The sequence below is a fragment of the Staurois parvus genome, unplaced genomic scaffold, assembly GCF_062004578.1.
Source record: "Staurois parvus isolate SC_StPar_1 unplaced genomic scaffold, SC_StPar_1.0 ptg001920l, whole genome shotgun sequence".
NCBI classification, from domain to species: domain Eukaryota; kingdom Metazoa; phylum Chordata; class Amphibia; order Anura; family Ranidae; genus Staurois; species Staurois parvus.
The window spans coordinates 2,250-74,338 of NW_028319716.1; the positions used below are offsets into that span (position 1 = coordinate 2,250).

General features: G+C 46.0%; 1 protein-coding gene across 1 annotated transcript; it reads left to right on the forward strand.

Moving 5' to 3' along the window:
* The first annotated feature begins 2,074 nt into the window (after window positions 1–2,074).
* Window positions 2,075–60,097, forward strand: PRIMA1 (proline rich membrane anchor 1). Its single transcript, XM_089664485.1, is given in 3 exon segments — window positions 2,075–2,264; window positions 29,438–29,549; window positions 53,953–60,097. Coding segments are annotated over 3 exon segments (372 nt in total). The 3' UTR covers window positions 54,023–60,097.
* Window positions 60,098–72,089: the final 11,992 nt, after the last annotated feature.

The following is a 72,089-nucleotide window of genomic DNA, read 5'->3' on the forward strand; positions in this document are numbered from 1 at the left end:
TCCTGTTCCAACATGACTGCCCACCAGTGCACAAAGCAAGGTCCATAAAGACATGGAGGAGCCAGTTTGGGGTGGAGGAACTTGACTGTCCTGCACAGAGTCCTGACCTCAACCCCATAGAACACCTTTGGGATGAATTAGAGCGGAGACTGTGATCCAGGCCTCCTCCCCCGACATCAGTGCCTGACCTGACAAATGTGCTTCTGGAAGAATGGTCCAACCTTCCCATAGACACCCTCCTAAACCTTGTGGACGGCCTTCCCAGAAGACTTGAAGCTGTTATAGCTGCAAAGGGTGGGGCCAACTCACTATTGAACCCTACGGACTAAGACTGGGGGGCCATTAAAGGTCATGTGTGTGGGAAGGGCGGGGCCAACTCAATATTGAACCCTACGGACTAAGACTGGGGGGCCATTAAAGGTCATGTGCGGGGGAAAGGGCGGGGCCAACTCAATATTGAACCCTACGGACTAAGACTGGGGGGCCATTAAAGGTCATGTGTGTGGAAAGGGTGGGGCCAACTCAATATTGAACCCTACGGACTAAGACTGGGGGGCCATTAAAGGTCATGTGTGTGGAAAGGGGCGGGGCCAACTCAATATTGAACCCTACGGACTAAGACTGGGAGGCCATTAAAGGTCATGTGCGTGGAAAGGCCGGGGCCAACTCAATATTGAACCCTATGGACTAAGACTGGGGGGCCATTAAAGGTCATGTGCGTGGAAAGGGCGGGGCCAACTCAATATTGAACCCTACAGGCTAAGACTGGGGGGCCATTAAAGGTCATGTGTGTGGAAAGGGCGGGGCCAACTCAATATTGAACCCTACGGACTAAGACTGGGGGGCCATTAAAGGTCATGTGCGTGGAAAGGGCGGGGCCAACTCAATATTGAACCCTACAGGCTAAGATTGGGGGGCCATTAAAGGTCATGTGTGTGGAAAGGGCGGGGCCAACTCAATATTGAACCCTACGGACTAAGACTGGGGGACCATTAAAGGTCATGTGCGGGGAAAGGCCAGCGGCCCAATACTTGGGGCAATATAGTGTAGTTGTACAGTTGCATAGTTACATAGTTATTCAGTCAATCAACAGAAAAGAGAAAACCTCCATATATAAAACCCAACACCCACAGTTGATCCAGAGGAAGGCAACAAAAACCCTTTTAAAATGTTCTCCATATTTTTCGAAAATTGTGATTGTAGTCAATGTGAGGTTCTTTCATATGACGGATTTTCCTGCTTCTACAGTGACACGGCCTATGATTGCAGGCTGAACATGGCTGAGAACATACATGGATTGAATGTTCTTGGGGCTACCAAGTCTTTATTTAATGTTGCAATTTTTTCAAAACTTTAAAAACTTGTAATTTATAAGATTTTGAAGATGCACCTGATTGGTTCCTAGTGTTTTAAGAAAAGGTCTGATCCTACCCTTCTTCCTTCAAAGCTTTGTTCCACCTTGTGTGGATATGGAATGAAAGAACGCCATATGGTTACATAGCTGCTCCAGAAAAAAAAAGACACGTCCATTGGAGATGAGCTTGGGTTCCATTCCAACATGGACGATAGCTGCTATTGCTGGGCCAATGAGGAGAGTCCCCACCCTGCAGAGACACTTATGCAGTCGAGTGTGACATCATTGACCCAATATGGCCACTTGTCTATATTTGGTCAGTGATGTCATGAGCACCCCGTGATGTCATGTGAAGTGATGTCATGAGCGCTCCTTCTTGTGCATCAGCTGAGGGGTGGAGAAACTTGCACTGGCGACAATGAACACTAACTTCCAGGTTTAGGCTGAACCCAAGCTCATCATTAAAGTCCATTGAGTTCAACCAAAAGAAAAAATAAATTGAATACAATAAAATACTGCATCCTCAGATCCACAACCTGGTTGCTGGAGGGGAAGTCAACCCTGGGTAAAGCTAGTTCCTGAGGAAGTCTGTCGGCACAGCTCTTACTGTAAAGAACCCTTTCTGTATGCAGAGGTTAAACATTTCCTCCTTCGGGCACAAAGGATGGCCCATATGACATTTACAGTGACTGCAAAGTGAACAAATTCATGGACTAACTGATGTATTTATAAATGGATGTAACCATTTCCTTTCCCTTGCAGATTGCTCAGACTGAACCCCAGAGAACATGTTCCAGGTCCACCGTGGAAAATCTGCCCAGTGGATGCCAGCAGGTGTGCCAGTGTAGACCTCCGCCATTATTGCCTCCTCCACCCCCTCCTCCGCCACCTCCAAGACTCCCAGCGCCTAGTGAGTACCCTGCTTTTGTATCTGCACATATTGGCACTCACAGGCCAGCATGATGGGCAGCTGGTTCTGGTGTATTCTGACCTGCTGCGGGTTCGTAGACCCAGAGTCTGTACTGTGTTCTTGTATCAGTCTTCTGTGGTTCTAATAGGTTTGAGGCTAGCTTGACAATGTATCAGGTTAATTATTATTTCATGTACTTCTATAGCATTATATTGGGCATTGTAGAGTACAAGGAACCATTGACTTTAGCCCCGCCCCTGAGGAGCTTACAGTCTAATATGTGCCTATTGGCTGGTAACTCAGAGTGCATAGAAATCGGTGGCTCAGATTATCAGCCAGGCAAATAAAATTTTCAGTGGAGGACCACCTATTTCTCTTGCCAGATTTACCCAAACCTGAAGGTCAGTTTTGGGCATTTAGGAGAAAAATCGAGGAGAAGATCCCATACACAGAAAACGTACAAACTTTCCTCCTGCTGGCAGAAGAAACCGGCGCTGCAAGCCAGGAGTACTATACACTAAGTAGAAGAAAAGCTCGATGGTCCCAAGACCTCTACTTGATGCTGATATCTGGGGGCTTAGGTGCATCAAATGGAGCTCGTCTGTACTCCACAGCAAAAAAATGCCCATACACCTCTGATCTCAGCATTCATTCAACTTTATTGCTCCAGAGGCTGTGCACACAGAAGCTCCTCCTGACACGTTTCACCCAAAGCCTGCCTCAGGGTGAAACGCATCAGGACTAGTAAGTTCCCAAGCTTCCCAGACTTCTATGTCCATGTTTTCTGGAACAATAAAGTTTTATTGATCGCTGTGATCATCAATGTGTGGCCAGGGGTGGACTGACAACTCATAGGGTCCCCGGGCAATGGGGGATCATGGGGCCCCTGTGTGCTTGCCCACACTCAAAGCACACCCAAAAAAGCCTATAAAAGGTACCAGGGGCATTTCATGGGGCCCCCTACTGACCCCGGGCCCTCGGGCAGTGCCCAAATGCTCGAATGGTCAGTCCGCCCCTGTGTGTGGCCCTTGCTTTGCTGTGGAAGAACTATTCACTAAGTACTTAGATTTGTCTTTTGGATAAAGCAGAGATGGGATAGAAACTGTTGTGGCTTTGTCTTCATTCATTGACGTCGCTGGGGTTGGTGTCAACTGGTGTGGTAAAACATGGTGTCACATACCCCCCCCCCCCCACACAATTTTTTAATTGCCCCTTTAAAATTTCCCCACAACAACCCGCTCCCCCATTATAATTACCTCATCCTCCTCTGTTACATATAATCTCCATGCGATACCCCCCCAATTATAATTACCCCTCACCTATTATAAATACCCTGGACCACCCCCCCTTCAATTATATTTACCCATGCCCCACAATTATAATTGCCCTGCAGCCCCCCCTTCAATTATAATTACCTTTCCCTACACAATAATAATTACCCTGCAGCCTTCAATTTTATTTTCCCTGCTCCCACAATCTCACATTGCGTACAATTCCCCAGCACTCCCCCCCCCCCGCCCCGCCAGGAGGGTCTCTCACTTCTCCCCTGGCCACCATCACTCCATCCAGCTCTGGCTAGTAAACAACCGCCCATTACCAGGACAACTGGGGAGCGCGCAACGCGTGATGACGTCACTACATGCAGGAAAGAGCCAGGCTTGTCTGGGGGGGGGAGGCAGGGTGGACAGAGATACATACGGGGGCACATATATACATACAAAGGGCCTCTCACACATATATAAACCTACTTGATGGTGTCACCCCTCTGGCAGGTGTCACCCGGGAGTGGTCCGCACCCCCCCCGTGATGCCACTGTCTTCATTTAGGGGACTTTCTTCCCTTCCTGTCCCAGTGACCACACAGGAAGTGAGGAAAAAAATCTATAATGTGAACACAGCCAACAAATAAACATGCAAAGGGAGCCCTTTTTTGTTCCTGGTGTCCCCATTGGAGAAATTATCATCACTTCCAGTCCCAGTGAGCACACAGGAAGTGAGTATAAATCTTCCTAGGAAGTGGCTGCAAACAAGTCGCAGGAGATCAGCAACATTGTGACAAAGCATAAACACCGAGCATTATCAAACTAAATTCTGTTCATTAAATATAGTTTGACCCCCCCAGACCTCCATACTATATACATTAAGAATTGGGTTTATTAGTTTCTTAGATTTCCAGGACCCCAGAATCCGAGATCCCAGATAGCTGACACATTGGTTCCGACTGGACCCAGGAAATGTTCCCGGCGGTGAGCTGTGGGGTTATCAGTTTGCAGGAGAGAATTTTCCGGCAAAGAGCCCAATATCTGTGAAAGCTTTCAGATGTGGTTTGGATTACCGCTAACAAAGGGCTCTCCTCCTTCCCCGGTGAGCGCGCCGCCAGCGCAGGTCAGGAGCCATTTATTAAATCTCCAGAAAAGGGTGCAGCTTGTGAAAAGCAGACGTTGGCCCCGAGATCACCCGATAAGTCCTGAGAAGCCGCTAATTTGTAGCAAAGAACTGGAGAGCAGCATAACAGAATGTTCCCGGAGGAAAGACGGAGCAGAAAACCTCAGAAAAGGTTCCCTGACCTGACTAAGCTCAGAACATTCAAAACATTGTAACTCCTTCTGCCAAGAACATGAGCTGTTTAAAGTCAATCTACAGCCCAAACTTTTTTGGAGGGAGGGATTGGAAGCCTTGGCAGGTCCAACTTGGGTGATTTCACTTCACTTTCTGCCCTGGAGAGACAACAGAAAGTTAGGGGAAATTCCCTCCTAGACAGTTGTCGCCGTAACAGGTATTGCCATTGGAAGATTCCCCCCTCGTCTCCTTTTCCATGGCCAGACGTGGAATAAGAGATGTTCCATCACAACAAGGGTGGAGCTTGATCTTGCGATTGCTCGGACCCATGTTTGGCTTGGAACTTGGAAGCCAGCTATTATTCTCAATCCAATGAGCTGCGGGTAGGGGATTCCTTGCCCCACAGCTGATGTTACAAAGCTCATGACATCCTTGACCTAATATGGGCACATGGCCATGACCCAATGATCATTGACTTAATATGGGCACATGAACATGACCCGATGATCATTGACTTAACATGTGAACATGACCATGACCCAATGATCATTGGCTTAACATGAGAACATGACCATGACCCAATGATCATTGACTTAATATGGGCACATGACCATGACCCGATGATCATTGACTTAATATGGGCACATGGCCATGACCCAATGATCATTGACTTAATATGGGCACATGACCATGACCCGATGATCATTGACTTAATATGGGCACATGACCATGACCCGATGATCATTGACTTAACATGTGAACATGACCATGACCCGATGATCAGTGACTTAATATGAGAACATAACCATGACCCAATGATCATTGGCTTAACATGAGAACATGACCATGACCCGATGATCATTGGCTTAACATGAGAACATGACCATGACCCAATGATCAGTGACTTAATATGAGAAAATGACCATGACCCAATGAACAGTGACTTAATATGAGAACATAACCATGACCCGATGATCAGTGACTTAATATGAGAACATAACCATGACCCGATGATCATTGACTTAATATGGGCACATGGCCATGACCCAATGATCATTGACTTAATATGGGCACATGACCATGACCCGATGATCATTGACTTAATATGGGCACATGGCCATGACCCAATGATCATTGACTTAATATGGGCACATGACCATGACCCGATGATCATTGGCTTAACATGAGAACATGACCATGACCCGATGATCAGTGACTTAATATGAGAACATAACCATGACCCAATGATCATTGGCTTAACATGAGAACATGACCATGACCCGATGATCATTGGCTTAACATGAGAACATGACCATGACCCAATGATCAGTGACTTAATATGAGAAAATGACCATGACCCAATGATCATTGGCTTAACATGAGAACATGACCATGACCCGATGATCATTGGCTTATTCATTGGCTTATGATCATTGACCATATTAAGCCAATGATCATTGACTTAATATGGGCACATGACCATGACCCGATGATCATTGGCTTAACATGAGAACATGACCATGACCCGGCTTAACATGAGAACATGACCATGACCCGATGATCATTGGCTTAACATGAGAACATGACCATGACCCGATGATCAGTGACTTAATATGAGAACATAACCATGACCCAATGATCATTGGCTTAACATGAGAACATGACCATGACCCGATGATCATTGGCTTAACATGAGAACATGACCATGACCCAATGATCAGTGACTTAATATGAGAAAATGACCATGACCCAATGATCATTGGCTTAACATGAGAACATGACCATGACCCGATGATCAGTGACTTAATATGAGAACATAACCATGACCCGATGATCAGTGACTTAATATGAGAACATAACCATGACCCGATTATCAGTGACTTAATATGGGCACATGGCTATGACCCAATGATCATTGCCTAATATGGACACGTGACCATGACCCAATGATCAGTGACCTAATATGAGAACATGACCGTGACCCAATGATCAGTGACCTAATATGAGAACATGACCATGGCCCAATGAACAGTGACCTAATATGGACACATGGCCATGACACAATGATCACTGACCTAATATTATTATTATTATTATACAGGATTTATGGTGCCAGCAGTTTGCTCAGCACTTTACAATATAACGGGAGACAATACATCAACAATACAGTTCAATACAAGAGGGATAGGAGGGCCCTGATCCTGGGAGCTTACAATGGGTACATGGTCATGACCCAGTAATGTTTAACCTAATATGGGCACATGGTCATGACCCAATGACCGGTGACATAATATGAGAACATGACCACGACCCAATGATTATTGACCAAATATGAGTACATGGCTATGACCCAATGGTCAGTGACCTAATATGAGAACATGGCCATGTTCCAATGATCAGTGACTTAAAATGGGCACATGGCTATGACCAAATGATTATTGACCTAATATGGGCACCTGGCCATGACCCAATGATCAGTGACCTAATATAAGCACATGACCATGAACCAATGATCATTGCCTAATATGGACACGTGAAAATGATCCAATGATCAGTGACCTTATATGAGAACATGACCATGACCCAATGAACAGTGACCTAATATGGGCACATGGCCATGACACAATGATTATTGCCTAATATGGACACGTGACCATGATCCAATGATCAGTGACCTTATATGAGAACATGACCATGACCCAATGAACAGTGACCTAATATGGACACATGGCCATGACACAATGATTATTGCCTAATATGGGCACCTGGCTAAGATCCAATAATCATGGCCCTAATATGAGCACATGACCATGATCCAATAATCATTGACTTACTATGAGCGCATGGCCATGACCCAATAATCATTGACCTAATATGGGCACACAATATGGCCACACAGTCAAACATCAATAAAAACCTGGGGGAATGGATAGGTAGCGCTTGAACCATGGTTTGTCCTATTGGTATTACTGTTTTATGGAGAGGGGTAGGATGCCCTTGCATGTTCTTTTTTTTTTTTTTTCTATCCAATTGGGGTGATTTCCCTTTACCTCCTGTTCTAGAGACACAATGGAAAGTAAGGAGAAATCCCCTTCTAGACAGTTGTCACTAGATCAAGTACCCCATTGGAAGATTTCCATTTGCCTCCTTTTCTGGCGACCACTGTAGAATTTTGGATATCCCATCACTAGGGATCAGCTGTGTTTATTCAGACCCATGTTTCCATCCAAACCCAGAGGACAGCTGTCATTCTTTGTCCAATAATGAGCTGTGGGTGGGGGGACTTCACAGAGGGACAGAGAGGCTCATGACATCATTGACCTAATATGGTCATTTAGTCAGAGTGCAATAATAAACTGGGGGAAAGGATAGGTAATGCTGGAACCCTGGTATGTTTTACTAGTATTACTGTTTTTTTGGGGGGGAGGGTTGGAATCCCTGCCCCATTTTTGTTTGGCATGGGACAAACATTTTCTTTTTCAGAGTGTCTGGATTCTGGGCTGTGGTTAATATATATATATTAATTTTTATCAATTTACAAAATGCAAAGAGAGTGCACAGAGAAAAAATCTAAATCAAATCAATATTTAGTGTGACCACCCTTTGGCTTCAAATCATCATCAATTGAATTCAAGCTCTTTAGAAGAAGCACGGGCAACACTGAGGAGCGTAAACACAGTGGTAGGGTAATGTTGAGGAGCATAGACGCGGTGGTCTGGTAACGTTGAGGAGCGTAGACACAGTGGTCGGGTAATGTTGAGGAGCATAGACGCGGTGGTCTGGTAACGTTGAGGAGCGTAGACACAGTGGTCGGGTAACATTGAGGAGCATAGACACAGTGGTCGGGCAACACTGAGGAGCGTAAACACAGTGGTAGGGTAACGTTGAGGAGCATAGACGCGGTGGTCTGGTAACGTTGAGGAGCGTAGACACAGTGGTCGGGTAACATTGAGGAGCATAGACGCAGTGGTCGGGTAACACTGAGGAGCGTAGACGCGGTGGTCTGGTAACGTTGAGGAGCTTAGACGCGGTGGTCGGGTAACACTGAGGAGCGTAGACGCAGTGGTCGGGTAACATTGAGGAGTGTAGACGCAGTGGTCGGGTAACATTGAGGAGTGTAGACGCAGTGGTCGGGTAACATTGAGGAGCGTAGACACAGTGGTCAGGAAACGTTGAGGAGCGTAGACGCGGTGGTCTGGTAACATTGAGGCGCATAGACACAGTGGTCGGGTAATGTTGAGGAGCATAGACGCGGTGGTCTGGTAACGTTGAGGAGCTTAGACGCGGTGGTCGGGTAACACTGAGGAGCGTAGACGCAGTGGTCGGGTAACACTGAGGAGCGTAGACGCAGTGGTCGGGTAACATTGAGGAGTGTAGACGCAGTGGTCGGGTAACATTGAGGAGCGTAGACACAGTGGTCAGGTAACGTTGAGGAGCGTAGACGCAGTGGTCGGGTAACATTGAGGAGCGTAGACACAGTGGTCAGGTAACGTTGAGGAGCGTAGACGCAGTGGTTGGATAACGTTGAGCATAGACGCAGTGGTCGGTCAAAGAAAACTTAATGCAGCAGATGAAAGCCACATCATGCTTACTTTCCTTCCACATTGAAAGACGTCCAGCAGTGCCATCAGCACAGAATTGGCAGAAACCAGTGGGACCCGGGTACACCCATCTACTGTCCAGAGAAGTCTGGCCAGAAGAGGTCTCCATGGAAGAATTGTGGCCAAGAAGACAGACCTCCGACATGGAAACAAGGCTATGGGACCCAACTATGCAGGAAAACATAGAACTGGGGTGCAGAAAATGGCAGCAGGTACTCTGGACTGATGAGTCACAATGTGAAATATTTGGCTGTAGCAGGAGGCAGTTTGTTGGCGAAGGGCTGAAGAGTGGTACAATAATGAGTGTCTGCATTCAACTGTGAAGCATGGTGGAGGTTCCTTGCAAGTTTGGGGCTGCATTTCTGCAAATGGAGTAGGAGATTTGGTCAAAATCAATGGTGTCCTCAATGCTGAGAAATACAGGCAGATACTTCTCCATCTTGCCATCAGGGAGGCGTGTGATTGGCCCCAAATGTATTCTGCAGCAGGACAACCACCCCAAACATACAGCCAATGTCATTAAGAACTATCTTCAATGTAAAGAAGAACAAGGAGCCCTGGAAACGATGGTTTGGCCCCCACAGAGCCCTGATCTCACCATTGTAGAGTCTATCTGGGATGACATGAAGAGACAGAAGGATTGGAGGCGACCGACATCCACAGAAGATCTGGGCTTCATCCTCCAGGATGTCCATAGAACAACCTACCTGCTGAGTTCCTTCACTGTGTGCAAGTCTACCTAGAAGAAGGCAAAGGGTGGTCACCCCAAATATTGATTGGATTTTGATTTTTCTTCTCTTCATTTACCTTCCACTTTGTCAATTGATAAATATAAACTATTAACGCTTCAATTTCTGAAAGCATTCTTCATTTACAGCAATTTTTCACACCTGCCTATAACTTTTGCACAAGTCAGTACATAGAACAAATACAGATTTCAAGAATTTTTTTATATATTTACTGACCAATTTTATGGCTGTAAAATATATCAAAATAAATAATTTCCCATGATTCATTGGGGTCTTCCCTGATCTCATCCTCCTGTGGATTGTGCTACAAACAATCCAGAATAGTGCGATTCTATTTTTACCGCCACGCCAACCAGCCTAGGCGGTCCTGTCCCTCAGACGGGTCATCGGAGAGAACAGGTCTGGTTGTTATTCTGGGAGATGTACGATCTCCTCGTTAAAGAGTTTATTTAATAAAGTGGAAATAGTTTTTAAGCCGGGCTATAAATAGCGTGCGCTTAACGATTCAGCGTTTGTCCCATTTCCTCAATAAAATCCGTCGTCCCGCGTTATGGATGCTGAGCCGTGACAAAAGTCAACCTGATTATGCCAGAGCTGTAATTATTTCTCTGCGCCGGCCTGCGCAGTTCCGAAGCTCATTAAACGTTGCCAGGCCCCGCTCATTATTAAATTGTGCCGCGTTTAATCTTCGTAATAATTGGTAATTGTGCGAAAGGAGAGAGAGCGCTGATTATCGAGCCGCTCGGATCCGTGTTGTTTTTATATGACATGATCGGGAACAGTCATCTGCTGATACTTATTATATCACTAAAGAAAAGAGAGATGATGCAGTCCTCTGCTATTAAAGGGAACCTGTCTACAATTCATAAATACAAAAAATAGGAAACTAACTTCAAGCGGGACTGCTACACCTGCCTCAACCCCTGCCTGGACCTGACTACTCTTGATTGACCCCTGCCTTGACCCCTGCCTAGACTTGACTACTCTTTGTTTGCCGCCTGGCTCAACACCGCCCTGGACCTGACTATTCTCTAGCTTTCCATCTGTCTCAATCCCACTTTGGACCTGACTACCCGCTTGATTGCCGCCTGCCTTGACCCCTGCCTAGTCTTGACTATTTATTTGTTTGCCGCCTGGCTCAACACCGCTGTGGACCTGACTATTCTCTAGCTTTCCATCTGTCTCAACCCCACTTTCGACCTGACTACTCGCTTGATTGCTGCCCGCCTTGACCCCTGCCTGGACCTGACTACTATTCTGTTTGCTGCCTGCCTCAGTCCCTGCGAAGACCTGACTACTTATTTAATTGCTGTCTGTCTCAACCCCTACTTGGACCTGACTACTTCCTTGATTGCTGCATTCCATGAACCCTGCCTGGAGTTGACTACTTCCTTGATTGCTGCATTCCATGACCCCTGCCTGGACCTGACTACTTCCTTGATTGCTGCATTCCAAGACCCCTGCCTGGACCTGACTACTCTGTTTTTGTCGCCTAGCGTGAACCCTGTCTGGACCTTACTACTCTCTTGTTTGATGCTTGTCTTGACCTCCATCTGTACCTGACTACTGTCATGATTGCCATCTGGCTTGACCCCTGCCTGGACCTCACTACTCTTTTAATTGCCACCTGCCTCAACTCATGCCTGGACCCAACTAATTATTTAATTGCTGCCTGCTTCAATCCCTGCCTGGACCTGACTACTTTTTCTTTGTCACCTACCGCGACCCCTGTCTGGACCTTTCTACTCCCTTGTTTGATGCTTGTCTCAACCTCCATTTCTGAACCTGATTACTATCTTGATTGCTGCCTGCCTTGACCCCTTCCTGGACTTGACTACTCTTTGTTTGACGCTTGCCTCAACCCATGCCTGGACCCAGCTACTTATTTAATTGCTGCCTTCCTCAACCCTTGCTTGAACCTGACTACTTCCTTGATTGCTACCTGCCATAACCCCTGCCTGGACCTGACTACTCTTTCTTTGTCACCTAGTGCGACCCCTGTGTGGACCTTTCTACTCTCTTGTTCGATGCTTGTCTCGACCTGTGTCTGGACCTGACTACTCTTTGTTTGATGCTTAGCTCTACTCTCTTGCTTGATGCTTGTCTCAGCCCTCCGTCTGGACCTGACTACTCTCATGATTGTCATCTGGCTTGACCCCTGCCTGGACCTCACTACTCTTTTAATTGCCCCCTGACTGAACCCATGCCTGGACATTACTACTCTCTTGTTTACCGCCTGCCTCAACCCCTTTCTGAACCTGATTACTATCTTGATTGCTGCCTGCCTTGACCCCTTCCTGGACTTGACTACTCTTTGTTTGACGCTTGCCTCAACCCATGCCTGGACCCAGCTACTTATTTAATTGCTGCCTTCCTCAACCCTTGCTTGAACCTGACTACTTCCTTGATTGCTACCTGCCATAACCCCTGCCTGGACCTGACTACTCTTTCTTTGTCACCTAGTGCGACCCCTGTGTGGACCTTTCTACTCTCTTGTTCGATGCTTGTCTCGACCTGTGTCTGGACCTGACTACTCTTTGTTTGATGCTTAGCTCTACTCTCTTGCTTGATGCTTGTCTCAGCCCTCCGTCTGGACCTGACTACTCTCATGATTGTCATCTGGCTTGACCCCTGCCTGGACCTCACTACTCTTTTAATTGCCCCCTGACTGAACCCATGCCTGGACATTACTACTCTCTTGTTTGCCGCCTCCCTCAACCCCTTTCTGAACCTGATTACTCTCTTGATTGCTGCCTGCCTTGACCCCTGCCTGGACCTGACTACTCTTTGTTTGCCACCTGCCTCAACTCATGCCTGGACCCAACTACTTATTTAATTGCTGCCTTCCTCAACCCCTGCTTGAACCTGATTACTTCCTTGATTGCTGCCTGCCATGACCCCTGCCTGGACCTGACTACTTCCTTGATTGCTGCATTCCATGACCCCTGCCTGGACCTGACTACTTCCTTGATTGCTGCATTCCAAGACCCCTGCCTGGACCTGGCTACTCTGTTTTTGTCGCCTAGCGTGAACCCTGTCTGGACCTTACTACTCTCTTGTTTGATGCTTGTCTCGACCTCCATCTGTACCTGACTACTGTCATGATTGCCATCTGGCTTGATCCCTGCCTGGACCTCACTACTCTTTTAACTGCCACCTGCCTCAACTCATGCCTGGACCCAACTAATTATTTAATTGCTGCCTGCTTCAATCCCTGCCTGGACCTGACTACTTTTTCTTTGTCACCTACCACGACCCCTGTCTGGACCATTCTACTCCCTTGTGTGATGCTTGTCTCAACCTCCATCTGGACCTAACTACTGTCATGATTGCCATCTGGCTTGACCCCTGCCTGGACCTCACTACTCTTTTAATTGCCCCCTGACTCAACCCATGCCTGGACATTACTACTCTCTTGTTTACCGCCTGCCTCAACCACTTTCTGAACCTGATTACTATCTTGATTGCTGCCTGCCTTGACCCCTTCCTGGACTTGACTACTCTTTGTTTGCCGCCTGCCTCAACCCCTTTCTGAACCTGATTACTCTCTTGATTGCTTTCCGCCTTGACCCCTGTCTGGACCTGACTACTCTTTGTTTGCCACCTGCCTCGACTCATGCCTGGACCCAACTACTTATTTAATTGCTGCCTTCCTCAATCCCTGCCTGGACCTGACTACTTTTTCTTTGTCACCTACTGCAACCCCTATCTGGACCTTTCTACTCCCTTGTTTGATGCTTGTCTCGTCCTCTGTCTGGACCTGACTACTCTCATGATTGCCACCTGGCTTGACCCCTGCCTGGACCTCACTACTCTTTTAATTGCCCCCTGACTCAACCCATGCCAGGACATTACTACTCTCTTGTTTGCTGCCTGTCTCAACCCCTTTCTGGACCTGATTACTCTCTTGATTGCTGCCTGCCTTGAGCCCTGCCTGGACTTGACTACTCTTTGTTTGCCACCTGCCTCAACCCATGCCTGAACCCAACTACTTATTTAATTGCTGCCTTCCTCAACCCCTGCTTGAACCTGATTACTTCCTTGATTGCTACCTGCCATAACCCCTGCCTGGACCTGACTACTCTTTCTTTGTCAACTAGCGTGACCCCTGTGTGGATCTTTCTACTCTCTTGTTTGATGCTTGTCTCGACCTGTGTCTGGACCTGACTACTTTTGTTTGTCGCTTAGCCCTACTCTCTTGGTTGATGCTTGTCTCAGCCCTCCGTCTGGACCTGACTACTCTCATGATTGCCATCTGGCTTGACCCCTTCCTGGACCTCACTACTCTTTTAATTGCCCCCTGACTCAACCCATTCCTGGACATTATTACTCTCTTGTTTGCTGCCTGCCTCAACCTCTTGTTTGGACCTGACTACACTCTTGCTGAATGCCATTACCCTTTAATTACCTCCTGCCTTGATTCCTGCCTAGACTGACTACTCATTTGTTTGCTGCCTGCCTTGACCCTTGCCTGGACCTGAATACACTTTTAACAGCCACATGCCTCAACCCCTGCCTAGACCTTACTATTCTTTTGTTTGCTGCCTGGCTAGACCCCTGTCTGGACCTGGCTATTTTCTTGCTGATTCCGCAGTGTACTGGCTTCATACTTTAGCCTTCCTATCCTCGCTTACCCCTTGGTGGGGTGAACCTGAGGGCCGTGACCTGGTACCAATCCACAGCAAAGAGCTACAGGGGCCATTAGGGCTCCCGGCCCATCTATACCTTTTAGAAGCTCTGGTGAAGACCAGCTGCTACTTAGACTCAGTGTGACCCCTGGTGAGACCACATCACCCGCCATTGCCGTAACACAGAACCTTGCACTACATATAGTAGCTGTTAATAAATCTAAAGGAGATTGGACAATCAGATCACATGTGTGTCCAGGTTTAAGGCATTAAAAATGGCCACAAGACGACTGAACCTGACATACTCCCGGAGGTGCAGCACTTGAATGTGAACAGACAGAGCCGCCATGTACCATCTGCATTTATTAAGAGGCCAACGATCTACTGCCATCCATTCACTGGTATTTTTGTGAATAACTGACCCTATTAAAGACTTTCCTGCTGGTTCCAGTAGAGAATTTTCCATTCTTGCTTCTATTGGCTGACTGCCACACCACCAACCCACAACCGATGTCCAGGGATGAGGAAGTAAACTTTATAATCCCCTTTAACATTTGCAGTTGGATGAGAACACCCGAGGCGAATGTCCGGCGTATGAGGAAGAAGGTTTCTAGATTTGCCCCAGAATCTCTGAAACAGTTTACAATAGCAAAACTTTCTGTAAGGCAGCATGACACAGCCATAGATAATATAAAAGGAGATAACGAATAAATAGTAACAAGAGATTGTCTTTAAGATATGGATGTAATTAAGTCAGTGAAGACGCTATCTCCTGCCCGCAGGCTAAGTCTGTACTTCATTTCAAGGAAGATTGCTTCTTTTATCTGTTGTGTTCATAGGGCATAGAGGCCCAGGTATTGGATTGGGTGGATAAATCCGAAGCACAATAAACACCACAATAACCTTGTGGAAATTAAAGTGGACTTGTAGTGAAAAAAAAAAGCTCATGGCTGTTTTAAAGCGGAACTCCGGCCTCCCCTTCAGTCTTGCACAGTTGTACCAGATCCTCTCCTGGACTGAAACTGCTTACTCTGACTTTAATGCACACCATGAGCTTCTCGCAATGTGCATTAGAGGCTGCTATGAGTTAAGTAAAGCATCATCTAGCTCTTTCCTCCCCAACCTGACTGTGCCTGACTCCCCCCCCCCCCCTTAGATTCATTGGATTTCAGCTCTTTTAATCATGGAGGCTCAGTATCACATGCAAGCATCACCTAGAGTGGCCTGTATGCAAATGAAGCCCACCTAGAAATACCCAATCCTGCAGACTGACACCCACCCATCAAGGCATTTTAATATTTACATACAGTGATCATTGGGCCATGGCCATGTGCTCATATTATGTCAGTGATCATTGGGTCATGCCCATGTGCCCATATTAGGTCAATGACTATTGGGTCATGGCCATGTGTCCAGATTATGTCAGTGATCATTGGGCCATGGCCATGTGCCATATCAGGTCAATGATAATTGGGTCATGGCCATGTGTCCATATTATATCAATGACTATTGGGTCATGGCCATGTGTCCATATTATATCAATGACTATTGGGTCATGGCCATGTGTCCATATTATATCAATGACTATTGGGTCATGGCCATGTGTCCATATTAGGTCAGTGATTATCGGGTCATGACCATATTTTAGTCAGTGATCATTGGGCCATAGCCATGTGCCCATATTAGGTCACTAATAATTGGGTCATGGCCATGTGTCCATATTAGGTCAATGATTATTGGGTCATGGCCATGTGTCCAGATTATGTCAGTGATCATTGGGCTATGGCAATGTGCCCATATTAGGTCAATGATAATTGGGTCATGGCCATGTGTCCATATTATATCAATGACTATTGGGTCATGGCCATGTGTCCATATTATATCAATGACTATTGGGTCATGGCCATGTGTCCATATTATGTCAATGACTATTGGGTCATGGCCATGTGTCCATATTAGGTCAATGACTATTGGGTCATGGCCATGTGTCCATATTATGTCAGTGATCATTGGGCCATGGCCATGTGCCCATATTGCGTCAATGACTATTGGGTCATGGCCATGTGTCCAGATTATGTCAGTGATCATTGGGCCATGGCCATGTGCCCATATTAGGTCAATGATAATTGGGTCATGGCCATGTGTCCATATTAGGTCAATGACTATCGGGTCATGGCCATGTGTCCATATTAGGTCAATGATTATTGGGTCATGGCCATGTGTCCATATTAGGTCAATGACTATAGGGTCATGGCCATATATCCATATTAGGTCAATGACTATCGGGTCATGGCCATGTGTCCATATTAGGTCAATGACTATCGGGTCATGGCCATGTGTCCATATTAGGTCAATGATTATTGGGTCATGGCCATGTGTCCATATTAGGTCAATGACTATTGGGTCATGGCCATATGTCCATATTAGGTCAATGATCATTGGGCCATAGCCATGTGCCCATATTAGGTCACTGATAATTGGGTCATGGCAATGAGTCCACATTAGGTCAATGACTATTGGGTCATGGCCATGTGTCCATATTAGGTCAATGATTATTGGGTCATGGCCATGTGTCCATATTAGGTCAATGACTATTGGGTCATGGCCATATGTCCATATTAGGTCAATGACTATCGGGTCATGGCCATGTGTCCATATTAGGTCAATGACTATCGGGTCATGGCCATGTGTCCATATTAGGTCAATGACTATCGGGTCATGGCCATGTGTCCATATTAGGTCAATGATTATTGGGTCATGGCCATATGTCCATATTAGGTCAATGATCATTGGGCCATAGCCATGTGCCCATATTAGGTCACTGATAATTGGGTCATGGCAATGAGTCCACATTAGGTCAATGACTATTGGGTCATGGCCATGTATCCATATTAGGTCAATGATTATTGGGTCATGGCCATGTGTCCATATTAGATCAATGATTATTGGGTCATGGCCATGTGTCCATATTAGGTCAATGATCATTGGATCATGGCCATGAGTCCACATTAGGTCATTGATCATTGGGTCATGGCCATCTGCTCATATTAGTTCAATGATCATTGGATCATGGTCACAAGCTCATATTAGGTCAATAATAATTGGGTCATGGCTATCTGCTCATATTATGTCCACTGGTGCTACAACCATCCCCAGCCCATTGAGTAAATCAGTTGCAGAATGGGGAATCTCTTGCCTCCAGTGTATTGGCCTAGCAATGATGGCTAACTTTGAGATGCAGACGAACTTGAGTTTGGACCTAACCCTAGTTCATCACTATTGACAAAGGTCATCAGAACAAAATAGGACAGGGTTAATTTCCCAGGGAGAGACAGACAGCAGTAAAAATTGCTATGGAACCCTCACTCACCTATCTAGTGAGGAACTGACACATGGAAGCAGGTGAGTGTTTTCACTGGCACATTTTAGTGATCTTGTGGCTGGTAAGTTCTCACCAGCAACAGGATCACAAGTGCAATAAGGAAATCAACAAGTTCTGCTCAAGTTTACTTAGGAGAGAAAGTAAGAGTAGATATTAGAAAGTAGGGTAATTAGCACACATTGAGATTTCTGGAAACGGCAGCGGTTTCCGTAGATCTGAACTCTTGATCAAAACCAAAATTCTTGGACAGTTGCCATGTAGTACCCTCCCACCCATAAATATTTTTCAAATTAAAAAAGAATTTTCACAAGCAACACATCATTAATTACAAGAGATATTAATTTCTGCTTTCTCAGAATACCTTATCTAGTGACGGACCTTGAGACATCTTCCGAGAATTCCTTACTGTAGAGCAGCCTTTTTCAACCAGGGTACCCTGTGGTTTCTTCAGGGGTGCCTTTGCAAAATGTCTAGAAATTGCCAAAAAATTTGTATACAAGCCAGCGGGTGGAACAAGCCTGCTTTTTAGTTACACAAAGCCAGAGGTTTTCATTAGAACCTTCTAGCCACCGACATTCTGAGAACCAATGACATCATACGTTGCTAAGGAGGATGTCGCTTGCCTGCGCATCATCTTTGTTCCACCCCTCTTCGTCAGTGCTGGGGTCACATTAGCTGATTGATAGAGAGAAACTGAGGGGGAAGAGAAACACTTGAATACTAGGCAGTACCGGTGTGCAAAAATGTATTTGCTTTGGAAGAATAAATCACTTCTAACGTTGGGTGTCCTACATGTGTGGATGTTGATGCGTTATATAGAACCTCGAGACTGCCCATAACTTTAGAGAGTGTCTGGAGACTGTCCATAATTTTAGAGGGTGTCTCAAGACTGTCCATAATTTTAGAGGGTGTCTCAAGACTGTCCATAATTTTAGAGGGTGTCTCAAGACTGTCCATAATTTGACTGTCCATAGTTTTAGAGGGTGCCTTGACATTGTCCATAATTTTATAGGGCAGTGATGGCGAACCTTTGTGAGCCCGAGTGCCCAAACTGCAACCCAAAACCAACTTATTTCTTTCAAAGTGCCAACACTGCAATGAAACCTGAATATCGAGCTTTTGGTTTAGAAAAAACAACTCGTACAGTAGTGCAAACTAATTAACAGTACAGGGATGACCAGAGACTGCGGACACAGTACAGGGATGACCAGAGACTGCGGACACAGTACAGGAGATGACCAGAGACTGCGGACACAGTACAGGGATGACCAGAGACTGCGGACACAGTACAGGAGATGACCGGAGACTGCGGACATAGTACAGGAGATGACAGGAGACTGCGGACACAGTACAGGAGATGACCAGAGACTGCGGACACAGTACAGGAGATGACCAGAGACTGCAGACACAGTACAGGAGATGACCAGAGACTGCGGACACAGTACAGGGATGACCAGAGACTGCGGACACAGTACAGGGATGACCAGAGACTGCGGACAGTACAGGAGATGACCAGAGACTGCGGACACAGTACAGGAGATAACCAGAGACTGCGGACACAGTACAAGAGATGACCAGAGACTGCGGACACAGTACAGGAGATGACCAGAGACTGCGGACACAGTACAGGAGATGACCAGAGACTGCGAACAGTACAGGAGATGACCAGAGACTGCGGACAGTACAGGGATGACCAGAGACTGCGGACAGTACAGGGATGACCAGAGACTGCGGACACAGTACAGGGATGACCAGAGACTGCAGACACAGTACAGGGATGACCAGAGACTGCAGACACAGTACAGGGATGACCACAGACTGCAGACACAGTACAGGGATGACCAGAGACTGCAGACACAGTACAGGGATGACCAGAGACTGCGGACAGTACAGGGATGACCAGAGACTGCGGACACAGTACAGGAGATGACCAGAGACTGCGGACACAGTACAGGAGATGACCAGAGACTGCGGACACAGTACAGGAGATGACCAGAGACTGCGGACACAGTACAGGAGATGACCAGAGACTGAGGACAGCACAGGGATGACCAGAGACTGCGGACACAGTACAGGGATGACCAGAGACTGCGGACACAGTACAGGAGATGACCAGAGACTGCGGACAGTACAGGGGATGACCAGAGACTGCGGACAGCACAGGGATGACCAGAGACTGCGGACAGTACAGAGATGACTGCTGACCTTTGGGGAGGGAGGGGGAGCGGGTACCTGAATTTGACAGGTACCCGCTCTTACTTCCGCAGAGTTTTTTTTTATCTTACCTGTTCCTCGATCCAGCCGCCCGCTGTCTTCCCGGCTTCTGTAGTGTGGGCGCTCGTCAGATGCCCAGTGCGCATGCGCGAGAAGCGCTGCGCTTTGTGATTGGTCCAGCGGCTTCTGGGATCTGTCATGTGTCCCAGGTACCGCCTTACCATTCACAAAGAGAACTGCTTCTTGTGCATGCGCACTTGGGACCCGGCTGTCACGCACACTACAGCCGGGAAGACAGCGCGCCGCTGGATTCTCCTGGCGTGCCCACAGATAAGTCTCGGCGTGCCGGCTGTGGCACGCGTGCCACGGGTTTGCCATCACTGTTATAGGGTGTCTCAAGACTGCCTATAATTTTAGAGGGTGCCTCAAGACTGTCAATAATTTTAGCAGGTGTCTCAAAACTGTCCATAATTTTAGAGGGTCCCTCAGGACTGTCCATAATTTAGAGGGTGTCTCGAGACTGCCCATAATTTTAGTGGGTGCCTTGACATTGCCCATAATTTTAGAGGGTGCCTCAAGACTGTCCATAATTTAGAGGGTGTCTCGAAACTTTCCATAATTTTAGAGGGTGCCTTGACATTGCCCATAATTTTAGAGGGTGTCTCAAGGCTGTCCATAATTTTAGAGGGTGCCTTAAGACTGTCCATAATTTTAGAGGTTGTCTCAAGGCTGTCCATAATTTTAGAGGGTGCCTTAAGACTGTCCATAATTTTAGAGGGTGCCTTGAGACTGTTCATAATTTTAGAGGGTGCCTTGACATTGTCCATAACTTTAGAAGGTGTCTCAAGACTGTCCATAATTTTAGAAGGTGTCTCAAGACTGTCCATAATTTTAGAAGGTGTCTCAAGACTGTCCATAATTTTAGAGCTTGCCTTGACTGAAAAAAGGTTGAGAAACACTGCTGTAGATCAAAGAGATGCTCTGTCTTTGTGTTCCACAGCAAGATATTCCAAGACATCTTCTGCAAAGTCATTCTAACAAGCGAACCTGATATTATTACTTAAAGAAGCTACCATTAGCATATAAGCACTTGTAATTTAATTATTAGCAAAACAATAATTATTTTTCTTTGTCGGTTGCGGAGCTAAGGAAACGCGGAAGTCCACAAATACTATGGAATACTATGAAAGTGTCAATTTTGACATGAGAGGCTGGGAGCACCATTCTCGTCGTTTCCTTGATCCTGAGGGTCTCTGCTGTTCTGGCTCAGCTCAGGCCGCGCGCTCTGCGTGCTTGTTGCATGCGGCCGTGTGATTTATAATAATTAGATTCAGTGCAGCGGAAGGGATTTTCTGAAGGGGAACTCACGATGAAATTTGTCTTTGCCCGGAACACCAGATCGATATCTCCCGTAATGCAGCAACTATTCTGAGCGTCATAAATCTGTTGATGTGACAGAGGTCACCGTGCTCCCCCCCCCCCCTCCTTATCGATAAATTTTTATGCACCTGCCACCGAGTACAGAAGGAAAATAAAAAATGCCTTTGTCCCTTTCACTGGTGACTTTCATGTGCTGTATTTTAATGGGGGGGTTTATTTTACCCGCCTTGTCATAACCTGGCATCGAACGATTCTGCTGACCGATGCAAGTGCATAAACGTCCTGTCAGCAGCCATGATCTTGCTGCTGTTTCTGTTGGGCAGCGATCAGCTGTTTTGCAAAAATGATCGCTTTTACAGGCGAAATGGGAGAGTTGGAGACGCGTTAAACCGCTGGGCTGACTTCGCATGGAGGAACATCCAGTCCCCCTTCTCCGATGTGGTGGATTATCCTGGGAGTGACGAGGATTTTGTCTTCTGTTACAGCCAGGGAAGTAGCTAATCAAGTACGATCTGTGCTTGGTTAGCTGCAGGGGAGACATCAGAGGTCTACTAGACCCCCAATGTCTACATAAAGAGGAACTGTCACCTGCTCAAAGCTGTCACAAAGCTTTTAAAGGAGAAATCGAATGGCAGCGAATAATTCTGCTGACAGATGCAAGTGCATAAACGTCCTGTCAGCAGCCATGATCTTGCTGCTGTTTCTGTTGGGCAGCGATCAGCTGTTTTGCAAAAACGATCGCTTTTACAGGCGAAATGGGAGAGTCAGGGACACGTTAAACCGCTGGGCTGACCTCGCATGACCTGACCTCGTAACATCCAGTCCCCCGTCTCCGCTGTGGTGGATTATCCTGGGAGTGACGAGGATTTTGTCTTCTGTTACAGCCAGGGAAGTAGCTAATCAAGCATGATCTGTACTTGGTTAGCTGCAGTGGAGGGCAGGGGAGACATCAGAGCTCTACTAGACCCCCGATGTCTACATAAAGAAGAACTGTCACCTGCTCAAAACTGTCACAAAGCTTTTAAAGGAGAAATGGGAGAGTTGGGGAAACGTGAAACTGCTGGGCTGACCTCACATGGAGGAACATCCAGTCCCCCTTCTCCGCTGTGGTGGATTATCCTGGGAGTGACGAGGATTTTGTCTTCTGTTACAGCCAGAGAAGTAGCTAGTCAAGCATGATCTGTACTTGGTTAGCTGCAGTGGAGGGCAGGGGAGACATCAGAGGTCTACTAGACCCCCGATGTCTACATAAAGAGGAACTGTCACCTGCTCAAAGCTATCACAAGGGGGCCTGTTAGGGCGCTTGTGATAACGAAACCTTTCAGGGTAGGTTCACATCTGTGTTGGTGGTGCCGCTGCGGATCCGCACAAAAATCCATGCAGCCGCACACAGGAATGCGGACCCGCGGGCGGGTGCCATTAATTCTAATGTCACTCCACCCGCACTGGAATTGTCCTTACATTACCCCTCATCTCCACCACACGGCTTCTACATATCACCCTCACTCCTACCCTTTCCTTTTAGGCTTGGTTCACATATGAGCGGGTGATGCCGCTGCGGACGCCATTATTTCTAATGGCACGCGGCCCGCACTGGAAATCGCAACCATACTGGGAATTAAGGTTCCCATGCGGGCTGCGTTTTCAGAAGAAGTGCAGGGACTTCTTCCCTGCATTTCCCAGGGCATGGGAGTTCATTCAAATGAATGGGCTCGCGTACTCATGCAAAACATGGACTGCAGGAGCGCAGATATGTGAACCGGGGGTCACTGAATAAAAAAGTGTAAGAAAATGCATTTATATATGTAGCACCTTCCTATATGTGTAGCACCTCCAGCTAGGGGGAGCTAGACCCTGACAGCTAGAGAGGAGCTGATTAGCAGCTCAGGCGAGATAGTCAGAGGGGTCAAATTCTGGTCAGGACTGAGAGACTCTGCAGGCCAGCCCCTCTGCTCTGAGGCTTTCGGAGGAGGGCCTTGGAGGCAGTGGGAGGATCTGAGGAGTGGCTGGCTACACTCATGAGTGACCTCAGCCAATCCCCAGCAGGAGGCTTGGCAAGGGGCTGGGGCTCCCTTAGAAGTGGAAGAGCCTGCTCAGTAGCAGGTGAGTCGGGTGGTGAGAGAGGATTGTGGAGCAAGAAGATGTGAGGTTGGAGGTAGAAGGCTGCCAAGAGGGCCTAGTGAGATGGGGCCTGCCTGCCTGCCAGCCTGGAGCTGGAAAGGAGGAAAACTCGGGACTCACTGGCCCCCTGAGAGAGGACCACCTGTATGGCAGCTGATAAGCCTGATAGCGGCAGCCATCCTGCAAGCGGTACGGGAGAGGATCTGAGTGAGTACACTTGCACTCACCTACTAGTGACGGCAGTCACGTTGGGTGGGGGGGCCCATGGAACACAGCCCCCTTTGGAGAGGTGGGGAGATTCCTGTCTCAGCTCCCCATATTCCTATTATGTGTAAGTCACCCTATGCCTGTTAGGGGTACAGGGTGAAATGTCTTGCTATTAAGTAGACATGTATAGGTGGGGTGTGGGGGGTTGTTCATTGTTTACTGCCATGTGGTCCCATTGTTCTATTGTGTATCTTGCTTGGGAGCAAACTATTATGGGATATATGTGTTTGTGTATTGATGTGGGGGTTGTCCATTGTTCACTGCCATGTGGTGCATCCCATTGTTCTATTGTGTGTCTTGCATGGGAGCAAACTATTATGGGATATATGTGTTTGTACTGGCTTGGTGGGGGGTGTTTTCGGCAGCCCTTCCCCCTGATGGGATGGCCTGCTGATGTGTTTCCTGTTACTGGGTGTATTTCCCCGCCCTGTGTATATATCTTGTATCTATGTTAAAATAAAGCAGTCTATTTCCTGTTTTAATACAAGTCCGGTGCTGTCTCGTCTTGTATGGCCAGCGGTGGTGTCCGTGGATCTGTGTTCGGACAGGGAAGGGGAAGTCTAACAGGTCTGGGGTGGTACAACTGGAGCTGCTGGCTAGCACTCCATCAGTGATGGTGTCAGAGAACAGAAGCTTTGAATAGTTCAGGAATTTGTCCTCAGATTTCAGTTCCTTTGGGTGTCCTGTACCCCTCTTACCCCATCCAAGTTCTAATCCCCTGAACTGAATAAGAAATCAAACGCACAAGGACTGGACTCTGATCAAAATGTGACCTTCTGACTATTCCACCCAGGCTGCTACTCAGCCTCTATCTAGCATTTGGACCTAGAGCTCCCCTTAGCTAACCAGGAGGGTGCTACACAAGGAACAGAGTTGTGTCTCCCTGCACTGTGTGCATCAATAGGAACACACAGCCCTATAGACTAGAATGGCAAGGCACTCCCCTGCTCCTCCCTCCCTCCCCCTCCCAATTAACAGACTGACTCCAAACTGTACTGTCCACTGTTACTACTTTCCTGTGATGACTGGAAGTTCAGGGAAGCAGCACTGAGAATACTGGGGAATGTATGGTGCTCAATGTGTTCATCTATAAAACACTGAGGGTTTAATACTACTCAGCACCAGGACTTTTTTTTTCTCAGAAAATAGGTGCAGGAACTCCCTCCTTCTCAGTCTCCCATTGTCCCCAAAAGATCCCCTGCAGCCAACAACAATAGATCCTCCAGCAACAATAGATCCCATACACCACAATAGACTACCCCAGGAAGAATAGACCCCACCCCAGCAACAATAGTTCCCCCCAGCATAAACAGACTACCACTCCAGAAACAATAGTTTCCCTGCAGCAACAATAGACCCCATCCAGCAACAATAGACCCCACCCCCAGCAACAATAGATCCCTCGCACAACATTAGACCCCTCACATGCAGCAACAACAGATCTATCAGAAGCCAGCATCAATAGACCCTCCAGCAGCCAGCAACCTCCCCCTCAACAGTAGATCCCTAACAACAAGATAAGACCCCCCAGTAGCAATAGATCCCCCAGCAGCAAAGCATCAATAGACCCTCCAGCACACACCACACCCCCTGCCATTGCATACATTCAGTGCTGGAGGTGTCAGAATTGCGTTCCTGCTGAAAAAAATCCCCGCTCAGCACTAAACTAGATTGTTGTTGAAGGTCTGAGAGAGATTGCACATCTGTAAGTAGTAAAAGCAATAAACCGTTCCTGCGAAGTCCGTGATTCATGAGAGGTCTGTGAGAGTTTACACACCTGTAACTATAGCAAGAATGAGACCGACTGAAGATAACCCGCCCCACACACGGGACCAGCAGATAACGTCTCCAATTGTGTAATAACCGAACGCCCAGGGAAAGGGAATTCACTTCATTACAAGAAAGAATGTTCAGAGGGAAGAGAACCAGTTACAGGAGAACGAGAAACTCCATTTAACCCCTTCCAGTCCGGACACTTCCCCCCCTTCCAGTCCGGACACTTCCCCCCCTTCCAGTCCGGACACTTTCCCCCCTTCCAGTCCGGACACTTTCCCCCCCTTCCAGTCCGGACACTTCCCCCCCTTCCAGTCCGGACACTTCCCCCCCTTCCAGTCCGGACACTTTCACCCCTTTCCAGTCCGGACACTTTCCCCCCTTTCCAGTCCGGACACTTTCCCCCCCCTTCCAGTCCGGACACTTTCCCCCCCTTCCTGTCCGGACACTTCCCCCCCCCCTTCCAGTCCGGACACTTCCCCCCCTTCCAGTTCGGACACTTCCCCCCCTTCCAGTCCGGACACTTCCCCCCCTTCCAGTCCGGACACTTCCCCCCCTTCCAGTCCGGACACTTTCCCCCCTTCCAGTCCGGACACTTTCCCCCCCCCCTTCCAGTCCGGACACTTCCCCCCCTTCCAGTCCGGACACTTCCCCCCCTTCCAGTCCGGACACTTTCCCCCCCTTCCAGTCCGGACACTTCCCCCCCTTCCAGTCCGGACACTTTCCCCCCTTCCAGTCCGGACACTTTCACCCCTTTCCAGTCCGGACACTTTCCCCCCCCTTCCAGTCCGGACACTTTCCCCCCTTCCAGTCCGGACACTTTCACCCCTTTCCAGTCCGGACACTTTCCCCCCTTTCCAGTCCGGACACTTTCCCCCCCCTTCCAGTCCGGACACTTTCCCCCCCTTCCTGTCCGGACACTTCCCCCCCCCCTTCCAGTCCGGACACTTTCCCCCCTTCCAGTTCGGACACTTTCCCCCCTTCCAGTCCGGACACTTCCGCCCCTTCCAGTCCGGACACTTTCCCCCCCTTCCAGTCCAGACACTTTCCCCCCCCCCTTCCAGTCCGGACACTTTCCCCCCCCCTTCCCGTCCGGACACTTTCACCCCCTTCCAGTCCAGACACTTCCCCCCCCCCCTTCCAGTCCGGACACTTTCACCCCCTTCCAGTTCGGACACTTTCACCCCCTTCCAGTCCGGACACTTTCCCCCCTTCCAGTCCGGACACTTTCCCCCCCCTTCCAGTCCGGACACTTTCACCCCCTTCCAGTTCGGACACTTTCACCCCCTTCCAGTCCGGACACTTTCACCCCCTTCCAGTCCGGACACTTTCCCCCCCTTCCAGTCCGGACACTTTCACCCCCTTCCAGTCCAGACACTTTCCCCCCCCTTCCAGTCCGGACACTTTCACCCCCTTCCAGTCCGGACACTTTCCCCCCTTTCAGTCCGGACACCTTCCCCCCCCCCCCTTCCAGTCCGGACACTTTCCCCCCCTTCCAGTCCAGGCCAATTTTCAGCTTTCAGCGCTATCACGCTGTGAATGACAATTGCGCAGTCATGCAACACTGTACCCATATGAATTTTTTAGCATTTTTTTGAGACAGATAAAGCTTTATTTTGGTGGTATTTATTCACCTCTGGGATTTTAATTTTTTTTGCTATGTAAATGAAAATGTCCAAAAATTTTGAAAAAAAAAGTGTTTTTCTTATAAAATTTTGCAAATAAATAATATTTCTTCATAAATCTTGGCCAAAATGTATTCCGTTATCTTTTTAGTAAAAAATAAAAAATAACCCAAATTAGTTTATAACCAAAAATTATAATTTTTCAAATTTGTTTTTTAAATTTTTTTTTTTTTTTATATTATTATTAGTTTTTTTTTTTTGTTTTTTTTACATACCGTCACCCTAGCAGTAGTGTCACCATGGTGACACTGTACTTCTTGTGGGGGGTGATGAAGATTTTTTTTTTACACTGATTACTTTTATACCCATAAAGGCTGTAAAAGCAATCATTTCTCCTTCTCTCTGTGTGCATTCTTGCAGATATTGAGAAATACCGTGAGAGCTGTGATTGGTCACAGCTTGTCACATGGTACAAGGCCTTTTGTGAATAGCTCTGTACCATGTGACCTCTGTGCTCATTCACAGATTTCACATGTAGTAAGCAATGATGTCAGAAGTGACATCTTGCTTACTACTCTTCATGTGATCACTGATTGGCCAATCAATGATCACATGATGGGACCTCACACAGAGGTCCCGTCCGACGATCGGTGTTCCACTGTGTCTGGAGGATGCAGCGGGCACTGGATCGTGGTGCTGCTTGCTCCCAGGGAGCACACACAAGTAGGGGGCGGGGAGGCCGTTTATATACAATGGCCAGACGGGAAGTGGTTAAAGCAAACTCGTCCTGAGGCTCCATGCACACTGCACCCGATAAACGCACATTTAGGAGCTTTTCTGCATTTTGTTAAGCAGCCTCTGAACTCTCCCTAACGTTCTCCTGTCCGTGTACACATCGTCCTTTACAGTCCTTCACCGGCAGTTGAGTATACAGTCGATTTTTTGAATGCACCAAACTTGCGTTCAGGAGATTTTATCAGTGTTTCAAACGCTTGTAAACTTGTGTAAACGCGGATAACGGCCTTTATAAGCGTTTGCGTTTGGATGTTTTTGTAACCACTTACCGTCTGGCCCATGTACATGATTGGCCAGGCGGGAGCACTGCTGAAGCGGGTTGCCGTTTATAAACTGCCTGTGCGCACTCCCTGGGAGAGCGCAGCACTGCGATCCGGTACCCTCTGTGTCTTTTGGACACAGCAGAACATCGATTGTTGTACGGGACCTCTGTGTGATTCATGTGATCACTGATTGGCCAATCAGTGATCACATGAATAGTAGTAAGCAGGATGTCACTGTTTGCAAGGAATGGTGTCAGCCCTGCCCGGTTGTCTGTTAACCACTTCCTGTCCGGCCCATGTATATAAACAGCCGGACAGGAGCAGTGCCGTTTATAATCGTCCTCCCGCATTCACTGCCTGTGCATGCTCCCTGGGACACAACGGAACACCGATCGCTGTACGGGACCCATGTGTGAGGTCCCGATCATGTGATCCCTGATTGGCCAGTCAGTGATCACATGAATAGTAGTAAGCAAGACGTCACTTCTGACATCATTGCTTACTACGTGTGAAATCTGTGAATGATCACAGAGATCACATGATACAGGGCTATTCACAACAGCTTTGTACCATGTGACAAGCTGTGACCAATCACAGCTCTCACAGTAGTTCTCAATGGCTGCAGGAATGATAGAGATATGTTTTAGGAAGAGTATGAATGGTGGATGATTTTAGCCCAGGGTGATCTGTGTGTCTGCTGGATATGCAGATCTCAGTCATCTTCTGGGGTCTTAACTGATGCAGGCTAGCTGCTGATTCCTTGAGAGTGGGGAAGCTCAAAGCCCTCTTACTGATTGGTCAATTTTTGTTTTTGCAGTTAAAATCCCGGCATGCTGCGTAGAGGAGACGTGGTGGCATTTCCTGCTCATCGTCCTCGCGGCTGTAGTCCTCTTTATAGTGGTTATTCTCTGCTACAAAGCAATAAAAAGGTAAGTCAGCTTTCTGGATCCCAAAGGGATTGTGGGGAAAGGGAAGGGGGAGGAGTTATCAGTTTTGGTTATTATTGTTGTTTATTATGTTGTTATTGTAATTCTATAATTATTATAAGACCAAAGTTATTACACAGTCTTGGTTATATACATGGGCACTTTAAGGGAAAAACTTGATTTTTAAGGCCCAAATGTTTTTTTGTTGTTGTTTTGAATATAGCAGAGAAGTGTTAGAACCAACGTTTTACTTCTTACACTCTTTTACAAGGTAATATCTGAGCTGGTAATTGCATTTGAATTTATAGCTTTGGCAGTTACTGAGGAATATATTTAAAGCTGAACTCTGGGGAACGGCTAAAATCCTCCCTTGCTCTGGGGCTGCCCCTCACTACAAGGGCTAAATGTTCGTTTAAGTCTCAGGGTCCACAAAAAGTGGTTTTATATACCTGTTCCTCTACACTGGTAGACCAGTCCCCATTGCCTCTTCTCCCCTATGCTCTGGCAGTTGCAGGCCCTCTGATGCAGGTCCAGAGCGCTTAGCCCTGCATTGTGCATGAGGACTTCAAGGAACAGTCCACCGTTGGAGTTCAGGGAAATAGAGGAGAGCACCAGTTGTTGGGGGAGCGACCATGGCCATGTTAAGTTAGTATGAATCTTTTTTCCATGCACCGAGAATTGCACACATGACCGCCATAGGCAATCTGCCACTCACATGTTCAGTTGAGCAGCAATATGAGGTTGAAACTGTGCAATAAATTGACAGTTTCAATAAAGTTTATTTTAACATTGAAACATCAAGAGCTATTAGGGATGACCTGAATTGCCTCTGTTTTGATGAACTTCGAAGAAGTCTTGATTTCCAGTAGAGAAGGTTCTTAGTGTCCCCCATGACTTCTAGTGGAGAAGGTTCCTAGTGCCCCCCATGATTTGCAGTGGAGAAGTTTCCTAATGTCCACCCAATGATTTCATGTGAAAAAGGTTCCTAGTCCCCCCCGCCCATGATTTCATGTGAAGAAGGTTCCTAGTCCCCCCCCCCCCCCCCATGATTTCATGTGAAGAAGGTTCCTAGTGGTTTCCAGTTACGAAAATTCATAGTGCCCCCCGTGATTTCCAGTGGAGAAGATTCCTAGTGTCCCCTGTGATTTCCAGTGCAGAAGGTTCCTAGTGTCCCTTTGTGATTTGCAGTGCAGAAAATTCCTAGTGTCCCCTGTGATTCCAGTGTAGAAGGTTCCTAGTGACCGCTATAATTTCAAGTGGGGAAGATTCCTAGTGTCACCTTGTATTTTCCAGTGGAGAAGATTCCTAGTGTCACCTTGTATTTTCAAGTGGAGAAGATTCCTAGTGACCCCTCCCCCCCCATGATTTCCAGTGGAGAAGGCTTATAGTATCCCCTGAGATTTCTAGAGGAGAAGGCTCAAAGTGTCCCCCGTGATTTCAGGTGGAGAAGATTCCTTGTGTCCCTGTTGATTTCAAGTGGAGAAGGTTCCTAGTGTTCCCTGTGATTTGCAGTAGAAGAACTTCCTGGTGTCTTCCATGATTATTAGTGGAGAAGGTTCCTAGTGTCCCCTTGTGATTTCCAGTGGAGAAGGTTCCTTGTGTCCCCCATGATTTCCAGTGGAGAAGGTTCCTAGTGTCCCCCATGATTTCCAGTGGAGAAGGTTCCTAGTGTTTCCTGTAATTTTTAGTACAGAAACTTCCTAGTGACCCCCATGATTTCCAGTGGAAAAGATTCCTAGTGTCCCCTATTGTTTCCAGTGGAGAAGGTTCCTAGTGTTCCTTGTAATTTTCCAGTGGAGAAGATTCCTAGTGCCCCTTCCCCCTCATGATTTCCAGTAGAGAAGGTTTATAGTATCCCCTGTAATTTCTAGAGGAGAAAGCTCAAAGTGTCCCCCATGATTCCAGGTGGAGAAGGTTCCTAGTGTCCCCCATAATTTCCAGGGGAGAAGATTCCTAGTGTTCTTTTGTGATTTCAAGTGGAGAAAGTTCCTAGTGTCCCTTGGGATTTCCAGTGGAGAATATTTTTAGTGTTCCTCATGAATTCCAGTGGAGAAAATTCCTTGTGTCCCCGGTGATTTCCAGTGAAGCAGGTTCCTAGTGTGACCTTGTGATTTCCAGTGGAGAAGGTGCCCAGTGTCCCCTGTGATTTCAAGTGGAGAAAGTTCCTAGTGTCCCCCATGATTTCTAGTGGAGAAGGTTCCTAATGTCCACTGTGATTTCCAGTGGAGGAGGTTCCTAGTGTCCCCCGTGATTTCCAGTGGAGAAGATTCCTAGTGTCCCCTTGTGGTTTCCAGTGGAGACGGTTTCTAGCGTCCTCTGTGATTTCCAGTGGCGAAGGTTCCTAGTTTCACCTTGTGATTTCCAGTGGCGAAGGTTCCTAGTGTCCCCTATGATTTTAAGTGGAGAAAGTTCCTAGTGTTCCCTGTGATTTCAAGTGGAGATGAATCCTAGTGTCCCCCATGATTTCCAGTGGAGAAGGTTCCTAATGTCCACTTTGATTTCCCGTGTAGAAGGTTTCTAGAATCCTCTGTGATTTCCAGTGGAGAAGGTTCCTAGTGTCCCCTGTGATTTCCAGTGGGGAAGGTTCCTAGTGCCCCACCCTACGATTCCCAGTGGGTAAAGGTTTCTAGTGTCCCTTGTGATTTCCAGTGGAGAAGGTTCCTAGTGTCCCCTGTAATTTCCAGCGGATAAGGTTCCTAGTGTACCCCATGATTTCCAGTGGAGAAGATTCCTGGTGTCCCTTGTGATTTCCAGTGGAGAAGATTCCTGGTGTCCCTTGTGATTTCCAGTGGAGAAGATTCCTAGGGTACCCTGTGATTTCCAGTAGAGAAACTTTCTAGTCTCCCTAATGATTTCCAGTGGAGAAGTTTCTTTGTATCCCCTTGTGATTTCTAGTGAAGAAGATTCCTAGTGCCCACCCACCCCCATGATTTCCAGTGGAGAATGTTTCTAGTGTCCCTTGTGATTTCCAGTGGAAAAGGTTCCTAGGCCCCCCCCTAATTTCCAGTGGAGAAGGTTCCTAGTATTCCCAATGATTTCTAATGGAGAAGGTTCTTAATGTCCTCGTGATTTCCAATTGAGAACATTCTTAATGTATCCCCAGTGCTTCCTTGTGTCCATGGCTTCCTGAGAAGATTACAAGTGTCCCCTGTACTCCTAATGTTCTATGTTCTAACAGACTCCGAGCGACCACAATATTCATAGTGATCTTGTAGCTGGACCCCCCTTGTTCCTAGTGTCTGCTTGCAAGCATCTCCGTGTGCCTTACAGTGTGATCTCTGTACCTCCAGTGTCCCCAGTGTATTTCAGCCTGTCCCCAGTGACTCCTGGTGTGATCCTGCTTACTACCTACAGTATGTCCTTGCACCCGTTGTGTCCGTTGAACGCTCCAGTATTCTTGGGTCTCCGTTTTCCTGTGCACCTTTTCCAGCTTTCATCATTCCAGCCTCTCTCTGATTCCCTGTGAATTTCTGTCTGCTATTTGTCATCGTCACTTTTGTCCGCAGTGTGCGTCAGCGTCTCACAGGGTACTTCTAGTCGTTCCTGCTCGGTGTCCCCGAGCACCTCTACCTGTTGCTAGAGTTTCCTGATGAATTTGGTGCATTGCTACTCTGGGATGCCTGTGCACCTTGGTATTCCTCATAGTTACCTCTGTGTTCCTGTACACTCAGCATCCCAGGGAGCCCTGCACCCCAGTGCTGTAAGTGTTTCCTATCAGTAATCTGTGTCCTGTCTGTAGGACCAACATCTCATTACTGCATTGGACTCCTGTCAGTCCTTTGAGTCCTGTATACTGTGCGGTCCAAGATCCTCATCAATGTACCTTCATGTGCCAGGTCAGATGTAGTTCTCCAAGCACACAGTCATCCATCGAGCAATCTGCATGGAGGGTCCACAATCCCAACCATACATGACAGTCCCCATTGGTGACACTTCCACATTCGATCTCTCTGGAGTTTGATTCCAGCTTCATCGAAAGTGGTTGAAACTTGGCGGAAGTTGCCAATGGAGAAGATTCCTAGTGTCCCCTTGTGATCCATCAAAAAAACGAAATCAGTAAATTTTCAAACACCAGGGTCCATTTGGATGAAATGCGGTGGAGTCATAAAGAACAGGTTTGTAAATTGATAGGACTTTCTGACTTTAGCACAGCTGCAGAACCTCTCTGACCACTTTCACATGCCGAGTGCCTGAAGTTTGTCCTTCATTCCCCCTGATGCTGCGATTTCCTGTTTTGTTTTGGTGACACAGAAACGAGTTTGACAGCGCGTAACAAAAGCCAGCTACTCTCCGCAGTGAGAAAAGTTCACGAATGACCGAGGATATTTTTAAACCAGAAAAAAAATCGCAGATGGGAAAATTAAGCCGTGTTTATTTAGATTTAGCAACAGATCCAGGAAACTGACATTTAAGAATTAATTACAAACAGGGCCGGCTGACGTCAGGCAAATCCAACTCGCCGATCGCTGGTATGAACAATTATTTTCTCCAGGTGACGTGCCGATACATTGCCTTGTTGTAAGTCTACGACGTGGAAATAGTCCTGATAGTTCTATGTATAGAGTGTAATAGATTGGTATTATGATGGTGTCCAGTGGTCGGCCATGTTGGGGGTGTAGTGTTCTATGTATAGAGTGTAATAGATTGGTATTATGATGGTGTCCAGTGGTCGGCCATGTTGGGGGTGTAGTGTTCTATGTATAGAGTGTACTATAATTGTATTATGATGGTGTCCAGTGGTCGGCCATGTTGGGGGTGTAGTGTTCTATGTATAGAGTGTAATAGATTGGTATTATGATGGTGTCCAGTGGTCGGCCATGTTGGGGGTGTAGTGTTCTATGTATAGAGTGTAATAGATTGGTATTATGATGGTGTCCAGTGGTCGGCCATGTTGGGGGTGTAGTGTTCTATGTATAGAGTGTAATAGATTGGTATTATGATGGTGTCCAGTGGTCGGCCATGTTGGGGGTGTAGTGTTCTATGTATAGAGTGTAATAGAATTGTATTATGATGGTGTCCAGTGGTTGGCCATGTTGGGGGTGTACTGTTCTATGTATAGAGTGTAATAGATTGGTATTATGATGGTGTCCAGTGGTTGGCCATGTTGGGGGTGTAGTGTTCTATGTATAGAGTGTCATAGATTGGTATTTTGATGGTGTCCAGTGGTCGACCATGTTGGGGGTGTAGTGTTCTATGTATAGAGTGTACTATAATTGTATTATGATGGTGTCCGGTGGTCGGCCATGTTGGGGGTGTAGTGTTCTATGTATAGAGTGTCATAGATTGGTATTATGATGGTGTCCAGTGGTCGGCCATGTTGGGAGTGTAGTGTGCTATGTATAGAGTGTACTATAATTGTATTATGATGGTGTCCAGTGGTCGGCCATGTTGGGGGTGTAGTGTTCTATGTATAGAGTGTCAAAGATTGGTATTATGATGGTGTCCAGTGGTCGGCCATGTTGGGGGTGTAGTGTTCTATGTATAGAGTGTAATAGATTGGTATTATGATGGTGTCCAGGGGTCAGCCATGTTGGGGGTGTAGTGTTCTATGTATAGAGTGTAATAGAATTGTATTTTGATGGTGTCCAGGGGTCGGCCATGTTGGGGGTGTAGTGTTCTATGTATAGAGTGTACTATAATTGTATTATGAAGGTGTCCAGTGGTCGGTCATGTTGGGGGTGTAGTGTTCTATGTATAGAGTGTAATAGAATTGTATTATGATGGTGTCCAGTGGTCGGCCATGTTGGGGGTGTAGTGTTCTATGTATAAAGTGTAATAGAATTGTATTATGATGGTGTCCAGTGGTCGGCCATGTTGGGGATGTAGTGTTCTATGTATAGAGTGTAATAGATTGGTATTATGATGGTGTCCAGTGGTCGGCCATGTTGGAGGTGTATTGTTCTATGTATAGAGTGTAATAGATTGGTATTATGATGGTGTCCAGTGGTTGGCCATGTTGGGATTGTATTGTTCTATGTATAGAGTGTAATAGATTGGTATTATGATGGTGTCCAGTGGTCGGCCATGTTGGGGGTGTAGTGTTCTATGTATAGAGTGTAATAGATTGGTATTATGATGGTGTCCAGTGGTCGGCCATGTTGGGGGTGTAGTGTTCTATGTATAGAGTGTAATAGATTGGTATTATGATGGTGTCCAGTGGTCGGCCATGTTGGGGGTGTAGTGTTCTATGTATGGAGTGTAATAGATTGGTATTATGATGGTGTCCAGTGATCGGCCATGTTGGGGGTGTAGTGTTCTATGTATAGAGTGTAATAGATTGGTATTATGATGGTATCCAGTGGTCGTCCATGTTGGGGGTGTAGTGTTCTATGTAGAGAGTGTAATAGAATTGTATTTCGATGGTGTTCAGTGGTCGGTCATGTTGGGGGTGTAGTGTTCTATGTAGAGAGTGTAATAGAATTGTATTTCGATGGTGTCCAGTGGTTGGCCATGTTGGGGGTGTAGTGTTCTATGTATAGAGTGTACTATATTGTATTATGATGGTGTCCAGTGGTCGGCCATGTTGGGGGTGTAGTGTTCTATGTATAGAGTGTACTATATTGTATTATGATGGTGTCCAGTGGTCGGCCATGTTGGGGGTGTAGTGTTCTATGTATAGAGTGTAATAGAATTGTATTTCGATGGTGTCCAGTGGTCGGCCATGTTGGGGGTGTAGTGTTCTATGTATAGAGTGTACTATATTGTATTATGATGGTGTCCAGTGGTCGGCCATGTTGGGGGTGTAGTGTTCTATGTATAGAGTGTAATAGAATTGTATTTCGATGGTGTCCAGTGGTCGGCCATGTTGGGGGTGTAGTGTTCTATGTATAGAGTGTACTATATTGTATTATGATGGTGTCCAGTGGTCGGCCATGTTGGGGGTGTAGTGTTCTATGTATAGAGTGTAATAGAATTGTATTTCGATGGTGTCCAGTGGTCGGCCATGTTGGGGGTGTAGTGTTCTATGTATAGAGTGTACTATATTGTATTATGATGGTGTCCAGTGGTCGGCCATGTTGGGGGTGTAGTGTTCTATGTATAGAGTGTAATAGAATTGTATTTCGATGGTGTCCAGTGGTCGGCCATGTTGGGGGTGTAGTGTTCTATGTATAGAGTGTACTATATTGTATTATGATGGTGTCCAGTGGTCGGCCATGTTGGGGGTGTAGTGTTCTATGTATAGAGTGTAATATAATTGTATTATGATGGTGTCCAGTGGTCGGCCATGTTGGGGGTGTAGTGTTCTATGTATAGAGTGTAATAGAATTGTATTATGATGGTGTCCAGTGGTCGATCATGTGGGTGGTGTTGTGTTCTATATATATTGTATGGTATTGTATGATGATCCTCTCCGATGGTGTTTGGCGGGTGTATTTAACCCTGTAAATGCTGCAATACTTTGCTACATTTGCATACATTGCAGATTTGTTGAGCTGTTGAGGAGCTTCCCATTGATTGCGGCTGGTGGCAATAATGCTCACCAAATGTGACATTCTGCATGCCCTGGTTCAAGCAGGAAGTTGTGGGGTGGGGCTCTACCACCTGGCTGTACTGCCCCTTAGGGGTGGGGGTGCCGTGTGAATGAAGCCTAAGGCATGCAATAATGCATTAGCACAGTGCAGTAGTGTGAACAGGTTTCTAGATGTGGTCGCAGGATTAGTTTTCTTTTGCCTGCTTTTTTCTCTCCATCTCAGCCTTGTCATCCTGCCAATAACACACTTCCTTTCCTTTGTGCCTACACTGATCTCTTCATTGTATCTATGGAGGGATGGTTATTACACAGGCTCAACTTCAAACGTTTCTGCCTTTGTTTGTTGGTTGCATAGTGGATCGATGAGATCGGTAGTTAGAGATATAAGGTTGTTGATGCTCTAAGCTCACAGGAAGTGACAAGGACACGGCATTTCTGGCAGGATCAAAAGGTATTTTCTGTTCTGGCTGAAAGTGCTCTTGGCCTATAAAAAGAAAATGAATGCAGCCGCTGCATCTAAGGACTGTTAAGCTGCAGTATGAGACATTTCTGTGTCGGGTTTAGATACACTTTATGGATCTGACAAGATCTGCCTGCATGTGGCCACCATGATGGATTTCTCTGATGATCACGTCCATCTGTCAGGTCATGTTAGACCTCCAGCAGCCGTCCGTTAAGAATCTGCGCACTCTTCCCTTCCAACCGCTATAAACGCTCCGAGCATTAAGGTGTCCTCCGACCCTGAAAGGGTTTATGAATATTCATTGGGAATTGTGACAGGCTTCCCACCCTGCACGCTCCAGCGCTCTAAATCCTCACATTTATTGCAGCGCTGGGAATTGGAGTGAGGAGAGGGGAAGAACATTGCCTTGATGGCACCCCGGCTTTTATTGTGATTGATGACAAGGCAGATGGTAGGAGCCCAGAAGTTAGCTTAAATATGAATAATAAATCTTTCCCAGGCAAGGAGGGTGAAGAATGAAGAATAAAGTCGGCAGGAAATAAAGGCCTGGGAATGAGGAGCACACATTTGGGGTTCTCGCACATTCTCTTGTCCCCTCCTTCTTTCATCCTTCTTTAGGCTTTTTTATTACAATCTGAATTTCAGACACAAAAACTTCCAAATACACCAATCAGATATAACTTTATGACCACCCACCTAAGATTGAGTAGGTCCCCCCTTTCCTGACCCATGGAGGCATGGACCCCTCTAGACCTCTGAAGGTACGCTGTGGTATCCAGAACCAAGCAGTCAGTAGCAGATCCTTTAGGTCCTGTAAGATGAGAGGTGGGGCTTCCATGGATCTCCTTTAAGATGGGAAGTGGGGTTTCCATGGATCTCCTGTAAGATGAGAAGTGGGGCTTCCATGGATCTCCTGTAAGATGGGAAGTGGGGCTTCCATGGATCTCCTGTAAGATGGGAAGTGGGGCTTCCATGGATCTCCTGTAAGATGAGAGGTGGGGCTTCCATGGATCTCCTGTAAGATGGGAAGTGGGGCTTCCATGGATCTCCTGTAAGATGGGAAGTGGGGCTTCCATGGATCTCCTGTAAGATGGGATGTGGGGCTTCCATGGATCTCCTGTAAGATGGGAAGTGGGGCTTCCATGGATCTCCTGTAAGATGGGATGTGGGGCTTCATGGATCTCCTGTAAGATGGGAAGTGGGGTTTCCATAGATCTCCTGTAAGATGGGAAGTGGGGCTTCCATGGATCTCCTGTAAGATGGGAAGTGGGGCTTCCATGGATCTCCTGTAAGATGGGATGTGGGGCTTCCATAGATCTCCTGTAAGATGGGAGGTGGGGCTTCCATGGATCTCCTGTAAGATGGGAAGTGGGGCTTCCATGGATCTCCTGTAAGATGGGAAGTGGGGCTTCCATGGATCTCCTGTAAGATGGGAAGTGGGGCTTCCATGGATCTCCTGTAAGATGGGAATTGGGGCTTCCATGGATCTCCTGTAAGATGGGAAGTGGAGCTTCCATGGATCTCCTGTAAGATGGGAGGTGGGGCTTCCATGGATCTCCTGTAAGATTGGAAGTGGGGCTTCCATGGATCAAACTTGTTTTTCCAGCAACTCCCACAGATGCTGGATTGTATTGAGATCTGGAGAATTGGGAGGTCAAGTCAGCACCTCAAACTCGTTGTGTTCCTCAAACCATTCTTGAACCATTCTTGCAGTGTGGCAGGGCCAGGTCCAGACTGGGACAAACAAATAGGCCCGGGCATTGTAGACTGAGCATTCCATTTTTTTTAAACCATTATTTTTTAAACCAAATTATTATTATTATTATTATTATTATACAGGATTTATGGTGCCAACAGTGTGCTCAGCGCTGTACAATATAACAGGAGACAATACAGCAACAATACAGTTCAATACAAGAGGGATAGGAGGGCCCTGATCCTGGGAGCTTACAATCTAAGAGTTACAAATAATGACAACTACTGGCTTCTCGATGTCTTTTAGTTCTGTTCAGCCTGCTTCAGTCACTGTTGCAGCAAGTTGTGGCAGACAGAGACCTGCAGGTGAGAGCCAAGGGTATGATCTATGTGATCTATAAAAACCCGACAGTGGTTCTAATCCCTCTCCACTCTGGCCAAAACTAAAAAAGAAAAAAAAAGTTTTCCCTTTAGTTACTCTTTAACAATTAGAGAGGTAAGCGGGTTACAAAAATACCAAAAACAAAAAGTGTAGAAAATTCCTTATGGCGACATTTAAATAAAACATGGCACTGGATACATGTTTGTTTACATTTCCCTGGAGTTCCCCTTTAAGTGGAGCCTTCCATGACCACCAGCCAGGGTGGGGTCAGATGGGGGGGTGAAAGAGAGAGGGGGGTAAAAGGGGGGGTGAGAGGGGGGTGAGAAATGGAGGAAGGTGAGAGGAGGGGTGAGAAAGAAAGGGGTTTGAGAGAGGGGGGTATGAGATAAAGAGAGGGGGTGCGAGAGACAGGGATGTGATAGAGAAAAGGGGGTGAGAGAAAAGGGGACGAGAGAGAGAGAGGGAGGTGAGAAAGGGAGGGGTGAGAGATAGATACATTTCCCTGCAGTTCCCCTTTAAGTGGAGCCTTCCATGACCACCAGCCAGGGTGGGGTCAGACGGGGGGGGTGAAAGAGAGAGGGGGGTAAAAGGGGGGGTGAGAGGGGGGTGAGAAATGGAGGAAGGTAAGAGGAGGGGTGAGAAAGAAAGGGGGTTGAGAGAGGGGGGGTATGAGAAAAAGAGAGGGGGGTGGCGAGAGACAGGGGTGTGATAGAGAGAAAGGGGTAAGAGAGAGGGGGATGAGAGAGAGTAGGGTGAGAATGGGAGGGGGGTGAGAGAGAGGGGGCAAGAGACAGGGGTGTGATAGAGGGAAGGGGAGTAAGAGAGAGGGGGGTGAGAGAGAAAGGGGGTTGAGAGAGGGGGGTAAAGAAAGGGGGGGCGAAAGAGAGAAGGGTAATAGAAAAAGAGAGGGGGGTAAGAGAAAGGGGAGTGAGAGAGAGGGGGGTAAGAGAAAAAGAGAGGGGGGTGAGAGAGCCTGCTTACTCCATCCATCCCGCCCCATCCTTCCAGAAGCCCATCAATGGGCCTTCTACTAACCCCAGACCCTCGGGCAGTGCCGAGTGCCCAAATGGTCAGTCCACCCCGGCACCAGCACCCCTACTCCATGTCATAGTTACAGATTTACATAGTTAGTCTGGCTGAAAAAAGACAAAAGTCCATCCAGTTCAACCATTAAAAAAAAAAGTTATAATCCTACACCCAAAGGGGATCCAGAGGAAGGCAAAAACACCCAGCAAAGCACGATCCAATTTGCTCCTGCAGGGGAAAAAAGCCTGAACTTAGACTTTAACCCCTTCCCACCAGCACCAGTATTCCTTTAATGGAGTCTTAACCCCTTTGGTTCCACAGTGAGCATATCAAGCATGCTTTACTGCATAGATTGTAAGCTCCCAGGATCAGGGCCCTCCTATCCCTCTTGTATTGAACTGTATCGTTGCTGTATTGTCTCCTGTTATATTGTACAGTGCTGAGCACACTGTTGGCGCCATAAATCCTGTATAATAATAATAATAATAATATCCAGCCTGATGTTACTGTTGTGGGTTTAGTAACACTTTAAGTTCTAACATATGACATCTTTGTTTTCAGATTTAGATACATTTGTTGCAATAGAAAAGTATTGGTTGTAGCAAAGCTTTCCTCTGCGACTGTTGTACCGTGTGTACATGTGTGACTGTTGAGAGCGGATACAGTGAATGTGGGGTCCGGGGAGAGCGGATATAGTGAATGCGGGGTCCGGGGAGAGCGGATATAGTGAATGCGGGGTCCGGGGAGAGCGGATATAGGGAATGCGGGGTCCGGGGAGAGCGGATATAGTGAATGCGGGGTCCGGGGAGAGCGGATATAGTGAATGCGGGGTCCGGGGAGAGCGGATATAGTGAATGCGGGGTCCGGGGAGAGCGGGTATAGTGAATGCGGGGTCCGGGGAGAGCGGATATAGTGAATGTGGGGTCCGGGGAGAGCGGATATAGTGAATGCGGGGTCCTGGGAGAGCGGATATAGTTAATGCGGGGTCCGGGGAGTGGATATAGTGAATGCGGGGTCCGGGGAGAGCGGATATAGTGAATGCGGGGTCCGGGGAGAGCGGATATAGTGAATGCGGGGTCCGGGGAGAGCGGATATAGTGAATGCGGGGTCCGGGGAGAGCGGATACAGTGAATGCGGGGTCCGGGGAGAGCGGATATAGTGAATGCGGGGTCCGGGGAGAGCGGATATAGTGAATGCGGGTCCAGGTAAAGCGGATACAGTGAATGCGGGGTCCGGGGAGAGCGGATATAGTGAATGCGGGGTCCGGGGAGAGCGGATATAGTGAATGCGGGTCCAGGTAAAGCGGATATAGTGAATGCGGGGTCCGGGGAGAGCGGATATAGTGAATGCGGGGTCCTGGGAGAGCGGATATAGTGAATGCGGGGTCCGGGGAGAGCGGATATAGTGAATGCGGGGTCCGGGGAGAGCGGATATAGTGAATGCGGGGTCCGGGGAGAGCGGATATAGTGAATGTGGGGTCCGGAGAGAGCGGATATAGTGAATGCGGGGTCCGGGGAGAGCGGATATAGTGAATGCGGGGTCCGGGGAGAGCGGATATAGTGAATGCGGGTCCAGGTAAAGCGGATATAGTGAATGCAGGGTCTGGGGTGAGCGGATATTGTGAATGTGGGGTCTGGGGTGAGCGGATATACCCTGAATGAAGTCCAGTGGAGGAATTAGTAGAAAAGGGTGGAGGACACTGAATGGAGGCCAGTGGAGGGATTGGCAGAGAGGGGTGGAGGACACTGAATGGAGGCCAGTGGAGGGATTGGACGGGAGGGATGGAGGACACTGAATGGAGGCCAGTGGAGGGATTGGCAGAGAGGGGTGGCGGACACTGAGTGGTTGGTAAGGTAGATGATCCTGGCAGCAGCATTCATGATAGACTGGAGAGGGAATAGCCTACAGAGAGGTAGACCTATGAGAGAGGAGTTGCAATAGTCAAGGCGAGAAATAACAAGGGAGTGAATGAGTAGCTTGGCGGTTTCATTGGTTAAAAAGGGTCGAATTTTAGAGATGTTACGGAGATTAAGGCTACAAGCTTTTGACATTGAGTGGATTTGGGGCTGAAAGGAGAGTCCAAAATCTAGGATTACATCTAGTACTGTGGTTTGAGGGGAGGGACTGATCGTAGCATTATTGATCTTAATGGAAAAGTCATGTAGGAGTGCATGAGGGGGAGGGAATATTATCAGCTCGGTTTTAGGGAGATTTAGTTTAAGGGAGTGGTGCGACATCCATGCTGATATGTCAGTTAGTAAGTTAGTAATGGGAGAGGAGGCTAATGAAGTGAGGTGAGAAGTAGAGGGATAGATTTGGGTGTCATCTGCACAGAGATGGTATTTGAAGCCATGGGAGGTTATCAAGTGACCAAGAGAGGAGGTGTAGAGATAGAGAAGAGGAGGGGTCCAACAAAAGAGCCTTGGGGGGCCCCTACAAAAAGAGGAAGAGGAGAGGAGGAGAAAGAGTTATATCTGGCACTGAAAGAGCGCTGTGACAGGTAGAAGGAGAACCAGGATAAAGATGTATCTCGGCGACCAAGGCAGTGGAGTTTATTGAGAAGGAGGGGATGGTCAACAGTATCAAAGGATGCAGAGAGGTTTAGTAGTAAGAGTATGGAGTAGTGGTCATTGGTTGGGATGAGTACGGAGTAGTGGCCATTGGTTGGGATGAGTACGGAGTAGTAGCCATTGGTTTGGATGAGTACGGAGTAGTGGCCATTGGTTGGGATGAGTACAGAGTAGTGGCCATTGGTTGGGATGAGTACGGAGTAGTGGTCATTGGTTGGGATGAGTACGGAGTAGTAACCATTGGTTGGGAGAAGTACGGAGTAGTGGCCATTGGTTGGGATGAGTACAGAGTAGTGGCCATTGGTTGGGATGAGTACCGAGTAGTGGCCATTGGTTGGGATGAGTACGGAGTAGTGGTCATTGGTTGGGATGAGTACGGAGTAGTAACCATTGGTTGGGAGAAGTACGGAGTAGTGGCCATTGGTTGGGATGAGTACAGAGTAGTGGCCATTGGTTGGGATGAGTACCGAATAGTGGTCATTGGTTGGGATGAGTACGGAGTAGTGGCCATTGGTTGGGATGAGTACAGTGTAGTGACCATTGGTTGGGATGAGTACAGAGTAGTGGCCATTGGTTGGGATGAGTACAGAGTAGTGGCCATTGGTTGGGATGAGTACAGAGTAGTGGCCATTAGTAGTAGCAGTTAGTAAATCATGAGTGAGTTTTAGTAGGGCAGGTTTTGTGGAGTGCTGCAAGAGAAAGCCAGACTGTAAGGGGTCAAGAAGGTTGTTTTAAGAGAAGTTGGACTCAAGACAGTTGTAGACTAAGCATTCTAGAAGTTTAGAGGTGAATGGGAGCAAGGAGATGGGTCTTAAGTTGTTCACGTTGGTGGGGTCCAGTGAGGGATTTTTAAAAATGGGGTTGATCGGCGCATGCTGATTGGTTAGGTGGGCATCTGAGAACAGGTTGGTAACCTCTTCAGTAGTAGGCGGGTCAGAAGAGGAAAGTGGTGACTGTGCCGCTGGGCAAGGTATATTTAGTGGGAAGATATCTGTATAGTGGATGTGCCTCACGTACTGCATCAATCTTTCCTGAAGTGATTGGCAAGCTGTTGTGCAGTGAGTAAGTTAGGGGGCAAAGGAAGTGGGGGACAGAGCAGAGAATTCAATGTAGCGAAGAGCCAACGAGGACAGGTGACAAGGCATTAATAACAGAAACAAAGTAGGTTTGTTTGGCAGCATGGAGGAGGAATGGTATTTTAGGAGGGCAGATTTATAGGATTTGGTTTTATGCCACAGTCGTTCAAGAGCATGGCAACGTCTCTTGAGATTTCCAGTGTTGTCAGTTGGCCAGGGTTGTAATGGTCGGGGCCTGATTCTTCATGTAGTTAGAGCAGCAAGTGCATCCAGTGAGGATGAGAGTGAACTGTTGTAAACAGAGGTGGTCAGGTTAGGACATGAAAGGGGAGAGATTTTGTTATAGAGGTGGTCAGTAGGAGAATAGAGAAGTGAAGGGTTACATAGTTCCATAGTTAGTCTGGCTGAAAAAAGACAAAAGTCCATCCAGTTCAACCATTAAAAAAAAAAAAAGTTATAGTCCTGCACCCACAGTTGATCCAGAGGAAGGCAAAAACCCAGCAAAGCACGATCCAATTTGCTCCTGCAGGGGAAAGAATTCCTTCCTGATCCCCCGAGAGGCAATCGGATATTCCCTGGATCCACTTTCCCTATAAATGTTATATCCAGTTATATTCTGTGTATCCAAGAAAGAATCCAGGACTTTCCTACAGCAATCCACTGAGCTGGCCACAACCAACTCTGGAGGGAGTCTATTCCACATTCTCACAGCTCTGACTGTGAAGAAACCTTTCCGTGTTTGGAGATTACATTTCTTTTCCTCCAGACGTAAAGAGCGCCCCCTTGTCCTCTGTGATGACCTCAGGGGGAATAACTACACCGAGTTCACTATATGACCCACTGATGTATTTATACATGGAGATCATATCCCCCCCTTATGTATTATAAATGGAGATCATATCCCCCCTTATGTATTATACATGGAGATCATATCCCCCCTTATGTATTATACATGGAGATCATATCCCCCTTATGTATTATACATGGAGATCATATCCCCCCCCCCTTATGTATTATACATGGTGATCATATCCCCCCCCCCCTTATGTATTATACATGGTGATCATATCCCCCCCCTTATGTATTATACATGGAGATCATATCCCCCCCTTTATGTATTATACATGGAGATCATATCCCCCTTACGTATTATACATGGAGATCATATCCCCCCTTATGTATTATACATGGAGATCATATCCCCCCTTATGTATTATACATGGAGATCATATCCTCCCTTATGTATTATACATGGAGATCATATCCCCCCTTATGTATTATACATGGAGATCATATCCCCCCTTATGTATTATACATGGAGATCATATCCCCCTTATGTATTATACATGGAGATCATATCCCCCCCCTTATGTATTATACATGGAGATCATATCCCCCCTTATGTATTATACATGGAGATCATATCCTCCCTTATGTATTATACATGGAGATCATATCCCCCTTATGTATTATACATGGAGATCATATCCCCCCCTTATGTATTATACATGGAGATCATATCCCCCCTTATGTATTATACATGGAGATCATATCCCCCCTTATGTATTATACATGGAGATCATATCCCCCTTATGTATTATACATGGAGATCATATCCCCCTTATGTATTATACATGGAGATCATATCCCCCCCCTCATGTATTATACATGGCGATCATATCCCCCTTATGTATTATACATGGAGATCATATCCCCCCCATTATGTATTATACATGGAGATCATATCCGCCCTTATGTATTATACATGGAGATCATATCCCCCCCTTATATATTATACATGGAGATCATATCCCCCCCTTATGTATTATACATGGAGATCATATCCCCCCTTATGTATTATACATGGTGATCATATCCCCCCCTTATGTATTATACATGGAGATCATATCCCCCCTTATGTATTATACATGGTGATCATATCCCCCCTTATGTATTATACATGGAGATCATATCCCCCTTATGTATTATACATGGAGATTATATCCCCCCTTATGTATTATACATGGAGATCATATCCCCCTTATGTATTATACATGGAGATCATATCCCCCTTATGTATTATACATGGAGATCATATCCCCCTTATGTATTATACATGGAGATCATATCCCCCCCTTATGTATTATACATGGAGATCATATCCCCCCTCATGTATTATACATGGAGATCATATCCCCCCTTATGTATTATACATGGAGATCATATCCGCCCTTATGTATTATACATGGAGATCATATCCCCCCCTTATATATTATACATGGAGATCATATCCCCCCCTTATGTATTATACATGGAGATCATATCCCCCCTTATGTATTATACATGGTGATCATATCCCCCCCTTATGTATTATACATGGAGATCATATCCCCCTTATGTATTATACATGGAGATCATATCCCCCCTTATGAGCTCTTCCATGCCTCTTACCTGTTTGGTTGCCCTTCTCTGTACAGTTGAGGTGGGGAAGGTTTCTACAAGCAATGCTTGGCTGCTTGGATGGACAGGTGGTTGGAGACAAGGATTCTGTGAAAGTGATGAGGTTGTGGTCAGAGAGAGGAAAGGGGGTGTTGGTGAGGTTGCCAGGACTGCAGAGATGGGAGAATACAAGGTCAAGGGTGTTACCATTGGAGTGAGTGGAAGTGGCCATTGCGTTAGGTCAAAAGATGAGGTGAAGTTGAGAAGCTGAGCAGTAGCTGGGCTGTTAACATTAACAGGGATGGTAAAGTCACCAAGAATGATGGGGGGTGTTTCAGAGGAGAGAAGGTAGGGTAGCCAGGCAGTAAAGTGTGATACTGGCCCGCAGGTTTCGGACCTGTGTTGGAGATGCGGCACTGACCAGGTTACGATACTGCATATTTTCTGGGCCTGTCCTAAACTCAAACCCTTTTGGCAAATGGTGACTGGTACCATTAAGGATCTGACGAGTGTTGATGTGGCTTGTGACCCAGCAGCTTGCTGCACCTTGTAGATGGCCCCATTAAAAAATATAAGGCCTCTCTGACGATTCGATTGTTAACGCAGCCAAGGCTTGTATTCCCCTGTGTTGGACATCTGTACACCCACCTACGAGGTCCCTTTGGTTTTCTAAAGTTAATGAGCTGCGAGATATGGAGGACCTTACAGCCTCTCTGTATGACCGAGGGGAAGTCTTTGAAGACACTTGGAGACCATGGCAATATTTTGTCTATACTGATTCTCATCTTCAGGTGCCCTCTGAGCCGGATCGAAGGGCTTGGATGTCTGGCTTGTCTTTGGTTTGGTTGCTGGTCTGGTCCCCAGGATGGGAGGGCTGATTCGCTCTCCTCTTCTACCTTTTCTGCCTTATTTTGTTGGTCCTTTCTTGTTTGGTCCTTTCTTGTTCATCCTTCTCTCCATTTACCCCTTTCTTTCTGGTTTTCTTCCTCAGCTTCATCCGCCCTTTTTGTTTTTGCCCCTTTCCTCTTCCCTCTGTGCCCTGTTCTTTCCCTCTTTCTTCGTGATTCCCCCATGTAACCATAGTTTTTTTGTGGTTGTTCTCCCAATTGACGGGGAATTCCCTGCTGAAATAATTTTCCCAGTTGGTTGCCCTGAGATCCCTTTTGGGTTCTCTATTGCACATGTCTGAGATCTTTGGATTGGCCGGTTGTCCATGTGGCTCGTGTTGTTGGTACCTGTATTTGGACTATTGACATACCAGCCGGTCGGGGCCACACAGTACCATGCACATGATTTTATTTTGTTTGTGCCTATCTCAGTTTTTACCATGCTGCTGTTTGTTTACTTGATTATTGGTTATGTTTGACCCATATACTGCCATTTTCTATGTAACTTTCTCTGTACTTCATATTGTACGTTTTTTGGCTACTCTGCAAAAAATGTATAAATAAAGGAATTACAAAATAAAGTGTGATACTGGTCCAGGAGGCCGATAAATCACTGCAATCCTCAGAGAAATTGGAGAAAACAGACAAATACTGTGCATCTCAAAAGAAGGGAGGAATAGAGAGGGAAGGGTTTGGAAGGTGCTCTGTGGGGATAGAAGGAATCCAACTCCACCTCCTTTCCATCCACTAGGCAGTGGTGTATTTAAGTTTTGTGCTGCCCTAGGCAACACAAAAATTGATGCCCCCCCGCAGAAAGAGCCTGACATTGACCAAGAGCACCCCTGCCCTCCACCCGATCCTTCCGCTACCACTGACCCCCATACACCAGCCACTATTCCCCATGGCGAGAGAGAGAGACACTCACCTTCACAGCTCCGGACATCCCCAGGAACGAGTCGGGCTCTGCATACACCATCATGAAACCCACAGCATCTCTTGGAACCCACCAGGTCCCCAAGCTGCGTGTGTCCCTTCTTCCTTCCCTTCTTCCAAGGAGCAGTGCTGCCCCCCTAAAAAATGCTGCCCTAGGCAAATGCCTTGTTTGCCTTGTTGTAAATACACCCCTGCCACTAGGTCTGGGTGAGTCCAGTGGAGGCCACCATGGGAGAGGGCAGCAGGAGAAGCCGAGTCAGAATCTTGAAGCCAAGTTTCAGTTATGGCAAGCATGTTAAAGCAACGGGAGGGCAAATGAAATTGGGGGCTGTTTTTTTTTTTGGAGCAGGGGGGATAGAAATTAAACTAAGTAGATTGAGGCTGTTGCCAGAGGAGGAAGGGGGCCAGATGTAGGGTTTGCTATTAGAAAATGGCGGGTCGGGATTGGGGGACATGTACCTAGAGATTAGGAGGAGGAGGAGGGTGAGGAAAGTAAGATGGGAGCGGGATGTACTGTATATGAGTGCACATAATCACTGTGTTTGTGTCAGCATGCGGGTTCAATATTTGAAAGAGGTGATGGGTGCACAGGGGCGGACTGACAACTCATGGGGCCCCCGGGCAATAGGGGACCATGGGGCCCCTGTGTCCTTGCCCACACTCAAACCACACCCAAAAAAGCCTATGAAAAAGGTACCAAGGACATCTCATGGGGCCCCCTTCTGACCCTGGGCCCTCGGGCAGTGCCCGAGTTCCCAAATGGTCAGTCCACCCCTGTGGGTGCAGTAACCCCTGGTTCACAGCTCTGCATTCCTGCGGTCCGCATTCATTTGAATGGACTCCCGTGCCCCTGAACACGCAGGGAAGAAGTCCCTTAACTTCTTCAGAAAACTCAGCCCACAGAGGAACCTCGGTTCCCAGTACGGTTGCGATTTCCAGTGCGGGCGGCGTGGCATTAGAATTAATGGACCCCCCCCCTACGGGTCCGCAGCGGCAGCACCCGCACATATGTGAACCAAGCCTAAAAGGGAGCGGGTAGGAGTGAGGGTGGTATGTAGGAGCCGTGGGGTGGAGACGAGGGGTAAAGTAAGGACAATTTGAGCGCAGAGAACACTAGCGTGAGAAGGAAGAGTAGAAGCAGCATATTAGTGGGAATCAGACGTCATAGCAAAGGAAAAATCAAATGTTGATTTGTTTGCCGTCCTTCCAGAGTGGAGCCGAGTTCTTGTATCTTCATGCAGCTTTCGTTAACCCTTCGCCCTCCGGAGGATTTCCCCTCCTTCCTGACCAGGACATTGTTTGCGTTATGGCGCTGCGTTTCTTAGAACTAGCAATTGCGCGGTCATGCAACGCTGCACCCAAATGAAATTTATGTCCTTTTCTTCCCAGAAATAGAGCTTTCTATCTGTGGTATTTGATCACCTGTGCGTTTATTTTTTTCGCTATAAACAAAAAAAGATTGTCAATTTGGAGAAAAAAAACAATATTTTTGACTTTTTGCTACTAAACGTGTCCAATAACAAAAATATAAAAAATCGAATTTCATTATAAATTTAGGCCAAAAATGTATTCTGCTCCGTGTCTTCGCTAAAAAAATCCCAGTACTTGTAAATTAATTGGTTTACATGAAAATTATAGCGTTTACAAATGGTGGTATAGATACTGGAATCTTTGTTTTTTATTTTTTACTAGTAATGGCGACAAATAGCGACTTATAGTGGGACTGCGGCGGGCATTCTGTCACTGGGGGGGGGACTGACTTGGTGTCACTGACATCCCCAGTGACACTAATACAGTGATCAGTGCTAATAAAAACCAATGACACTGTACTAATGACACTGGGCAGGAAGGGGTTAATGTGAGGGGCGATCAAAGGGTTAACTGTGTGTGTTTTACTATGAGGCTGTGGCTGTGCTTTCCACTGTAAGCACACTACTATGCAGAGCCATACAAAGCAGTGTGCAGGAGCTGACAGGGGAGAGAACTGTATTGTTTACATACAGTTCTCTCCCCTGCCGGTAATACTTGGCGATCACCAGGTGCCGGCGAGTAATCACCGGCGGGATCCGGTGATTGACAGCCGAGGCCGGGAATGGCGCGCAACCCCTACCTGGAAATGCTAAATTACGTATATATATATATCTATATATATATAGATATATATGTGATTTTGCGCACACCTTCAGCCCTGTAGCAGTATTTCTGCTATAGGGCGGCGAGAAAGCGGTTAGACTGTGGCGGTAACACTCTATTTATAAGCATGACAGGTCCTCTTGGGAACCCAGAAGCTGCCTAAACACTTCTAGTCACTAAAGTTATTGCACCTCGGTGAATCTCTAGTATGCAAACCATTGCTCCCACTATGGGAATATAGATACCCAACTGAACAGGGGCAAAGTTTCTCTTACATTTGCAGGAAAATACATTGTTTGTCTTCAGTTCTTCCTGCATCCAACTGTAGGCCTCCTAAATGATATGACCTCCTGGTTATCTCACTGCAGAGCCCCCCCCCCCCCCCCCACATGGCTGAATCAGGCACAATTGTGTGTTGGAAGCCTCAGATTCCTCCCGTAGTGATATAATTGCGAAGAACAGCAGCTGAACAGAATTGATTGTTTACTGCCACTACACTGCGCTAATTGCTGCCTCTCGCTGCGGGAGGCGTTTAAGAGCCGGCTGATTATCAAATCAGCCCATTAGTAGGAGCGGATGCTGTCATGTCACAGGTCAGAGCGGAAACTTTCTGTCTTTTCTTACTGGCAGTTATGGAATGATATTCTCATTTACATTGCAGGTCTTTTGTTTTCTACTTTTATTTGCCCTTTCTTACCTCCTCCCTTCTTTCCTTCCTTCCTCTTCTCTTCCTAGCATCCTTCCTTCCTTCTTTCCTTCCTCCCTCCCTTCCTTCATGTTTCCCTTCCTTCCTCCCTACTTTTCTTCCTCCCTTCTTTCCTCTTCTCTTCCTAACTTCCTTCCTTCCTTCTCCCCTTCCTTCCTTTTTTCTTCCTCCATCCTCTTTTCCTTTTACCTTCTCTTCTCTTCCTCCCTCCCTTCCTTCCTTCCTTCCTTCTTAACCTCCTTCCCTTCCTTCCTTCCTTCCTTCCTTCCTTCCTTCCTTCCTTCCTTCCTTCCTTCCTTCCTTCCTTCCTTCCTTCCTTCCCTTCCTTCCTTCCTTCCTTCATCCCTCTTTTCCTTTGACCTTTCTTTCTTTCTTTCTTTCTTTCTTTCTTTTTCTCTCTCTCTCTCTTTCTTTCTTTCTTTCTTTCTTTCTTTCTTTCTTTCTTCTTCACTCTTTTCCTTTGATCATCCCTCCTTCATTCCTTTCCTCCATCCTGCTTTTCCTTTGATATTTCTGATTCTCCTTACTCCCTTCCTTCATGTTTCCCTTTCTTTCTACCTCCTTTCCTTCCTCCCTACTTTTCTTCCTCTCTTCCTTCCTCTTCCTAACTTCCTTCCTTCCCTCTTTCCTTTCATTTTCCTTCCTCTTTTCCTTTGACCATCTCTTCTCTTTCTGCCTTCCTTCCTTCCTTCCTAACTTCCTTCCTTCCTTCCTAACTTCCTTCCTTCTCCCTTCCTCCATCCCTCTTTTCCTTTGACCATCCTTTCTCTTCTCTTTCTTTCTCTTCCCAACGTCCTTCTTTCCTTCTTCCCTTCCTGACTTCCTTCTGTCTTCCCTCTTTTCCTTTGATCATCCTTCCTTCCCTTCCCTTCCTCCATCCCTCTTGTCCTTTGATCCAGCCTTCCTTTCCATTCTCTCCTCTTCTCTTCCTTGTTTCTTTTCTTCTTTCTTATTCTCCTTCCTCCCTTCCTTCTGCCCTTTCACCGTCCCCTCCTCCCCTCCCTTCTTTCTGTCCTTACTTCCATGCTTCCTTCCTTTTGTAGGCAGTCCTAACATGACCCTACCATCTTCTGTATCCTTTCCCTTCCCTTTCCTTCCCTTGGTATTATGATTGTGCCCTCTTCTGTATTGCAAACATTAAAGGGAATCTGCCCATCTTAGAGGGCAATGATGCTCCGAGATGGGAGCAGGTGGGAGGAGGCACTTAAAGGGTTAGTTCACCTTTCCCAAAAGACTGCCTACGTAGGTAAGTGGTGCCAGTAAATGAAAGCCAGCTGTGTCACTTTGATTAAATTTGCATAATGCCCCTACTGTAGGTATAGGCCATTACCAGTGTACCACCTGAAGCCTGCCTGGAAAACTCTGAAAGATGGCATCTGCCCATCCTGCCCTGTTGCTAGGACATTGCTAAGGGGATCCCTCCTGTTACTGCTCACACCCACTATTTCAGGGGTGAGCTCTCTCTGATTCAAATCGCAGTGTATGCCCAGTTTGCTGTCTCCTCCGTCATAGCAGTGCTGAGCTCAGAGCTACTCTGACAGGGAAGAGGGAGCATGCATGGGAACTGTCCTAGCAACAAGGTAAAATGGGGTGACACCATCTCTAGGAGTTTTTTGGCCAGGCTCTGGGAGGTACATAAATGGCCTACAACTACAGCGGGGTCAGTATTCAACTTTAATAAAAGCGGCACAGTTGGTTTTCATCTACAGGTGCCCCTTACCTGCATGCAAGGTTTTTTTTCGGTTTTGTTTTTTGAAAAAAAAGAACAAACCCTTTAAAGAATTCCAGATGGAACATTTCTGTTGGGCTGGAGTCCCCCATAGATTGGTCTGGGTAGGCGATGGAACCCCATAAGTCACTGCCATAAAGGAGGAATAAGGTGAAAGATATTAAGCCAGACTCCAGCTGGTGGTTTTAGGTGGCACAGTTATCCCCTAATGGTGTAGAAGGTTCTGCATGTCTTTCAGGGCTTCTATGGCTGGCTTGAAGTTTCCAGATTGGGTACTTTCTAGGCCAAGATATGCATAGCTGATGGATTCATAGCTGTAGGCCTTTTTCTGTCTCCAACAGGAATAAACCTGCAAAAGAGCCTGGCAGTGCAATATGGGCATTACCTATCAACCCAAAGAAAACAAACTTCATGGTGTTCCAAAGAAAGAATGTAAAATGATCAAGAGTGCAGTTGTTTCCTATAAAGGAAGAACTCTTTGATTTGCTTTGTGCCCTGTCCTTGAAACACCATAAATTTAGTTTTTTGGGCTGAAGGGTAGTGCCCGTGTCACAATGAATTTCTCCAGCACTTCCAGGCTGTCTCATAGACCTCTTCCAGGTGGTGACAGAAACTGAAGGTCACCCACATACTCTCTCTTTCTATTTCCCACCCTCCTTTCCATTTTCTATTTAATTCCTCTCCTCTTTTTTATCTCTCTCTCCTATCAAAGTGATAAAAGAGGTCACAGCTAAATCATGGTGATGTTATTTTATGATGACCTTAGAAGGGGGACTGGGGATTTCCACCCCTTAAAGCAACTACGTACAAAAATACTAAATTGACTCTTCTTTCTTTATAAGCACGTGACTCTTTATGGTATAAAACTGACAGGTTTATCTCTTTGGTTCTTGCAGGAAACCACTCCACAAGGAAGAAAACGGTACCACCCGAGCTGAATATGCAATGACCCTTGAAACAGCCTAAATCCAAGGTACCGGTGTCATGGTCAAGCAGCCCCCACAGACACTTCGAGGTAGAAGAGCCATTGAACTTTTTCTTTGGGGGAAAAGACAAGCCCTGCCCAAAGAAGGCTTGGCATGTAGATGGCATGGGCCTTTGGCTGGAAACTTGGTCATGCACCCGTCATTCTGGAAAGAATACATGTGCAGTTGGGCTGGAGAATTCCCTCTGTTTTTCTGGAAAGGCCAATGAGAGCTCACAATGGCCAGTGGATGAGCCTACGGCCATTAATGACTGCCGCAAAGTACTGTGATGCTGGCAATTTTAGCGAAGGACGTGGACAAGAACGCCCGCATGCGCAGAGTTTTAGTACCCGAGATACAAACCCTTATGTTATTTTCTATGGGACCGCGCCTTTAATGTTCATGAATACCAACAGAATTGCATGCACTTAATACTTTATCAAAGAAAACACAGCAGTGGTATAACTACTATGCAATACCTCTAGGCTGACTGTTATGGAAGCAAGAAGAGAACTACAAGATGTATATCCAAAAGACAAAGTTGCCAAATAAAAAAAAAGAAAAGAAACAAAGTCTACTTGGTTCACAGAATATAACCCATGCTTTCTTCTGCATGGCCAAAACCGTAACCATTATTGGAGACCATGCCAAAGGGCATTTACATTAGCGTCCTGGGCCACATGAGATCTTGTTCACCTCAAAGCAAGAACGCAGCACCAAAGAGGCAATAAGATCTTTAGACAAAGTGAGTGTTAATGGTGACTTAATGCCAAATTTACACTGAGCCAGGGCCACTGTTAGGGTTCCAAAAGGTCACCCCCATAGAGAGTGAAAAGTTGCATATTGCCACAGTGAATAGTGTTCATGTCTGTTTTCATCATCTATTCTCTTTCTCTCTGTTCCCTGTCCTCCTTCCTCTGCCACAGTCTATGTTGCTTTAGGAACTTCTTACCCTAGGTTGAAGGTATTACCCAACAGCTTCTAGTAAACTAGGCCAAAAGGAACCAAAAAGCTTCCACTGAAACAGTGTGTTTCTCATTCACTTATCCCAAAAACGGACTAATCCTCATTATAGGATAATGGGTGAGGCCATGAAAATATTTTCTTTATTACCTTGGCTAACTATATATTCAGAACATCTAGGGTATAGCACACATACAGCCTAATATAGGGTCCTTTCTTCTATACTATGCACTTGTTGGTCATCAGTGCAGCACATGGACATAATTACTTCCCCAAGTAGAAAGACAACCTTCCTGCCTGCTGTAAGGTCTATGGTACCAGGCAGGAAATATCTAATACAAGTTCTGACCAACAATAGAGTTAAAACAGATTCTGCTTTTGAAGCTATTCTACCCTAGACACAGTCCACCTAGGAAGCAGATGCAGGTTGGAGACTCAGGGCATGTGGATGAAGACCTAAGTCCAGTAGTAGATGCAGGTCTGAAACCGAGGCACTTGACTAAAGACTTATGTTTAGTATTAGATGCAGGTCTGAGACCTGGTGCACTTGGTTGTAGACCTAGGTCCAGTAGAAAATACAGGTCTGAGACCCGGTGCACTTGGTTGTAGAGAAAAAACAACCCCTCCTGCGCTCTATGACCCAGAACAAGGGTGTATAGATGGACCCAGAACTTGAAGAAGTTCACCACCAAAGCATCAAAGGTTGTGCGGCTCTAAACAAGGCTGGGGATGCCCGACCTTCGCTTTGCACTTGGTTATAGACCTAGGTGCAGTAGAAGATGCAGGTCTGAGACCTGGTGCACTTGACTGTAGACCTAGGTACAGTAGTAGATGCAGGTTGGAGACCTACGGCACATGACTGAAGACCTAAGTACAGTATTAGATGCAGGAATGAGACCTGGGTCATTTGGCTATAGACATAGGTCTAGTAGCAGATGCAGGTTTAAAACCCCGGCACTTGGCTAAAGACCTATGTCCAATAATAGCGGCAGGTCTGAGACTTAGGTCCAGTGCCCCAGGTGTCAAGGTCTGACAATGCCCATGCTTTACATGCTGCATGTCACATTCATGGGATGGTTGGTACGGTGTGTCATGTTCCCTGGCAAGATCTAATATCTCAATGAGGAGATGGGTTCAGATATTGCTTTCTGTATCACTGTTAAAGGATGTCTCTGCATTAAACCCTACTTTCCCATGGTATTCTACATGCAATATCCAGAATTACAAATTGTTATTATTTGTAAATATCCTTCTTTTTTTCCATATGGTGAGACATAGACCATGCTGTGGCTGCTTTAAATATAATCTTTATTTTTTACATTTATGCAAAATTGTGCTTAACCTTGCAGGAGAAAGCAACTGGTTCACTTTCACGCCAAGCCCACCAGCAATACCTTCACACCCCATCACCACTCGTCTGCCTCGTACTACTGGGTATAGGGATCATGTGACTCGCTTCCAATCCTCCCATTATTATAGAGACCAAAAAAATGACCACTGTTAGCTTCAATATTTAGGTCAGTAGTGAAAGGAAGCCTCTCAGGATAGATTTATAGGAGATAACATTGCTAGGTTACACGCGCAAAAGTTGTCATCCTTATCCTGCCCTTATATTTGTGTTACTAACTCAGAAGACACATATGCATTTGAGTTGCCAGACATCTGTGGAAATCGGTGAATCAGTGGAAAATCAATCTGTAGTTTATTGAGTCCACAATAAAAACTTACTCCAAATTGATAATGAGAGAAATCTAGAGTTTTCTTTTACAGAAAAATTTTAGCAAAATGTTGTCATTTCGGTAAAATAGGTAGAAGTCAAGGGCGAAGGTGGAATTGGGCTGGTTGTTGGTGGTGATAAAGGGTTTTGTGAGCTTTAATGGCTCCCAAGGGTTTATGAAACTCCGTTAAGCCACTCTGGACCTGTTCTTGGACCACAAAACGACCACCATTAGCTTTAATATTTAGGTCAGCAGTGAAAGGAAGCCTCTCCGGATAGATTTATAGGAGATAACATTGCTAGGTTACACGCGCAAAAGTTGTCATCCTTATCCTGCCCTTATATTTGGGTTACTAACTCAGAAGACACATATGCATTTGAGTTGCCAGACATCGGTGGAAATCGGTGAATCAGTGGAAAATCAATCTGTAGTTTATTGAGTCCACAATAAAAACTTACTCCAAATTGATAATGAGAGAAATCTAGAGTTTTCTTTTACAGAAAAATTTTGGCAAAATGTAATTTTGGTAAAATAGGTAGAAGTCAAGGTAGAAGGTGGAATTGGGCTGGTTGTTGGTGGTAATAAAGGGTGTTGTGAGCTTTAATGGCTCCCAAGGGTTTATGAAACTCCATTAAGCCACTCTGGACCTGTTCTTGGACCACAAAACGACCACCATTAGCTTTAACATTTAGGTCAATAGTGAAAGGAAGCCTCTCAGGATAGATTTATAGGAGATAACATTGCTAGGTTACATGCGAAAAAGTTGTCATCCTTATCCTGCCCTTACTTATATTTGTGTCACTGACTCAGAAGACACACATGCATTTGAGTTGCCAGATATCGGTGGTAATTGGTGAATCGGTGGAAAATCAATCTGTAGTTTATTGAGTCCACAATAAAAACTTACTCCAAATTGATAATGAGAGAAATCTAGAGTTTTCTTTTACAGAAAAATTTTGGCAAAATGTTGTCACTTTGGTAAAATAGGTAGAAGTCAAGGGCGAAGGTGGAATTAGGCTGGTTGTTGGTGGTGATAAGGGGTGTTGTGAGCTTTAATGGCTCCCAAGGGTTTATGAAACTCCGTTAAGCCACTCTGGACCTGTTCTTGGACCACAAAACGACCACCATTAGCTTTAATATTTAGGTCAATAGTGAAAGGAAGTCTCTCAGGATAGATTTATAGGAGATAACATTGCTAGGTTACATGCGAAAAAGTTGTCATCCTTATCCTGCCCTTACTTATATTTGTGTCACGAACTCAGAAGACACACATGCATTTGAGTTGCCAGATATCGGTGGTAATCGGTGAATCAGTGGAAATTCAATCTGCAGTTTGAGTCCACAATAAAAACTTACTCCTAATTGATAATGAAAGAAATCTAGAGTATTCTTTTAAAAGAACATTTTGGCAAAATTTTGTTATTTTGGTAAAATACATAGAAGTCAAGGGAGAAGGTGGAATTAGGCTGGTTGTTGGTGGTGATAAAGGGTTTTGTGAGCTTTAATCGCTCCCAAGGGTTTATGAAACTCCGTTAAGCCACTCTGGACCTGTTCTTGGACCACAAAACGACCACCATTAGCTTTAATATTTAAGTCAATAGTGAAAGGAAGACACACATGCATTTGAGTTGTCAGACACGTCAAGCGAATTAGTGGAAAGTAAATCTGTAGTTTATTGAGTCCAAAATAAAAACTCCTAAATGAAAATGAGAGAAATCTAGAGTTTTCTTTTACAGAAAAATTTTAGCAAAATGTTGTCATTTCGGTAAAATAGGTAGAAGTCAAGGGCGAAGGTGGAATTAGGCTGGTTGTTGGTGGTAATAAAGGGTGTTGTGAGCTTTAATGGCTCCCAAGGGTTTTTGAAACTCCATTAAGCCACTCTGGACCTGTTCTTGGACCACAAAACGACCACCATTAGCTTTAATATTTAGGTCAATAGTGAAAGGAAGCCTCTCAGGATAGATTTATAGGAGATAACATTGCTAGGTTACATGCGCAAAAGTTGTCATCCTTATCCTGCCCTTACTTATATTTGTGTCACAAACTCAGAAGACACACATGCATTTGAGTTGCCAGACACGTCAAGTGAATCGGTGGAAAATCAATCTGTAGTATATTGAGTCCACAATAAAAACTTACTCCTAAATGATAATGAGAGAAATCTAGAGTTTTCTTTTACAAGAAAAGTTTGGCAAAATTTTGTCTTTTTGGTAAAATACACAGAAGTCAAGGGAGAAGGTGGAATTGGGATGGTTGTTAGCGGGTAATAAAGGGCACTGTGAGCTTTAATGGCTCTCAAGGGTTTTGGAAATTCCATTAAACCACTCTCTGGACTTTGTCAACATTTTGTCATTTTGGTAAAATGCATAGAGGTCAAGAGAGAAGGTGAGAAGGTTGTTGCTGGTATTCAAAGGGTGTCATGAGCTGGCTCTCAAGGGTTTTGGAAGCTCAATTAAACCACCCTAGACCTGTTCTCAGATTAAAAAACAGCACCCATTAGCTTTAATATTTAGGTCAACAGTGAAAGGACCCTTGCCTGAAAATGTTGTCAGCAAAACCAATTTCAACAAAGTCACTCTTCTCATCTGTACTCGCAAAGGAGAATGAGGATTGTAGACAACACGCAGCAAGTGAAGGTCAGACTGAAGAAGGACAACCTCAAGTCCACAAGTTCTCAGTGGCCCTGGACGCAGCTGTAAATGCCTGTAATTCAAAGCCCTGGTAATACTGAATCTAAGTTCATGGTGTGAAAACCACATTACCCATAGCAAACAATGTGAAGGAAAAATGATTTTCCCAAACAATCTCTAAAAAGGGTTTGACTCCCGATTGGCTGGTGTAATTTGATAGTTCTTCCTGCAGAAACAATGATAACTGGGGTCAAAGGATTCTAATTTCGCATCACCAAGTTAAAGAGAAGCTGATAGCAGGAGGTATAATGTCACAGCCAAGGCTCCCCTCCAGCCATGGACGATGCCATTGCCCGACCCTTGGAGGAAGTGTGAGTTTGGGGCAGATTATGTACCTTGACACGACCCCGAACTAGCATCAGTCAGTGCTGGATGAGAGCCTCAGATGTTGCACACAACAGCCAACCAGACAGGGTCCATTTAAATGAATGATTAAAGGACCAGCAAACTGAAAGGACCATTAACTCATTGAAGGCTGCCTGCATGTCCTTCAATAGGAATACTGGCCAGGGAATCAGTTTCATGTAGGAAATCCAGGCCTCCAGGGATACAAAATTGACTTTTTTTTTTTCATTTCTGGCAACATACTGAGACTGTAAATCAAAAAGGTTAAAACGTGTGTTCACTAAAATCCCATATACATTTTAAAACTGAACTTTGGGCTAAAGAAATATTGCCTAAATATAAGAGCCATTTGTATTCTTACTTGAGTCATGGTGTTCTTTAAGTATTTCTTCCAAATATTCAGTAATTTAGCATGGAATAAGCCTGTCCCTTTGTCTCTGTATAGGAGCTTCCTGTAAAAAAAGACCACTTACTGCTGCTCTCTCTCCTTGTGCAGGACGACTGGTCTTGTCTCCGCCCCCTAATGTAGTTTTCTGTAGTGGGTGGAGCTTGCTGGGCCCCTCCTACAGCTCTGCTCTCTCTGCTTGTGCAGGATGACTGGTCTTGTCTCCGCCCCTCCTGTAGTTTTCTGTAGTGGGTGGAGCTTGCTGGGCCCCTCCTTCATCTCTGCTCTCTCTGCTTGTGCAGGATGACTGGTCTTGTCTCCGCCCCCTCCTGTAGTTTTTTGTAATGGGTGGAGCCTGCTGGGCCCCTCCTTCAGCTCTGCTCTCTCTGCTTGTGCAGGATGACTGGTCTTGTCTCCGCCCCCTCCTGCAGTTTTCTGTAGTGGGTGGAGCCTGCTGGGCCCATCCTTCAGCTCTGCTCTCTCTGCTTGTGCAGGATGACTGGTCTTGTCTCCGCCCCCTCCTGTAGTTTTCTGTAGTGGGTGGAGCCTGCTGGGCCCCTCCTTCAGCTCTGTTATCACCTTGTGCAGCGTGACTGGCCTTGCAGAGCTGCAGCAGATTCCGAGTGCTCCAGTTTTCGTAAATCTCCGCTACAATGTAACCTTGGTGTAAGTTCAGAAGAAGAACAACTAGCTCCATGAAATCAAATAAATGCACATGGATCTGTGCATAGCTGCTCCCCCCACTCAACATAGTGGGTAGGCCCATTGGTGTATTTAGGTTTTGTGCTGCCCTAGGCAACACAACAATCATCTGCCCCTACGGACACCGACCAACCCCAAACCCCCCTTGCCGTCTCGTGAAAAACGCCTGATATTGACCAACAACACCCCTGCCCCCCAACTGGGAGAGCCTTCCACTACCCCGGCCATAGAGAGAAAGACACTCATCTTCATCTCCGGACATCCCCGGGAATGAGAGTCAGGCTCTACATACACCATTAAGCAGCCCGCAGCCGCTCTTGGATCCCACTTGGTTCTCATGGAGCACGTGTCCCTTCTGTCATCCCTTCTTCTGGGGGAAGGTGTTGCCCCTGAAAAAATGCCGCCCTAGGTAAGTGCCTTGTTTGCCTTGTGCTAAACAAGCCCCTGGGTAGGCCCAGGGCATAGGCAGAACAGGCAGCCGCCTTGGGCGCATCGTCAGAAAGGACCTTCAACCTATGCTGCTCAAGTGGGAGGAAGGGGGGGGCTTTTTTGCCTTGAGTGTTAAAGGGCCATGTCCCATAGATACGAGATGCCAACTAAGTCACAGACAAAGGTTTTGGACATAAGCTAAACTACATATGAGCAACAATCCCAACTTTGGAAGCCAAGACAGAAGTGCCATTGAGTGATATCTAGAAGCCTACACTAGAAGCCATCCAAACATTTTGTTTAGATCAGAGTTCCTCCTTAAAGTGTAAAGCACCCTTCTGTAAGATGGAGCAGCAAATAATTAGCCTGTAAGGGGCATTTATTACCGGTCTTGTTCTGTTATGCTGGTCTGTGTTGCTGGATGCAGTGGGGGGAGGTGCTGACTCCTCTACAGTCATCTAAGGAATGTTCAAAGGCACAGCATTCCATGTATCTGCTGTATTTCCCCCACATCAGCAATCAGAATGAGATCATTTACCATCTGACATCATCATTTTAACCTTTAATAAGAGGAAAAAGACTAACATCCTGCAAGGTCAACTGCTCACAAAATCCAACACTTGGTCTACTAAGATAGATATACAAACATGAAAGGAGAAGAGATATAACAAATATATAAAATGTTCCAAAGGCCAAATACATACTATTGTAAAGTAAAAAGAAACAACTACATGGCAAAAACAATAGTTTGTGGACTCCTGACCATCACATCTATACAAATTGGACATCCTGTCCCAAAACCATGGCCATGAATATGCAGTTGCCCCCTTTGAGGATATAACATCCTCCACTCTTCTGGGAAGACTTTACACAAGATTGTGGAACTGTGTGCCCATTTGTGAGGTCAGGTTCTGATGTTGGATGAAAAGACTTGGCTCACATGTTGGGCCCCATGTTGAGCACATATAAAAAAAACCTGGGTCGTAGTCGGCATTCAAATTCATCCCAAAGGTGTTCAGTAGGGTTGAGGTCAAGACTGTGAAGGACTCGTAAGTTCCTCCACACTTTATGAAGCTGGTTTCATCAAAGTAACGTAACAGTTAATTTTTTTAAGTAATCAATGTGTCACGGTGTAATCCACATTCGTGAGGAGCACTTGTTATATACTAAATGGCCAAAAATCTATGGACACCTGACCATCACTCCTATATAAGCAGGTTGGTCATCCCATTCTAAAACCATGGCCATTTTATGGAGTTGCCCCCTCCCCTGTGGCCATTAATATGGAGTTGCCCACCTCTCCTATGACCACTAATGTAGAGTTGCCCACATCTTCCCTATGACCAATAATATGGAGTTGCCCCTCTACCCCCTTCCCTATGACCATCAGTTGGAGTTGGCCGTCTCCCCTATGACCATTAATAAGGAGTACCCCCCTAACCCCAAGGCCATTAATATGGAGTTGCCCCCGTACCCCCATGGCCATTAATATGGAGTTACCCCCTACCCCCATGGCCATTAATATGGAGTTGCCCCTGTACCCCCATGGCCATTAATATGGAATTGCTACCCCTTCCCTATGACCATCAGTTGGAGTTGGCCCCCTCCCCTATGACCATTAATAAGGAGTACCCCCCTAACCCCATGGCCATTAATATGGAGTTGCCCCCGTACCCCATGGCCATTAATATGGAGTTGCCCCCTACCCCCATGGCCATTAATATGGAGTTGCCCCCGTACCCCCATGGCCATTAATATGGAATTGCCCCCCTTCCCTATGACCATCAGTTGGAGTTGGCCCCCTCCCCTATGACCATTAATATGGAGTTGCCCCCCTTATCCCCAAGGCCATTAATATGGAGTTGCCCCCATATCCCCATGGTCATTAATATGGAGTTGCCCCCATATCCCCATGGCCATTAATATGGAGTTGCCCCCTTCCCTATGTCCATCAATTGGAGTTAGCCCCCTCCCCATGACCATTAATATGGAGTTGCCCCCCTACCCCCAAGGCGATTAATATGGAGTTGCCCCCGTACCCCCATGGTCATTAATATGGAATTGCCCCTGTACCCACATGGCCAATAATATGGAGTTGCCCCCCCTACCCCCACGGCCATTATTATGGATTTGCCCCCACCCCTGTGGCCATCACTGTAGAATTGGCTCCCTCCCCTTCGACCATTAATATGGCATTCCCCCCTCCCCTTATACTAAATAATATATGGCCCTTCTTTTGTGGCTTTGACATCTTCTGGGATGACTTTCCACAAGATTTTGTAAGGTGTCTGGGGGAATTTCAACCCAAGGTGTTCAGTAGTGTTGAGGTCAGGAATCCATGAAGGACACTCGAGTTTCTCCACTCCAAACTGGTTGAAACCATGCCTTTATGGAGCTGGCTTTGTACACAGGGCACAGTCATGCTGGAACAGAAAAGGGTCTTCACCAAACTGTTACCACAAGGTTGGATGAGTACTATTATCTACGATGTTTTTGTATGATGTCGTAGTACCGGAACCCTGTACTGGGAACCCCTTAACTTAATCATTTAGAGGAGTATGCATGCAACTCTGGTTATATAGTAGGTGTGATGGTCAGTAGTCCTCAACATTTTGGCCATATAGAAGGTGTGATGGCCAGGTGTCCTCAACCTTTTGGCCATGTAGTGTATGAGGTTTAAATCTAAAGCCCTTTGCTTTTATCTGACCCTTGGAGCTTTATTCCATCCACTGACCGCAACAGTGGGGTATAGTTCCTGCCCCTAACACCGACAACGGGGCACTATTCCTCCCACTGACACCAATGATGGGGCACTATTCCACTGACACCAATGATGGGGCACTATTCCTCCACTAACAAAAACAATGGAGCACTATTCCTACCACTGACATCAATGACGGGACACTATTCCTCCCATTGACACCAATGATGGGGCACTATTCCCCCCATTGACACCAATGATGGGGCACTATTCCTCCCACTGACGCCGATGATGGAGCACTATTCCTCCCATTGTCACCAATGATGGGGCACTATTCCTCCCACCGACACCGATGATGGGACACTATTCCACCCAATGTCACCAATGATGGGGCACTATTCCTCCCACTGACACCAATGATGGGGCACTATTCCTCCCACCGACACCGATGATGGGACACTATTCCACCCAATGTCACCAATGATGGGGCACTATTCCTCCCACTGACACCAATGATGGGGCACTATTCCTCCCACTGACACCAATGATTGGGCTTTATTCCTCCCACTGACACCAATGATTGGGCACTATTCCTCCCACTGACACCAATGATGGGGCACTATTCCTCCCAATGAAACCAATGATGGGTCACTATTCCTCCCAATGAAACCAACGATGGGACACTATTCCTCCCACTGACACCAACGATGGGGCACTATTCCTCTCATTGACACCAATGATGGGGCACTATTCCTCCCACTGATACCAATGATGGGGCACTATTCCACCCACTGACACCAATGATGGGGCACCATTCCTCCCACTGACACCAATGATAGGGCACTATTCCCCCCACTGATACCAGTGATGGGGCACTATTCCTTCCACTGTCACCAATGATGGGGCACTATTCCACTTACTGACACCAATGATGGGGCACTATTCCTCCCACTGACACCAATGATTGGGCTTTATTCCTCCCACTGACACCAATGATTGGGCACTATTCCTCCCACTGATACCAATGATGGGGCACTATTCCTCCCAATGAAACCAATGATGGGGCACTATTCCTCCCAATGAAACCAATGATGGGGCACTATTCCTCTCATTGACACTAATGATGGGGTACTATTCCTCCCACTGACACCAATGATGGGGCACTATTCCTCCCACTGATACCAATGATGGGGCACTATTCCACCCACTGACACCAATGTTGGGGCACTATTCCTCCCACTGACACCAATGATGGGGCACTATTCCTCCCACTGACACCAATGATAGGGCACTATTCCCCCCACTGATACCAGTGATGGGGCACTATTCCTTCCACTGTCACCAATGATGGGGCACTATTCCACTTACTGACACCAATGATGGAGCACTATTCCTCCCACTGACACCAAAGATGGGACACTATTCCTCCCACTGACACCAATGATGGGGCAGTATTCCACTTACTGACACCAATGATGGGGCACTATTCCTCCCACTGACACCAATGATGGAGTACTGTTCCACCCACTGATACCAATGATGGGGCACTATTCCACCCAGTGTCATCAGTGATGGAGCTCTATTTTTCCCACTGACAACAATGGTGGGATACAGTCTGCCCCCCCCCCCCCTAAAGTCTGAAGCAGAGTAAACTGGCCCTTTGTCTAGAAAGACCCCCTGATCTAGAACAATGACAGAACAAGGTGTGTAATAATATGAGAACGTTTATTTAATGACCAACACTATGAGATGAACAAAAGAATCATGGCCGAATCGAGGCACCGAGTACAGTAGATCCTGAAAACAAGAATTGTAACTATTGAGTGCATCCAAACTGGTTTTCCCATTGAATGACAAGAATACGAATCAATCTAACGAGCGTTTTGAAGGTACTTTATGAATGTGCCACATCTTCTGATGGGTGCCTGGTGGGAAATCCATCATTCGCAGCTCTGTGACAATGCCCCCAAGGCCAAGGGTGATCGTTTAGCTGAGCCAACTTACGGAATCAGGTTTGTCAGGAGAGGTCGATGTTGGTGGGAAGGTCTGCATTTGGTCCTTCTGGACTGGCCGAGATTCGAACCGTCTATGGCCGTCTTTAGACACAAGTCTGTCAAGCATCATCTTGGATCGATCAACTTGGGTACATGCAGCCTGCCCATACATGATTCGAATCTCAGCCAGTCCCTTCTGGACTGGTCGTGATTCGAACCGTCTATGACCGGCTTTAGACACAAGTCTGTCAAGCATCATCTTGTTTCATCTTGGATCGATCAACTTGGGTACATTCAGCCTGACCCTACATGATTCGAATCTCAGCCAGTCCCTTCTGGACTGGCCGAGATTTGAACCGTCTATGGCCGTCTTTAGACACAAGTCTGTCAAGCATCATCTTGGATCGATCAACTTGGATACTTCCAGCTTGCCTATACATGGTTCAAATCTCAGCCAGTCCCTTCTGGATTGGCCAAGATTCGAACCGTCTATGACCAGCTTTAGACACAAGTCTGTCAAGCATCATCTTGGATCAATCAACTTGGGTGCATTCAGCCTGCCCCTACATGATTCGAATCTCAGCCAGTCCCTTCTGGATTGGCCAAGATTCGAACTGTCTATGGCTGGTTTTAGACACAAGTCTGTCAAGCATCATCTTGGTTCATCTTGGATCGATCAACTTGAGTACATGCAGCCTGTCCATACATGGTTTGAATCTCAGCCAGCCCCTTCTGGACAGGCCGAGATTTGAACCATCTATGGCCGTCTTTAGACACAAGTCTGTCAAGCATCATCTTGGATCAATCAACTTGGGTACATCCAGCCTTCCTATACATGGTTCAAATCTCAGCCAGTCCCCTCTGGATTGGCCAAGATTCGAACCGTCTATGACCGGCTTTAGACACAAGTATTTCAAGCATCATCTTGGATCAATCAACTTGGGTACATCCAGGCTGCCCCTACATGATTCGAATCTCAGCTAGTCCCTTCTGGACTGGCTGAGATTCGAACCATCTATGGCCGTCTTTAGACACAAGTCTGTCAAGCATCATCTTGGACCGATCAACTTGGGTACATCCAGCCTGCCCATACATGATTTAATTCATTAGAGTAAATTCTCACCACACCCCCATACCCCCTGGCCTGTGATCCCCCTTGGGGACTGATACTAGTTAGTGCCGATAATTCAGTCTGTGTGTGATATCCAATTCCTAGTGAGTAGCAAGGTGGTAAAATCGACCCATCGCACCGGGGAAGGGACTTGCGGCTTCACCTTGAGAGATTCTCAATTTCCCATCCAGAGAGATTCTCAATTTCCCAGCAAAACATGGAAGAATAAAAAAGTTTGGGATGAATTAGGCATCAGGAACCTTCGTTGGCTCTTGGCCATAAGCATATAATTGGATTCCCTCCTTAGCAGGTTCAACGTGTGCCATGGGAATCCGATTGGATGCTCTGGACCCAAATCAAATGCCCAATCACAAGGGCCAACGTATCTGCTTAGCTGGTGTATAGGCCGTTACTTGGCTTGGCCATCTCAGAATTATGGGTACCACGGCAGCCATTTTATCCATTTGTACAGCGGCATACCGCAAACCCCCCCGATGGAGACAGAAGACGACTCAACAAGACGATATTGGTAATGTGCCGGGAAATGGAAATCCTATATAAATATATTATTATACAATAAGACGTGATAATGGTTGTCAATGAACTGAGAACAGCTACTATGGTTACCAGGAAATCCATTCAATAAACATTTATTGAACGTAAGACATTTGTACCCGACTGTTGTGGGTGTTTTATTGTGAATAACTAGAACCAGTGGGGGGGGGATGACACAGATGGAATTCGTATATATGGGAAATGACTTGCCAAAGGATTTGATTTGTATTTCTGTCCATCCAGTCCTGAGATTTACAAAGCCCTAATAGACAGCACAGCTAGCCCAGTGACTTGACGGCCTGGTCTGCTCTCCACCCCGAGTCTGTAAAGGAGCAGAAACAGACTGGTGAGGTCATCTCTCTGCTCTCCTGTCAGCATGCTCCTTGACGTGCTGCAAAATTCCTATCGGCTCCCAGTCCTTACAATGCCCTGCTTCACTTGCATGGACAGCTCCTTTGAACGCATGATGTAGGTTCACAGCAACAGATTCCAAATGGAAATACCGCACTTAGAATCAACTCCAGACCTTTTACTGGCTTAATTGATGAAGAAATAATGAAGGAGTAGCCCACACCTGGCCATGAAACAGCTTTTGATTCATTTGTCCAATTACTTTTGGTCCCTTGAAAAAGGGGGGATGGCTACTCTTAAGAGCTGTCCGCCCATATCCATTATATAACTACAGCTTGAATATGTTTTGGTAAATACCTGAAAAAAATCTAAAATTCTGCCTATGTCCATATATATATGGACCTAACTGTAAGTACCGTACCTCACAAATGGTCCTTTGGCTGATTGGACACAAATTCCCACAGACACACTCCAACATTTTTTAGGAAACCTTCCCAGAAGAGTAGACTCAGCTCCATAAACACATAGAAGACCAGTTTGGCGTGGAGGAACTTGAGTGTCCTCCACAGAGCCCCGACCTCAACCCTACTGAACACCTTCGGGATGAATTGGAAGGTCGATTGTGAGCCAGGTCTTCTCATTTTACATCAGCACCTGACTTCCCAAATGTTCCTTTGGCTGACTGGGCACAAATTCCCACAGGCACAGTCCATAATTTTGCAGAAAGCTTTCCCAGAAAAGTAGACCCGGTTCTATAAAGACATGGTTTGACCAGTTTTGGTACTGAAGAAGTGGAAGAACTTGAGGGTCCTACAAAAAGCCATGACCTCAACTCTACTGAATACCTTTGGGATGAATTAAAATGCTGATTGTGAGCCAGGTCTTCTCATCCAACATCAGTACCTGACCTCACAAAAGGGTTCAAATTCCCACAGACACCCTCCAAAAGGGCAGAGGCTGTTATAGCCCCAAGAGGGGGACCAACTCTATATTACTGATTGTGGTTATGGAATGGGATGTCAAACAAACTCATATAGGTTATAAACTATATATATATATATATATATATATATATATATATATATATAGACACACGCATTTTTTTTTTACATTTACTTAATGACAAAGGTTTCCCAGAGCACTGTGGCTTATTTATTAAGCACAGGCTCCTCCCTTTTATACCCAATCTCTCTCATTGAAACCTCCCCAAAGGGGCTGGCGAGTGATGGTTGGTGGAGTTACTGTTCATTCACGTGTGTGTTTAAATTTTACCTTAAGCTACTGAGCTCTGTAAACAATAGGCTCTTTACCACAAGAGGTGAGAAGAAACTTAAACATGAAGAAAAAAAAACAAACAAGCCCCACCCACTCAATTGGTATGAAGAAGTATTTAATGATAAAATGTTTCTGTTTTTGATACACAATCTCCTCCAGTTAAGGTTCACATCCTCAGGACCTTTGTGTCGGTATACCCGCTAATGTGATCCACATACACAGGACCAGGGGCGGACTGACAACTCATGGGGCCCCCAAGCAATAGGGGATCATGGAGCCTCTGTGTCCTTGCCCAAACTCAAACCAAACCCAAAAGAGCCTATGAAAGGTACCAGGGGTATCTCATGGGGCCCCCTACTGACCCCGGGCCCTCAGGCAGTGCCCGAATTCCCAAATGGTCAGTCCGTCCCTGTACAGGATCCGACTTTGTACTTTCCTTGTTTTGCACCGGAGCAGGCGACTCTTTGGCCCCATAATGTCTTATCTTTTCCTACATATCCACATGGAAGAAAAATATATTTTAAGTATATTTTTTAAATATTCTTCCCAAATATATTGACATATATTTGAAATACTACAATTTTGGCCGTGTTCGATATATTTCAAAATATATTTCAATAAATATATATAGATATACTGCAATGTTGAAATGCGTTATTATTACCAAATATATGAAAAAATATTTTTAAAAATACATTTTCAATTAAAAAGTATGTCTTTAAAAATACATTTAATCTACATTTTTGGAACACATTTACAAATATATGTAAAAATATAGCATAAAATTACTTTTTTATATGTGAAAAAAAATAGAAGAATATATTTTAAAAAAATGTATTTTAAAAAATATTTTTCATATATCTTGTAATATATATAAAAAAAAAGAATTTCAATGCAATATATATTTATATATATATATATATATATATATATATATAGACATATATTTGAAATACTATATATGTGGCCATATTCAATATATAAAAAAATAAAAAAATAAATAAATATATATATATATATATATATATATATATATATATATATACACACTATATATATATATATATATATATATATTCCATGCAGTATATATATATATATACTGCATGATATATATATATATATATATATCATGCAATATATTATATACATATACACACACATACAGTTGCAAGAAAAAGTATGTGAACCCCTTGGGATTACGTGGAGTTTTGCATGAATTGGGCATAAAATGTGCTCTGAACGTCATCTAAGTCACAACAATAGGAGAACACAGTCTGCTGAACATGATACTACACAAATATTAGATGTTGCCATGGTTTAATTGCACATAACAAATAAACATTCACAGTGCAGGGAGGAAAAAGTATGTGAACCTTTGGACTTAATAACTGGTTGACCCTCCTTTGGCAGCAATAACCTCAACCAAACGTTTCCTGTAGTTGCAGATCAGACCTGCACAACGATCTGGAGTCATTTTGGACCACTCCTCTTCACAAAACTGTTTCAGTGTAGCAATATTCTTGGGATGTCTGGTGTGAATCGCTCTCTTAAGGTCATGCCACAGCATTTCAATGGGGTTGAGGTCAGGACTCTGACTGGGCCACTCCAGAAGGTGTATTCTGTGCTGTTGCAGCCATTGTTTTGTTGAATGACTTGTATGCTTTGGGTCATTGTCCTGTTGCATCACCCATCCTCTGCGGAGCTTCAGTTGGCGGACAGATGGTCATACGTTTTCCTGCAAAATGTCTTGCTAAACTCTGGAATTCATTTTCCCATCAATGACAACAATCCGTCCAGCCCTGAGGCAGCAAAGCAGCCCCAAACCATGATGCTCTCTCCGCCATGTTTCACAGTGGGGATGAGGTTTGATGTTGGTGTGCTGTGCCTTTTTTTCTCCACACATAGTGTTGTGTGTTCTTCCCAAACAACTCAATCTTGGTTTCATCTGTCCACAGTATATTCTGCCAGTAGTGCTGTGGAACATCCAGGTGCTCTTTTGCAAACTTCAAGCATGCTGCAATATTCTTTTTGGACAGCAATGGCTTCCTCCGTGGTGTCCTCCCATGTACTCCATTCTTGTTTCATGTTTTCCTTATTGTAGATGTGTCAACAAAAATGTTAGCATGTGCCAGAGATTTCTGTAGGTCTTTAGCTGACACTCTGGGATTCTACTTTACCTCATGCAGCATTCTGTGCTGTGCTCTTGCAGTCATTTTTACAGGACGACCACGCCTAGGGAGAGTAGCAACAGTGCTAAACTTTCTCCATTTGTAGACAGTCTGTCTTACCGTGGACACATGAACATCAAGGCTTTTGGAGATACTTTTGTAACCCTTTCCAGCTTCATGCAAGTCAACAATTCTTGATTGTAGGTCTTCTGATAGCTCTTTTCTGCGAGGCATGGTTCACATCAGACAGTGCTTCTTGAAACCAGTAAACCCAAAACAGGTGTGTGTTTTTTAAGGGCAGGACAGCTGTCAGCAACACATCCAATATCATCACACTGATTGGAGTCAAGGTTGGCTCACTCCTGGCTCCAATTAGCTCTGGGAGAAGTCATTAAGCTAGGGCTTCACATACTTTTTCCTCCCTGCACTGTGAATGTTTACATGTTATGTGCAATTAAACCATGGCAACATCTAATGTTTGTGTAGTATTATGTTCAGCAGCCTGTGTTCTTCTATTGTTGTGACTTAGATGACGTTCAGAGCACATTTTATGCCCAATTCATGCAAAACTCCACGTAATCCCAAGGGGTTCACATACTTTTTCTTGCAACTGTATATATATATATATATCATGCATTGTATATATATATATATATATTTTTTTTTTTTTTTTTTTCT